This window comes from Paralichthys olivaceus, chromosome 19 (genome assembly GCF_024713975.1).
Source record: "Paralichthys olivaceus isolate ysfri-2021 chromosome 19, ASM2471397v2, whole genome shotgun sequence".
Taxonomy (NCBI): Eukaryota; Metazoa; Chordata; class Actinopteri; order Pleuronectiformes; family Paralichthyidae; genus Paralichthys; species Paralichthys olivaceus.
In genome coordinates this window covers 5,199,809-5,271,897 of record NC_091111.1, presented here as the reverse complement: position 1 = coordinate 5,271,897, position 72,089 = coordinate 5,199,809, and the positions used below count along the sequence as shown (strand labels likewise).

The following is a 72,089-nucleotide window of genomic DNA, read 5'->3' as shown; positions in this document are numbered from 1 at the left end:
TATTCAGCAGTTGTCGTATTGGTTCATTCAGTTTAGGGTCTGCGGAGACGCGTCTTATAATAGACTGTAAGGTTAGCTAGTGGAGCAGAGAGACATGTTCCACTTGAGTCTCTACTTTAAATTGCTGGTATTCATCAACTTAAATGATGAGTGTGCATAATGAATGGTTTCTCATTAATATCATTATGCTATTAGTCTTTGTCTATCTCACTCTGCTTTAATGCAAATTACCTCGCTTGTGTATTATGTGGGTCTGTTTTCTTTGTGCCCATTTTCACTTGAATCATTCTGTTTACCTCATTTGCCCTCGGCTGCTCTTTCTTTTCCTTCCTCCTCCTGTTCCGGAGGTGAACCTCACACAAAATCCAATTGACATGTGTATGCTGAAAACTAAAACTCCAGCTTTCGAACAAAACTTATCTGTGCCCAGTTATTTGCACACTCATAAAGAAATCATTGTTAAATCTCCATCCTTGTTCTTTTGGATCTCAGCGCTGCCTTTGATACTGTAGACAGCCGGTCAGGAATCACCCACATGCCTGTCAACTAACCAAAGTTTCTCAGTGACTATGACCAGCTCAGTCTCAACCCCATCAAACATGCAGTATGGTGTCCTGCAGCATTCAATCCTAGGTCCCATTCTATTTCTCATCAATATGCTTCCACTTAGTAAAATCATCCACAAACATATTGTCCACTTTCACTGCAACACTGATGACACACAGCTCTACATTCCAATCAGTCCTAACGACCAATCAAACATTACACCTCCACATGAGTGCTTTGCTGAAATTTGTATTATTTCAATATCTAGAGGTTTGGATCTCCAATTAAAATGACAATAAAAAAAGTTCAGCTGCATCAACTTTGATCATTATTATTATTATTATTCAAATAGGTCCACACAGTGTGACGGGAGTACCATATGCTGAATTGGTGATGTAGTCTTTAAAGAAGCACAGTGGAGCTACATAAAACGACTGTAAATGAGCAGGAAGGAGATGCTAGGAGGAAAGAGTTGTCAGAACTGTAAGAATGATGTGAGGCCTTGGAGGTAATATCATGCCACTGTAACATTTGCATCATGGGACACAAGCCAGGTCGTGAAAACAGCAAAACTATAACTCAATTTGTGGCTGACCTTCTAGCAGAACCATTAAGTCTTGGAAAGACTTTGCTCTCTATCCGTCCACTCACATAGAGATATGCATTCCACCTGTCGACTACTCACACACAAACACACCTAATATACCTATCACTGTAGATTTATCCCTGCACAATATACAAGCCTTAGACCTCTCCAGCTACAACCATCATCCTGGTAGAGCACCCCAAACAGATGTTCTTGAATCTTTGCAGCCCATGGGCAGGATGATGCCTTATAATTATGGGTATAAACAGATTGTGCACACGGTGTAACCTGCCATGGCTGATGAATGACAGCCCAGTCCTGCTGCATAAACTGCCAGTGCTAGAATAGAGCCCTCTTGGCCACACAGGGTCAACTGCATGAGGAGGATTTAATGAGGGGGGCCATCCAAACAGCCTGGGTGTCCATCTGTCCACTCTCTCTACTTTTAGATGGCATACGTTTGAGAAGAGGTTAAAAAAAAAAAGCTTTGAGACTAAAACAAGACCAAGACCTTTGAAAGCAAAGGTTCTCAAAGGTAGGGTTGGTAATATGTTTCTGAAACATTTTATCTTATTTGTTGAAATCATCTCCACGTCCTTTATTAATAAAGTAAATAATAAAAAAAAAAAGCCAGTGTCCCTTGTAGGATTGTAATAAAGACGACATTTAATTTGAGCTGAACGAACCGATTGGCTAACCGAACCAAGCAAGTCACTGACATGTAGGCTTCTAGCAGTTATATGGCAGGGAGCGTCATACGTTTTAGGGGCGTCAAATTGAAGAGAGGGCCAATGGGAGTGGGTGGGATGTATTGGTTGCATATTTTCAAGTATAGACTGCTCTTGCTAGCTTTTCTAGGATTACCAACCCTGGCTTTTACTTTACAGTCTTTGTCGTGGCCTTGTCGAACAGATGGGCTGTAATTGTTCCCACACCACATCAGTATGCACACACTGACAGTGAGTGGGTTAGTGATTATTCAGACTGAATACAGACCTTAAGAAAGAAAAATCAAGGCTGGGTGGATGAAGGCACACTGTCAGATACAAAGCAATAATTCCAGGTCAGACTGAAGGCGTTAGAGAACTGTACTGGTTTACGGCCACGGTTGGAGAACCTCTATTCACATGTTCAGAGCTGGCCCATACCAAACCCTGGATATTCTGACCGTTATCGCACTCGATAATAATCAGTGGAAAATGAATTATAAATAATAAACCACAATGAATTATGGATCTTCTGATTAGAATGAATACATTTCATTTTCTAAATAGCTGTAGCAGTGTCAGGTAAAATATCCACATCTGAATTCTGTGTAATCACAGCAGTTTTCTCAGAAACCCCAGTGAACCACTCACTCTCCCTCAACCAACTGCACAAAACACACAAACATTCTGATTATTATTTTACCTTGACTTTAGTTTTGTTGTGGTATTACGGGGCATAGGAGTACCTGGATATGACTGAAAATTGGAGCTTGCTGCTGTATATGTGAAAACGCTCACAGCTAATCGAACACTCAAGCGGAACCTCCATTACCTAGAATGACCATTAGTGCAGGAAGGAAACATGGAAGTCTCATGATCAATATGACTCATAATATGGCTCAGCAAGAGGGATAAAGTTAGAGGGAATGCTGTAACTGGGTGTAATGGATGTAATGCTGTTAGTAATAAATGCAGGAATTATTATTGCCTGTCCGCTCTGTCCGATGATGTCTGCTTTTTCCGAGGCCTGTGAGGTGTTATGACGATTGGCTAGAATTCCAGGAATAAAAAAATGCAGAGAGCGAGGATAACCACAACAAACACATGTAATGGCAAAATTGATCTGCAGCTTTATTTGAAAAACAGAAGTGGAAGTTGTTCATGGTTGTAGGGCCACTGTGGGTTGTCCAACAATTCTCCAGCTGTAATCCCCACCGACAGAGTGCTGAAAACATTCAGTTTAAATCTAAAAGCCAACAGCATTGTCTGGTCTTTATTAACAGTCCGAGGATACCCTACGCAACCAGGCCGACGCTCTCCTCCTCATTTAATATTCGGCCAGAGGTTGCATGATATTCCTCAGGGCATGCGCCTGACATTTGGAAGTACACTCTTATAGATGGAGAAATAATGTCACGGGGGCTGTGGGTGTATTTTTGTCTTGAGAAAAAAGGAAAAGACAGCAGACAGACAGGCATTGTCTGATGTGGAGAATGATTTAATCTTTGGAGACAGACAGTCGAGAGATGGAAACAATCTCAGAGGATGTTGACTTCTCTGTTTCTTTAACTGCAGAAGACTGTCCAGATACTAAAATGAGGAATCTATCTAAGGAATGTGCACAGAGGTCATTATGATCAGAAAATAAAGTCTACTGTTCCTCAGCCCCTGCCAGAATACATTTAGACATCTTTCAAGTCCACTTTTATGAGAAAGTATGTTATGTTAATTTAATGGTTGCATGTAGCACAATAAACTTCAAAGTTTTCTCTTACACCAATAATACTTATGGACAGAAAATAACTGATCCTACTGATCACATGCAACTAATTTATATGCAAACTAAATTAAAAGGCTTGCAGCGTTTTTTTGTTTTTTACAAGAATTTCTTAAACCACTTCACATCCTCATTAATTCTTGTCTGTGTGTTGAGTATGAAGCATGAGGGCGTCCAGTCAGCTGGAGCCAATCTCAGCTCACATATGGTGAGGGGCGGGTTAACACCCTGGACAGGTCACCAGTGTATCACAGGTCCAATATATAGAGACAACAAACACTTCCACTCACATTCACACCCACGGTCAATCAGGTCTCCAGTTAACCAAACCCCAATCTGCATGTCTTTGGAGGAGGCCGGAAAACCCATGTAGACTTGGAGAGATCATGCAAACTCCACACAGAAAACCCTGACCAATTCAAATCAGGAACCCTCTTGCTGAGAGGAGACAAAACAAAGTAAGTTTGCCAGTAATATTTGTATTGGTTAAAAATAATTAAGTTATAAGTTCCGGACCAAATGAGTTTGGTACCCACTGAGCTGGGATGATGATGCTCCGTCATCTTAGTGCAGAACTCGACATACATGGAAAACTTGGGGGAAACCCACACACTACATGCTTAGGGTTGGGTGCTGTAAAGAAGCACTCGTCCCCTCTCTGCTGAAACCATAAGACCAGGCAACACGTGGAAAACTCAATAGCGTCATGCTCTGTTGGACAAGATTTATTCCTGACTGTCGTATTTTCCCATATAAGTAACAGTGTGGGAGCAGCAAAGCAGTGCAGAACAGTAGGAGTGTGCAGGAGACGTGAGTGTGTGTGTGCTGCATCTGGCCATGCATAAACTTGTAGCTCTGTGTGGGTGTTCCAGTGTGTATAATGCACAGGCACTATAAAGGGATTGTGTGCATGCAGAGCTGTTTGCGCATGCACATACGTGTGTGTGTGTGTGTGTGTGTGTGTGTGTGTGTGTGTGTGTGCACGTGCTATGCACAAAATGTAACAGATAAAAATGTGCACATGTTGCTGTCAGTGGCAGTTGATGTATGGGCTGGAACATTGTTTATTGACACAACACCTTCGTGTTTCACAGGGCCATCAGTCATACAGAATGCCCATCTGCTACTATAGGCATGACCGGTAGTTCTCACACACACACACACACACACACTCACACACACACGCACACACACACACACACGGAGCTGCTGAATGTTTTCATACATTTCCTCCCAGTAGTCATGACCTTCATCTATTGTCATCACCACAGCCCCATTTGCAGTGAGGAGCTACCAAGGAGAGCTTTTCGCAGCCCTTTCAGCTTAAACGGATACATAAATATTCCTAAAGGACACTTACGACCATATCAGAGTTTGTTAAGACCTTAAAATGCCAAAATATGAACAAAAGAAGCAAAATCCAGAGTACTGAAATAAGGCTGTTGCTTTTCTTTAGCCTTTTCCATGTGAAATTTCAAAATGCAGGTAATTCAATACTATTTAATCACTGTCAACAGTTATTTCCAGTTCCTCTTCTTTTTGTCAGTTTCTTCTCAAAGCTGCAGCAAACAATATTGTTGCATAAACAATGTGTCAGATGACAACACAAACACAGGCCAACGATACTGCCAGGTGAACATATTGTCTGTTTTAGAGACCCACGACAAAGCAAAGCAACAAAAAGAGTCAACACTGTACTTGTATTTGGGGCGGCTGTGGCTCAGCCGTGTGCCAAAAAGTCCTCGGGCAAGATACTGAACCCTAAATTGCTCCTGACGGCGGTGCCACTAGTACTGTATGAATGTGTGTGTGAATGGGTAAACGGCAAAACTGTCCTGTTAAACACCACTTGTTGAAACACACAACTCCAAATGAACGTTACTGTTGCTATGTGTTTCTACGTTGTGTAAATTGACAAATGTTGGCTAACAATAGCATCTTTGTTTGCTGTCGTTAGCGATAACAACTTCACACTGCAAAAATACTGTATGTGCATGTTAACAGCTCATTCAATTGCCGAATCGTGGAAAAATGAATACTGCTTTTAAGTGAGATTATATAATGATGGTCGAGGTGAATTCTTTAAATGTCTTTTTTGTCTGGACAACAATGCAAGCACCCAAAATATTCAGTTGCAGCGTATGTTTATATTTGAGCATTCAGAATCACTAGATTTTTAGCCTAACAAAAGCCAGAGCAGCTGTTCTTCAGCAGAAGTTTGCTAGTGTTGCATTATGATCCTTTTTCAATTCCCTGAAGTACCATAGTCATAAACCTGAGAAATCCAGAGTACTTTTATACAGTATAACTTGCTAACAGGTCACCTCTGCAGGAACCTCTGACTGGACAGTGTCCACAGAATTCCCCTGTATACCACACCTGACCCTGCTGGTCCTGGGTTTCGAGATAGCAACCTCTAGGTCAGGAGCTTCAGATGAATCAGCAGTCAAACCATGCAGAGCCCCCAATAGAAAAACGATCTCCTAAACAAGTTCAGAGTACTGTCTTTTTTTTTTTACTATCTGGTATCTGAAGCTCAGAAACGGCAAACAATAATTTCATCCCCATTCCTCAAAAACACATCAACAGAGTAAGACAAGAGAACAGCATGCAGTCTACCTCAGATTGGTCTCAACCTTTTTCTGTCTACAGCTGTTCTCTTATTATTTTCTTTGGCTCCTCAGCACCTCTCCATCTCCCTTTTCTTTGAATCAAATATACACTGCAAACAGACAGCTGAGATCTGCTCTCTTATTCACACCTACAAATCTGTCTCAATATATATAAATCTATTATAAAAAAAGCCCCCCCCCCAGCATGAATAATGGCTGACAGCTTTGCTTCTATTGTTTGCATGCCTGTGTCTGCCCAAAGAACCTATTTCATAAATGACTTATGCATATTACTTGTCCGTACTGCTACCCAGATTAAAAATCCAGATTAAAAATGAGCCACAGTTTGATTTCACAGCAGCCAGATTGTCTCATCAGGTTGTCCCTCCCCTTTTCTTCTCCTGATGATCTGAGAATCATGTGCTGGGGACAGATGCTATGGCAACATGATGGACTGCATTTCCCTGCTCACGCTGCTCTCCCTCTATTTCTCCCTGTCAGAGAGAAATAGAGGCACAAGGCGAGAAAATACAGTAAGGGAGGTATGGGGTGGACGAGGAGGGATGGGGGGGGTGGGGGGGTACAGGCTGTCGCGCTTTCAAGCGAGCGGGTGTCGCCTCCCTCAGCAGTGACACATACTCAAGCTCTTCCTCTCCTCCTCGCCACGGTGTCCTCATTACGGTTAATACGAGGCAAGTGGCAGGGGGCAGTGGCGCAGCCTGGGGATCTCGAGGGAGTAATGATGGGGGCCAGTGGCCAAGGGCCCCAGGAGGGATGTTTGTTGGTGGTGATTCCCTGCTACTTATGTAGAGGCCACAGAGGTCATCCTCACCCACACGCTTGCACGCTCGCTCTCTCTCTCACACTCTCAGACAGCTGCAGCTCGCTTGATTCTCTGTTTGCCCTTGGGAGAAAAATGGGAAGAGGGAAGCAAACAGCGGGGAGTTGTTTGCCCAGACGCACACCACACCCCATCCATCTCCGAGCTCCCTCTCCCTCCATCCACACTCTCCGAGGAGACACAATAATTTCTCCCTCTCCTTCCCTCCCCCCCAGTCCCTACTCTCCATCCCCTCGGGTGTATTGGTCCAGTCTCGGTTCAGCGCAGATATAATCCTTTAACGCCTCTAAATGATCCAGAGGTTGAATGCTCCTCCTGGATGCCAGTGGGCCCGCTGGGCTCACACCTGCCGGAGCAGGTTAAGATAAATGCCAGCGGCCAGTCGGGCATCTGGCCCCGCATTAATATTAAACAGGCCGACTCTCATCTCCTCCACGCTGAAGGTGTGAAGGTGCCAAACCCCAAAGACATATCGCATCTTAATATGGATTTGTGCAAACCGGGGAAATGGAAGAGCGGTGATAGCACAGTGATATTCAGACTGCATGTTAAGTGTGTGGCTGCCTACACGTGCTAAAGTGGGCTTTATTCCTGGCTAGGAGGAGAATAAATCTGCATGTGAGGCTCTCTGGGAAATTAATTTGGGCATTATGTGGTTTTAAGCTGCACAGCCTCTGAATCTAAGTTCGATTCTGCTCAGCATCTGTGTCTTGAAAGAGATCTGCTGGTTTCATTTCATTAGCTTGTCACAATGAGTGCTTTGTAAGAATGCCCACACCTTTGTCTGAGCTGTCTCCGCTTTAAAAGTGAAATCTTGGGTACTTCTTTTGTGATGAAGCGAGCGACAGTCAGTCTCTTGATCCCAGTGTGGACCTTGTTAAGAATCCAATGTGACAGTTTCAACTTAACACAGGTCAGCTTGTCTCTCTGAATCATCACGTTGCTGGATGTAGCTAATTGCCACTTATGCCAAGAAAGATTTTGACCTTTCTAACAGGGTTAAATGGTTCACATATTTTCTTTAGAAGACGCCTGAGTAACAGCTGTAAAAAGGATCAGGTGCTGTTGACCTGTAAACCTAACCCTTGCTAAGAAAGCAGCTTAACCACAGTATATGGTTCCTTCTGTTTTACACCAGTGCATCTGAAACATGCTGAATTTAGGACACCTTGTTTATGACATTTATAACACTCTTAGCGCATTTGACAATTATGACACATGGTTACACTTTATTCACAATCGTATATATTGATGGAACACAGGCAGGAACAACATTGCAGAGCTTTAACATCCAGATTACCACGATTTCATTTGAAAACACATTAACGTTACTATTCATAGGCCTGGCGTCCATACTCCTCTCTGAGACCTTTGGAAACACTGCCGACCCTGTTTTAGTTTGAAAACTATGGCGCTGAAAGTTTAGACTGGCCGGAATGAACTATTATTCAAGCAATCTGTTCACACGCATGCCCAGTGTACGTAAGTGGTCATGTGATATGCATTTTCAGGTGTGTTAGTAAAAACATTGTGGTGGACAGAGAATGGTTTGGTTTGGAAATGCCTCTTTCTGTTCTGTTCTGCTGTTGTATAAAATTATACCACTCAGCTTAATCATATGTATGTCAAGGTTTTGGCAGTTACCCCTTTAAATATGATCACAACAGTCCCTCGATCGAATGTTGGCCAAGTGGTTAGCCACACACTTTCTGTTTTACACACAGAGCAGTGGATGATGTTTATACTTTTAATTCATAAAACCTGCAGACATGAACATTCTTTGCATTCCTGCTACTTCTTCACAAGTGATGAGCTGAACAGAAAGCAGCCGAGCTCCGCTAATCTAAACAAACTGCACGCATCCATTAATATCCAAAACAGGCAGATTAGCCCTAAGTAAAAAGCCAGACCATTTTTAAACAATGATATTCATTCATGAGGGAATGAACCCAACTGTGTTTGATCTCTTGAATTTTCGTCAGCGACAACATCAGGCTATTTTTGTTTTTTGGTGGATGAAATGTAAAAACCTATGTAATATGTCAAAATTTGTATTTAACCAATACCTGCAAAAGCTTAATTTGCATCAGCTCTAGCTATAGTTTGTAGTCAGTACTAATGAGGAAACGTCAGCTTGCTAACTCTCTAAACTTAAGCCCCAAGAAATGAATAATACATTTTTGGTTTTGTATTAATTATTAATTTATTTCTTGTTATTTGTAGAATAGATCATAGCATATTTACATCAAGATCCCTGTCTTATCACTTTTTGTAGAACATCTCTAAATGTTTGATGACTCATCCTGCACTCTGAGTCTTTTCCAGTTTTGCTTCTATCTCTGGATCATTGCTCGAACATGTGGCCTCATGTGGCTTTCCACATTCAGATGCACTGACAATTCTGATGCGGGTGCAAAGCACATTCCATTCAGCACAAATGGCTTCTATATATATATAGCGCTTTGCTTAATGCTTAACATGTTAGCATTCTGCTCAAAGCAACACAGGTAGACTGCTGTGGAACAGCCTTCCTGACAAAATTATTCGATAGCTGTAGAGATATTTCCTGTTTTTATGTTATCAATCCTTTGTGCAAGGATTCTTGTTGATGGTCTCTGAAGATACTGAAGTTCTCCATGACCCTGGATGTACATTCGGCCTTGTTGTCAAACTGCAGAAGGAATTTCTGACACAGTAGGTCACTGTAGACAACAACCAACAATCAGTTCTGATGCAATCCACCACAACAGCTCGGCCATCATTTCTCCCTGAACAAAGATGGTAATATTATGATCAACACTAAGAGGCTGAACTGCACTGTGTTATGTTGAGAGGTGATTCTGTGTTGCCCACCTCACTTTCAAACATGACAGGAGGAATATTAGAAACACATTCCAATATAATGAAATCCTGTACAACACCCCCTGTAAGTCTGACCAATATACACTGGGGGAAGAAACACCTTTATGACAGTGTCAACAACAAGTCCTTACAACCTTCCCACAGATACAATATGTGGCAGATCTGCTACACTGGGCTGGGTTCATTTTTATATATGTCGTTTATATCCCAAGCTTACCCATGTATTGTTGGCAGATAATATCAGCTGATATGAGTTTTTGCTGATATGAAAACTTACACAATTAATAAATAAGACATGCAAAAAAGATTTAGAAGATTTATATTTTGGGTATTCTGTTTATTTATAGTTATTTGTAAAAAAAAAAAAAAAAATTTAAATAATGAGACTACATTTCTTTGTCATAAAGGTTTGATAACATACATTTTCTAAATTATATATATTGGTATGTTGGTATTGGACATTTCTTTGCTCCCTAGTATGCATTGACCCTCAAAAATCCATATTGGTGGGACTGTAGACAAAGACCTTTAATATATTTACACCTGTTCTCACCTGATCTTATTGGTTAACAGCTAATCTTTTGACATGCGTGTGTATTTCTTAGTGTTACTTTGTCTTTGCTTCAGCGCTTTGTGGGCACCGTGACGTCACATGGCCGTTGCTATCGTGTGACATCGCCCTAATAGATTCAGCCAGTTCTTGTGCCAGCAGGGTAAAAGCAGAGGCATCCGTCCGACAGTGCGAGTTACATTAGACATCATCCCACCTCACTGCAGTGATCAGAGCATGAAAACACAGCAGCACAACATCAGGTCAATCCTGCCTCTTTACCCTCCATTTCTCCCGGTGGGCAGGCAGCCATTTTCACTCTGTTACTGTTGTTGCTGTAGCTTGGAAAAAAAGAGGAGAATTAAGAAAGAGAGAGCTAAATGGTGCCAAGTGGGTGGATAGAAAGCTGCACAGCCACCATCCGAGCAGATTTGCTTCATTTTCAGGGTTGCCGATCGTTGGGCAGATTAAGATAAGAAATCACTGCTTTGTATACACGTTGAGCTTTCTATCAGAGACAGCTTTCTTTAAGCACATTTAGGCCAGGACCAAGGAGACGGGCAGCCTAGTGGTTTTTTGTCAGTCTTAGCAAAGCAATATGTTTCTGTCACCCCAGTTTAGCTGATCGCAGACGCCTCAGGGGCGCCTTTTAGCAGCGCATCACAATTTTCCTCCTCTGCTTTTTGCCTGTCGGTGGCCTTTTATGCAACAGCGATATCAGCTCATCCCGGGGTAATGGGTAACAGCCTCAGAGGCAGCTCAGATTGAGATCGCTTTGAATTATTAATATTCATTCTCCACAATGGGGCAGACAGGGCGGGACTCTCACCCGTCAACACAGCCGAGTGTTCAGACTGTCACCGAGCCAGTGTCAACAGTAGGAGTCAAGCTGTGCTCTCCCACACAGACACATACACACAAATTAGGCGTATGCATGGATGACCTTCCACACCTAAATACAGACTCTGACGAACACAAGTGCAAAGAGAGGGCTGCACACACAAACACACAGACACGTTCCATTTTTACTGCCGTTTCAGTTGGAGGTGGGGGGTTAGGCTATGTGGGCTTCCATCTGTGCACACAGCTCCATTTCCTCTGAGCCGCTACCAATCCACAGACAGCGTGGAGGACAATTCAAACTGCAGGAGCAGGAAATACCCGACTTTTTTTTTTTTTTTAATGTGCACTCATGTAAGGACTTCCTGCCATATTAATCAGCAAGCCTCAAAATGATCATACAGCCGCTGATTTAGAGCAAACACTTATCTTCGAGCTGACAAAAACGTTTATCTGTTTATTCAAGATTTCCTGAAAGTTCTGAACTGTGAGCTCAGAGCTGACATTTATATGGGTTGCTAATGCTTTTCCTCCACTCTGTGTCTCTCTGCTTATTTATTACTGTGGTAACCTTGGTTCTCATCACCTCCATGTTGTAGTTTGTCTCCCCGCTTAATATACGGCCTGCTCCAGGTACACATCTACTAACTGCTGAGGCGTGGCTTTAAATCCCACAGCATTAATATATCAAATCGTAAATGGAGGAATCTTCTCAACAACTGTTCAACTTCAGTCTTTGCATGTGTATGGACCAGATGAAGTGCACAGTGGATTGTGAAGGTTTTTGAGAAGCATTAAGAAAAGAAACATTAAACAACAGTCTGTCAGAGGCTGGGAAAATGTATTCATGTATCCAACATCATTGAAAGTTGGCTATGCATTGTCAAAGCACAAATTCTCCAGAAAACAAGCTGCAGCTACAAAAACAAAAAGTGTGTGAACTTTTCAGACAGAGACCAAAATGTGCGACTGAGAGAAAGCACCATTTTGGTTACTTTTTTATCCACACCCAAGCAAGATATATACGAGTTTAAATAACAGGCAAAAGTAATATATGCACCATAATGCCATGGTGGTGTAATATAACATTACACTATGTGTCTACATCTAATATTGTGACTTGGCTGTTGTATGTTTTCTGTTTGCATTAAGTTATAGAAGTTGTCACAGTCATTAAAAATGTGATAATATATATCATAGATGTATTGCATGACATGGACAAAATATTAGGAACATCCAGTAGGTTTTACAGGACAGTAATCTACATCCACCCAATTCAGTAGGAATTCAAAATTATAATTCTTGTGGAGAAGGATTTATTGCTGGGCTGTTTATTAGTTAGTTTACCGAATAACCTTAGTTTAATAAACTGGCAGGTGAGTGTACTGATCATTCGTTCAGTTCTTTCTGATCAGGTATCTGTCACAGCGGCAACGTGGAGATTAAATAATGATGGTTGGAAGATTCAGTACAATATTGAACTATCAATCATGAAATGAAATACAAATGCAAAACTAGAATGGCATTCACTAGAGTGTGTACCTCCGCCAAGACCCAACAGTTCCCTTATGCAACATCATTTAAATTCATTCGATCTTGTGTTTTATTTGGATCTGAACCAAATTGCACACACTCTTGAATATTAGTCCTCTAAACATGTCTGATTGTTTTCATTAAGATCCATAAATGGCTCTCTGAGCAATCAACAAACAAGTTGAAAATAAAGGAAATTGATCCGCCCTCTGATCTGCATTTGCACCAAAAATGTTAGTATCCTCAGCTGATTAATACCAAATCCTTCCACGAAGACTTGTGGTAATCCATCTGGTAGTTTTTGCATAATCTTGCTAACTAGCAGAGAGAGTTAAACAAACAAATGATGAAAACATAACCTCCTTAGCCGAGGCAAACAGGAGGGAGTCAGGCCTAAAACAGAAGAATCTATCCAGCCTGGAACCTACATGGAGACCATATATTCCATATGGTTTCATGGTTCTGCACATGATTTATTTTGAATTGCATGCCCCTGGGAAATACTGGACAGCATAGTGGGAGCCGTCGAAACGGGATCCGTAGAGGTGGCTAGGCAACTGTCATTTTGTGTGTGTGTGTGTGTGTGTGTGTGTGTCTATAAATGAGGGGGGGGGGCGGGTGTCTGACTTCAATGGGAGGATGAAGGTGCGGTCAGTGAGAGTTGAGCAGTTGCCAGCTCAGGATATGTCCCGGCAGAGGAGGTTTTTTTTTTTTTTTTTTCGTATGTCTGTCTTTCAGTGTGATTGCGCAAACAGATGGGAGCTGACATCCTAATATCAACAGGAAACACTCTGGGTTTATTCTCTGCAGGGATATGACATCAACAGGCAACAGGAAAAAATCCTGCTTCATCTCTGTGGGGGCCCTCGTAGTCGGCGAGGAATGTAAATGAAGCCTGTCGCTTACCTGCACAGATTGGCAAACACAATAGACCTAATCCACTCATTATTCCTGTACACAAGCCGGACCTTAATCCTGTATGTAAATGTGCTGTTCAGGGTTTGTTTAAGGTTCAGTTGTTTGAATGATAATTGAATAAAGAGAAAAAAAAAACATCCCCTTTTTGCTCCTTTCCTGCATTCCTTAACTATTCTCACTGCACATTGTTTTCAAGTGACTTCATTATGTCAGGACATATTTACCATATTTCCTTTGTCCTTGTTTTCCATGTTACGTAGTAAATGCTGTCAAAGTATCTCCAAATAAAGGCATCAAGCGTGACGATTGTGTGAAATGTATTTCTGACTTGTGTTTTACCGCAGCTGGCTGCAGCCGCTCGGCCTCGGTCTGTCTCACTGTCTTTTAGCCGGGTCGTAAAAAGGCCGTAATGCAACCGCAGACAGTAATTTTCTGAAAGCAGGCATGAGAACCAGTGAATGCAACTGCTTTCAAAAAGGCTATGACAGCCTGAGAAATACATTAAAAAATGTGGTTCATGCGAAATCAAATGAGCACTTAACATCTAAATTCAGAGCGAAGTGTAAACAGAGCTTTTGTTTGTTTACAAGAAAACTCCGAAAAGGGTTAGATAGTTAAATGCAGAGCTTTTACCTGTAAATTAGTCTTTTCATATCAAGGTATTAATGCTGTCACTGAGGGAAAGCATATAAATAGATCTGCTACTGCTGGTACTCAGAGGAGCCTTCAACCCATTAAGAGAGGTGCAATGTTTGCGTGCCTCTAGTTTTAGATCGGGATAAAATTTATGCATCTCATCCAACCTTTCCAAGACATGCGACTGATGAAATACATTGTGGGAAATGTTGTTTGTTTCAGCACTTGCCTGCAAAAAGGTTTTAAGTAGCGCTTCAGACAGTGGCTCACCATCGCAGCGGCAGGAGACACATTGAAGCAGAGCACAGCAGTATTTCACTGATGAAGATTAAGACCCTGACGATGTTCCTGCTGATCTGCTGACCAAGGCTCAGTCAGTAAGAGACATGTTTGAGGCGGATGAGGAAGAAGTGGGGAGTTTGTTAGTGCGGTTTTGTTTGTTTCTTAAACTCACTAACTTTATTGAAACGTTTGCTTCACAGGCTGAGAAATTGAAGTTTTGTTAACGTTGGCAATTCTGTCATCTCAGGTTTTAGGTGGTTGTTTTCTAAATGTCTTAATGGATGAACATGCCTATTCTTAAAATAGCAGCTAAAAAACTGACGGCCAAAACTGGTGGGCCTTTTTCTGACTGGGATCAAGCCTTCCAGATGAGGACAGCTGTAATTCATGACCATTTCATGTGCTCAGATTCTCTCTCCAGCCAAATTGATTAAACAGGATGTTCTGCATTGCTCGTGTTATCTCCGCTGTACGTCAGTGCATCCCCCCTAAGACTCTACCGCTTCATGATGCCAGCATGCAGATGTCATGACTCGATGTCCTCCCCATATGAGCCTCTGCTATTGTCTCCCAGACGCTCCACGCTGCGTCTGTATCATGTATGACAGCGTGTTCTCCCAAAGCAGCCCTGTCAGTGCGCTGTGTGCGGATGCTTCAGAGATGATGCATGCTCGACCGGAGCGTCCTGAGAATGTCAGCGGGGGGGAGGAGGGGTGGGGAGGGGGAGTGAGTGTACAGCAATGCCTGCTATGGCTGACTCCCCCGGGACGGCTTTAATGTATCCACCTGCCAGACGGCAATATGCCAATACACTCAGCAGTCATTCAATCATCCGCCCTGGCGCGCCAGATGGTATCACCTGTGATAAGGCTGATACACTGCATAGCACCGCAGAAAGTTTTTTTTGTGAACAACCTTAACGCACCATTTCCAAGCTGAAATACAGGTCTCACTGTGCTTTTGTGTTATTGCCACTCTCTTTATGAGTCGGCGCCCTGTGCTGGTTTCACATCAAGCCGTAACAACAGTAATAAGTGTTAGAATCCCCGTCAGTCTGCGGCTCCACGAAGCAGACCCACTAAACAGATGCCCGTTGTTGTGCTGTGGGCGGTAATGAATTAAAACAACGTGTTCTCTCCTGCAGGTTAATTGTGCTGATTTGAGATTTTTTTTTTTTTTGGAGGCACACAAGAAGCTTGCAACACTTTTTATTGCAACTATATTTTCCAGAACATTAATTCTGTGGATTTTCCTTTTAACAGTGCGAAGAGAAAGCGGAGAGGATACGGTATACAGGCCCGAGTGAAAGGCATTTGCTAATGAGAGCTCGTAAATAACCCGGATGGCAAGGGCCAAAGTGATTTTGGCTGTGGATACATTTACATAGCACGTGGATAGATTTTTTTTTTTTCTCACAATATCATTTAAATGCTATGACTTCTGTTGCTGCTGCCTGTGTGTTCGTATTATTTATTTTTAGAGGTTAAATTTCATCATGTCCTGTGGTAGGAGATGCTATAACTTATAAGCCGAGTGAATAAGTGGTCCCAATGCACTTGGGTACTACCTGGGCAAGTGGAGCATCGTTACACTACGAATGTGTGATTTATTTCAGGAGGAAAAACCACAAAAACATGAACAACATGGAAGAAACATGAAAGTAGGAGTGAGAACGGAGGGGTTGAATTGTGTTTTTCTCTGCGATGATTACTAATTTCCAAGGGACATCTCTGAAGGGCACACTAGACTGATGTTCTCACTGGTATCTGTCATGTCGCAGCACACTCATTGACTATGAAAAGAAGCTGTGAAAACAAACAGCAGCTTACACTGTGTCACATCTGACAGCGATCTCGCAGCCCCCACGGAGCTTCCCCAAATCCATTTCAAAAAGGAGGAATCTCACACACAAGCGGAACCAAGACAAATTTCCAGCGACGCTAAAGAAACCTCACAAATCCAATGTCAATACCATTACAGGCTTTCATTTGCTATACATTATGCAGCAGGAGTCATATTTCCTTTCCACCGGAGCGGGGCCAAGCACATATTTGAGATGTACCAATGTACACCTTGGGTCATTTAGTATTCATGGCTGAGATGATTTCCTTTAGCACCCCTGCTAAACACTTTCCGCTCAGCGAGAACAGTTCCCTGTGAACAGTGGCCCCCCACACCTGCATGGGTCATGTTGTGTTTGGCATCAAGGAGGCTTTGAAAAGTGGCAATCACTGCAAAGGTAATCCCCAGAGAGGTAATTAAATTCACACATATGCAGTAGTTTAAGCAGGAGCTGATCGAACAGCTCAAAATGATCCAAGCTTGTTTTGGACAGCAGCTCCTCGCTCACACAATATTCTCTTTTAATGTGTCTCAGTCTTTTACTTCTCTGTTGACATCAGGTGTCTGACACTAAAATGCACAATTATTCTGTTTCTATCACTTCTACTTGTTAGGACACCTGAAACGGTTGTTTTCTTTCAGTTGGGCGTGAGCACTACAATCAGTGGCAGCTTTGGGTATAACAATTAGACAGCAGAAGAAGAAATGTTTTACACTTGGTTTCAAAAAAATGCAGAATTTACTTTAAAAGCTATGGCAGCCACGGTAGCTCAAAACACAAACAATAAATACAAGAAACAATAAAGACAACATCAACACACATGCACACACTGCGTGCGTTACATACTCCAACAAAGCAACTGTTTAAATTGTAAAAATGCCATGTCATAATCACATCATTATTACATGGTGAATGGTATTTAAATAGTGCTTTTCTAGTCTCAAAGCTCTTTTCTCTCTTTTTTTGCTATTCACCCACTGACACACACAAATTCATATAGTGCATCTATATATTTTTTTCTATGGGAACGTCAGGAGCAATTTGGGGTTCAGTGTCTTGCCAAAGCACACTTCAGCATGCGGAACGGGGAATTAGGATTGAGCCGTTGACCTTCTGGTTAGAGCATGACCCGCTCTACCCACTGAGCCACAGCCGCCCTTGCATGACATTATTTATACTACACAATGACTAATTGGTTTATCCAAGTAAGGTGTATATGCTGTCTCTCTAATCTTATTGGTTGCAAAGGTTAATGCTTTGCAACCAATAATGTGACCTCATGATGACATCATTATCATTTGATCATGATGTTTTTGTCATCTCTCTAAGCTTTAGATTGTGTCTATAGTCCTATAAGATGCAGAGATGTTTTTGAACTCTGCATGATGTGATTCATGACGTCACTTATCATATGATATCTTTCATCCAACTTCTATACCGATTATCATCTGTAGGGTCACAGGGAGCTGGAGCCAAACCCAACAAACCACACAGAAAGTCCCTGGCTGATTCCTGTCGTGAGGTAACAGTGTCAACCACCAAATCATCATGCTGCTCCACATGATATCACATGATAAGGAATCATCTTCTGATCAGTATAAGTCTGAGACAATCTCTCTCCCCTAGTTATTTGCAGAGGAACCATGGAAACTGTGGATTTCGGACCATTTTTCACCTTGATCTTTGGTTGACCTGAGACCAGTGCCAGAAGTTCTGGAGATACTCAAATAATATTTTAAACCAAGTTTTGTGAAAATCTGGTCCATATCTTTTTGTACACACACACACACACATACAGCCTGTGCAGCTACACTGCGCAGTGGTTGGAAATGTCTTTAAATGTGGAGAACACCAAATACAGAAATGTAATATAAACTCAGAAATTTGTCTGCTTTGTCAGAATTCATGGAACATTTTTGTATTTTGTTGTGTTGTCTATAACTGCACTGCAGTATTGTCAATTTACTGTCTCTCGAGTCAGTGTTTTACTTGTTGGCAGCAGACCTCTTTTAAATTCTGTGAATTTGTGTTGATGTTCTTCTACTTGTGCGTGCATTCTGTCTATTGCATTGTGCACTCTTACACTGCAGTGCTGGCAGGGCCACTGCAGATAGCAGATATGTGGAGCTTTGACCTTCTAACTTCAGCTGTATATAGAAGCTGATTGATGTCAACACAGAAACACGTGCAAATGACAAAACAATCCTGCGCCAGGTTATTCATCCTGTTACGTTTGAAGGTCACGACTTAAGATGGAGCAAGTTGAGCACAAAAACCTCCAGGAATACATCATGTCTCTCACTTACAGATAACACACACTGATCTGGAGGGGCTTGTAACCTTCTGAAGGTGACATACATGTATGCTGTATAATTCATAAAAGCAAATGTGGGGGGGGGTTCATGCATGAACACACATTTACACCGAAGGTAAGTGTGCGGCATGAGCGCACTCCATGAAGTGGGTTCTCCTGGGAGCACGTTTAAGAATGAGGAAAAAGTCCAAGTCATAAATCTGAAAATTAATAAGACACACCTGGCTGAGTCACGTGTCGGCCACTGACGGGCTCTTCGTGCCTCTGAGTGACAGAGAATTGAGGTCTCTGTGGGATCAGCCACTGCACGTGCAGCAATAACCCTGTGAGGTGGGAGCCTATTATCTACGGCCAGACTGTGTTTCTCTGAGCTGCCTGCCCCCATTGACCACGGCTGTTTGCCTGTCATCCTCGCTGTTTGCCTCATATCTCGTCTGCTCAGCCGCCGCGAGGATACGACTCTCCTCTTCCTGCCGCGGGTCTGCGGTGTTGCACATCTTTGGGGAGAGGTGGCAGAGAAGGCATTCCATCCCCGAGAGCTATATCACACTTTAAGTGGCATTTCACCGTGATACCCGATCAGCCAAATATCATTATGAGCTTTTCATCTCATCCATAATTCACCTGCGGGGGAGTCAGCTAAGAATAGCAGGCGTTCTGTGCTTACGGCAGGAGAGCGAGAGAGACAGAGAGGAGAGAGATGACATGACGTGGAAGCTGTGGTGCAGCATATTCTGGTGCTATATGTTTGCCTGCAGGCCCCATTATTCGTATTCATCATGCAAAGACAGCCGGCAGGTCACGTTTCCCCTCTTAAACAGAAAAGAGGGGATTGTGTGCTGCATTGAACCCATCTCCACCCTCTTTCCGGTCTCATTGTGTCAGTGTCTTGGCTTTATCACTCAGGAAACAAACAATTAGACAGATATAGATGAGCCCAAGTCAGTTTTTTGTAGAAAGACATTGTTCTGTCCTTCCCCTCTCGCCACTCGGTCATCCAAAGCCACTCTCGCTCCGTTTGGTCAAATTCATATCTCAGGTTCACATTCTTCTGCAGGAAGTGACTTTGGTGAACTCAGAGGAATTGTTTGTCCACCTAAAAGAGTCCACTTCATCAGCAGCCAAGTCTGAGCGCATACATGAGTGCACACGCAGGCTGCAGCGACGAGACAGGAAGAGACAGCTCAGTCCCTGCGGGCCGTTCTGCTTTTGTCCACTCAGACGCCTGCCTTCCAGTGTGACGATACGTACATATCTCACCGTTAATCGGTTTGGACGAGATGCCAGTCCAAGTGTGACACATCGCACCGCTTCAAGGCTCAAGCATAAGTCTGACAAGGGGCTCTCAGACTCGCCAGTGGGGGAGAAATCAAACTCCCAAATGTCTCTGGTCTTCTGTTCCAGCCCAGGAGGCTTGGCGACCTTTTTTCGAGCGCCTCGCACCATTCTTCGAACCCGCAAAAGACTGACATTTGGCCTGAATAAAAATGCATGTCTGGTCTCAGTGCTGCAGCGTTGGCCGAGGAGTCACTGTGACCACAGAGCCGTCTCATCACCTTGCAATGTCTGAATCAGCACAGAAAGGCCATCGACTAGCCACACTCTTCTCCCAGTGCAATTCTCACATTCCAGCAGCCGATCACAGAAAGTGTCAAATTGTTCCTCATGCAAATAGGATGGAAAGAGGAGCAGAGCATCTGTGAATGGGCCTGTCTCTCCTCCCTGATGGAAATAAATTATACTAAATCCAAGTAAGATTTTTGCGAGGAACTCAGTCAGGAGGGGGATGAGAGTCACCCAGTCATTGCTTAATTCATGCATACCAGGGACATAATGTGACAGTAATGCAATTTGTTCTGGGCCAAAAGCCCAGTTGCACTTATCCAACAGTTGCACTTGATTTGTCTTTTCTACTCCTCCTCTGAGGCCACCATGCATTAAAGAGGCCTCTTTATGCCCCACGCCAGGTTGGAGGATGGTGCCCTTATTAGATGTGACTGCATGATAATGAAACGGAGTAATGCAATGTCAGAGCAGTTGACACGACACAAAAGGCTAAGACTGGTGAAATTCCTAATCAGCTCAAAATGTCACAGGACTCACCTTGGGTCTGAATCACAGCCCACAGGCAGATTAGTTCTCCACATCGATGTCAACCTCAAGGATGCCTCTCCTCTTTGGTCTGTCTCAGAAAGTCACTCGACTCTTGACTTATACCCCTCCTCCTCTTCCGCGCTCTTTCCTTGACATTAGTATCCAGTGAGCTGTAAAAATAAAGAATGGAACCTTTATTAGCTGAAATGGTTGGCAAACGGCCTTAATGCTCTTATATTGGTCTCAATCTTCATTTGGAAAAAAACAGCATGAACGTTCCACAGCAAATTGCATCAAACCCTCTTGGTCCCTCCCTCTCAAGGATTTCCTTCTCCCCACAGCCACACACATACTGCAGTTAACAGAGGTCATAGATTTGCCATTTGAGGTTAAATATTTGAACCGTTGGTTTCAAAGAGAGTTTGAAAAGGTGAGCATTTCATTGTTAATGACACAACTTGTATAATGAGCGCTTAAACTAATGCTGGCCCCACACCAGAGGATAATCAGCCCAACTTTGGGACTGATTCACCACTTTCAATGACCGCAGGGGCGTTGCCAAGTCAACACTGATCTGATCAGACCACCCGGCCAAATGATCCTGTAGTGTGAGGGGTTGACGGACAAAATACAGACTAAATCCTTGATTTCAAATTGTAAATGTTGAACATTTATACGATTGGAAGTTGGGGAGATCCAGTGGTGTAGTATAAAAGGAACAATAATTGGCCAGGTAAGCAGAAAGCCACAATAGCCAATGAGAGCGAGCTGACCAGGAAGCATAACCAACCAGATGCTGTGTACTGGTGTGAAGAACCAAACATGGCTGCCTGACACAACCTTTGTTTCTTGTGCCAGGTGGACAGTAGAAAAGCACAAACCTTTGGCAACAGTATGAGTGCTTGTTTAATGTGTCCTGTATTTTGTGCAAAACATTACACAAACAAGCGCAACCAGCTACGACAGTCAGGTTTGATCAGACGAGGCCGTGGAATTGCAACTCAGATATCGTTTGTTCAAATGCCAAGTGTGTGGTCCTGTGTTTTAATTGATCTGTCCAGTGTGTGTGTGTACTCACTAATGCAATATTAACAATCGGTTACATTATATCACTAGTGAATGAAAATCCTCTGGTGTGCAGAAGACATGCCAATGCCTTCATGAATTGGTTTGACAGATGGTTTAGTTTTAGTTTTAAACATATGAAGGAAGTATAAGATATTAATAGAAATGCTCCTCATACAGGATTCATTTTTGTGTTTAGGAAATAAAAGTGTTATTTCAGATAAAGTTTCTGGAGACTTAACTTCACCCAAATCCACTAAATAGCAGGACAGAGCTGCTAACAGTGCTCTAATCACATCCAGGACGTGCCCGCACACGGTGAGATGTGTGTGTGTGTGTGTGTGTGTCAGACTTTGAGAGGGCTTTTATTTCAAACATAAAGCCACAAATGTCGTTAGTTTGGCTTTGGAGGTGAAGCGCAGTCACAACCATCGTTAGGTAAGAGCCACTGCAGCTTAAGTCACAGCAGATAAACACACACGTTAATCCTTTCCTTACACGTTTGATCTTGTGTTTTAGATTTTTATAAACTTTAGATACAAAGTATCAGTCTCGTTAAATCCCTAAGCACATTGCATGAGCACTTAGGGTTTGAAAGGCCTCCAATGCCCTGGTTATGGTCGTTATATCAGGACTGAACTACTGTGGCTGACACTTCTCACACAAGCAAATGAATGGAAAACAGGAATGAAAAAGTCAAAAGTCAAGTAACATTGTTTGTGTTCTGACTTTTTGGAAAGGAAGTTTTAAAAATGTTTGTAAAAAAGGAAGACCACATTTTATTTAATATTTTTTAGCTGCTCCAAGCACCTGTACAGTAACACCTCAAACACACAATAGCAGTGGTTATTGACCGGGTTTCTCAAATGATGGCTCACTTGATAGAATAACTCTGCTTGTTTCTTTGTCAACATCCATTGTCACTCACTTCCGTTGTGATTGTGTTTCTGTTTTGGTTGCGTTGCCACTTTGGTCTTTGTGTTGTGGCTTTTGCATTTTTTTCATCATTGCGCTTGTGTGAGGCATAAGATAAATATTCCCCACAGCTTTTTCATATGAACAGAAGACTAGAGACCACTGATTCAGTATTTCTGAAATTCAGCAAGAACGTTTTCTCTGTTCAGTCATTTAAAAACTCCCAGTGGAGAGATTTAAGCAATTTACAATGTTCAACATCCTTTCTACTGTACAACAAATATGTGTCTTCTTGCCATGCAGAGTTTGCCTCAGGAATAAATTCAGCCCAGAGATATCATTCACCCCCCCATTCTGTAGTAAGAACCCCTGTGGAGAAAAATACTTTTATCAAGTGCTAATATGAAATGCTAAGTAATAACCAGACAATTCAGCACGAACACCTCTGCAGAAGCCAATCCACTTAAGACTGCTGAGATGTAAAAGAAGATCATGTTATCACAGTGCTCGAGCACGGTCTGTTTATTTTATTTCACCCTCAGACTCAATTCATGTCCACAGGCCCCGACGCAGCACTACATCACACCTCATTAGCTACCAAATCTGGATCTGGCTATTTGTCTGGCTGCACTTTTGTGCCCATGCCTGGTCACACGGAGTGAAAACAAAGGCCAGCTCACTTTGCAGGCCCACAGCAGCGCCTTCACCGGCCCACTGGTCACTGCAGACGTAATTTCAGGGTAGGAATTGGGGACGACATATTCTCTGAGTGGAGAAAACGGCACTGGGAGGTTATTTTTGTTGCAGAAGCAGTGGTCATATCCAATTTACAGAGGAGACGGCATCCAAAGAAAACAATGCAATGTAGTGCATTAAGACAAGATGAGTAGAAGGGACACAGCAGCTTAAAGTCAAACACACATGGAAGAAATGTTTTTTGTCGCTTGAGTCAGATCAGCACAGTACGTTTCTCATGTGCCATTTCATTTGCTCAAAGAAACAAAAATCAGTTTCATAAATTGTGAACTGATAAGCCGCTCTTGCATTTGAGAGATTCTTTTTAGATCAGTGTAAAAAAGATCTATTTCCCCCTGTGAGACAGAGCAGAAAAACTCATACAACTACAATGAAGCTGTGCCCTTCCTTTACATACCAGCTGCATGGATGAAAATATTAATATCCAGCAAAACTCTTTACATGCAGCATACGTGCGTGGATTACTGAATGATTGTAGCAGAGTCATGAGGGAGTCAGGGGACTCCTGGGCCAGAGCCTCCGTTTGAAGTGATGTTTAACATTTCTTGTTGGAAAGTCAATCAAGTAGTAACCAAGAGACACAAAACAACTGCAAGGAGATGGGAAATGACTACAAAGAGACGCACACTGACAACAAAGCGATGCAAATCGACTACAAAGAGATGAAAAATGGCCGCGGAGACATGCAAAATTTCCGCAGACGCACATCAACTAAGTGATACGGTCATGTTGTAAGGCAGCAGAATTCTCCGACTTCATTGGTAAAATAAGTTTAAAATCCATTTGTGTGTTGATTTTAGAGAAAGCAGGATACACTCCTACAGTCACATCATTGACTGCAGTAACTGACCACTGTTATCCAGCACTGATAATGTCAGATAACGCTAGAGCCTGGGCCTCCTCCTGTAAATGTCCTGTCAAGTCTTACACCATCACTTTAACAGCCTGATGAAGCAAGCGATGTAACACACCATGTCAGAATGGAGCTTTTAAGGCGAGCATCAGAGAACTGATTCACTGTGAAACTAAACAAAAAATCAGAGTGTGACATTCTTCCTCCACGACTGAGAGAGATGTGAAAAATGCACTTTTCTTTTCTCACAGCGAGTACAGATGAAGTTTGTCCCGACAGCATGGCACATCCATAGCTAACAGATTGGCTGGGATGTAATAGTAACCCTTCACAGGGGAGCCGTACAGTCGGGAGCAGAGTCTTCATTCCGCAAAGCACTGGCCTTGCAGCAGTTTCCTCCCTGATTGATACTGCCGTCGCACTGGTCTGGTTAGCCAGTGGAAACCACCATAAATTCCAGGCCCCCTTTATCGTTAAGCTTAGTAGCCCGGGAAATAAAATTAGCTGTGTCCAATTTTGGAAAGCACTGCATAACACTATAAATAATAATATACAGTAGGTGATAAAAGAGGAAAAATGGAATTAAAAAAAGAAATACAACTTAAGCGGTTTTATTTATGTGGGTGTTTTGTGTATTTATTGAGCAGCTTTTACTTGTACAATCTACCATTGTGATATAATTAATAATTAAACTGTTATTGCTTGTGCATTATTCAGGCAATTTGCTTTTGTTGTCAGCACATAAAGCCAGCATGTAGGCACCGTCTTAACTCTGCTACACATGCCAAAGGGCCCATCACAGGGAAATGACTGATGACCAGGCTTTTTGCAATGTTTCTCCAGCCTGTATATATAGCACAGGCCCCGCGGTTTGTTGAGGGCGAGGACAGCTGTAGTTGCGGCCACACTGAGGGAGAAACAGCTACTATTCTTAATGTCAAATGAACATGTAACCGTACTTTATCATTTCTGACTGCTCCTTATTGCTAAATCTTGAGCAGGCCGCCTGTGCTCCCCTTTTCTCCTTTCAGCTCCGACCGAAATCCTGCTGAGGAGGGAGGAGGTACTAGGCAAAATAAATGGCATGCCCTATATCTCCATGTTAAGCCATGTTTTCTCAAAGCCCTTTGTGTGTATCAGAGTTGGTGTGTGCGCCCAAGTGTATAGCTATGTCTGTCTCCTGGTATCCTCCCTCAACAGACACGGCCCGCTCACTCTCCAGCATGTGTTTCTGATTACAATCTGGCATTCCTCTCTCTGTCCCTGATTGGCTGCCAGAGCATCACATCTCTCTACGACTGCTAGCAATGATGCGGTATCCCATAAAGCCACAACGCAGGGCGCACAGTGAACATTCCCATGCACATCCATCCCTATGTCTTTTTGTCTGTCAGAGGAAGGACCATTGTTAACAGATGGTAATGTAATAAGTTGACCCGTTGACCCCGAAGTAGCTGCAATGCAACCTCCTCTTCAGGTCGGATGATATGTTAAGTGTGTCCCGGACAGCTTGTCAACAAACACATAGGGGAAGCCAATAAACGGCGTGCGCTGCGGTTGTCTTAACCCCGGCAGGGCAAAGCACATTAATCACGGTTAAGGCGGCGATGATGATGAGGTGTTTGGTGGTCGGCTCCAAATAGCTGGTAATGGAGCAGCAGTGTGTGGAGGTGTCTCACTGTTGGTGCCATCTTGAGTGAAAATAGTCATCTGACCTATGCCTCCAGTCAGAATAGCAACAAGACATTACGCAGGAACCACCACAACAGAGGCCACACTCAAGCTGGTGAGGCTGTAGAAGGCAAAATGATGCTTTGAGCTAAATGCTAATGTTAGTACAAGACCACACTCACAACAACATTGCAAGTAAGTTATGTTAAAGGGGCTCTCCACTGTAAAAGCAGTAGCAGGATATTTACTGGTTCTGGAGAAGCTTATAAACATTTGAAGAAAAATAGAATAACCTTGATGATGTGGTTTTAATTTGGCCTAGAGAATCATATGTTTCCCAATAGAAAGCCTGCATTACGAACTAAAGGTGTGAGCTTTCAGGGAGTTTTTAAGACAAAGATACAGAAAATAAAATAAAGTCTACTCAAAGATGCTAGTGAGTTTTTACCCATCCAAGCACATGGTGCAAGTGCATTTATTCAATGTCCACATTTCACTTGAGCTTTTTTATTGGTGGAAAAAAGTTTTCTGCACTAGGAACATGGTTCAAATGGTTTTACTTTTCTCTTGATCATGGATGTGTTTTTGTGTAAAATGCAAATTACTGCAGAGTGCCATTTCTCATTCCCTTTAGACATTTAAAGGGACTTCTCTGCAGAGGAAATGTCCGACACAAACAGTTTATGTCTGTAATGAGTGAACATGCATTGTGCACACACACCTACGTAGGAACTGTATGGTACTATTATCTTAAAAGTGGGCCCTTAAAATAAAAAATAAAAAAACTGTCTGCTTTTTGCTGGTTCAAGCTACAGTATATACTTATTTTAAGAGTGATACATTCACTGGCATCCTTTAGCGAACAGCTGTCGGCAGTAATATTTGAGGTCCTTGTGAAAGGATCCTAGCACCTAAAGCTCCAGGTATGTGCTGAAAAAGATTACAAGGGAGCAGCTCTTTGAGCCAAATACTAACATGAACGTGTTATCAAAATGACAATGAAAACCTGTTTATCATGTTTATCATGGACCAAATAAATAATATTATTTCAATTCATCTAAGAGTTGTTGACATCTTTTATCTAGACCAAGGTGTTCTAACAAATCGACCAAGAGAGTCACAATATTATTCCTGTGGCCATAGCAGGTACAACAAAACAGTGTGTGTGTATGTGTGCATGCATGCAATTGTGTAGTAAAGTTATGTGTTCACAGAAATCACAGAGCACAAAATATGTAACATCTCTGTGGGTGCATATTTTTACACAGTAGAATTTAATACAGATTATTTATATTGAATTGAGGAACAGGTTACCAAGTTCATTCAATTCTGATAGTACAACTGCAGTGACATTTAGGAGAGCAATTATTTTCAGATCTGCTGTTACTGACAGCGGCTGTGATGCAAATAATCTGATTGAAATCCCAGCACGGTCCAATGTTTTATATATTTCAGTTCAGCCAAAATGATAAGCCTTGACATACAGTTCAATGGCAGAGCCACTTGGGGAGGGCACATGCACACATACACACAAAACATGCAGATAGTATTTTTATTTTCTCTAAATGACACCTCCCAGGGTCACATGTTTCGTGCAGCGTTTGGCATTCCAGGCGAGGCCAGACTGCGTTACCAGGCAGAGCAGGTCCGCTGCAAGGTCGGCACACATGGGTGATCAGTTTCACAGAGAATGCCAAATGTAAACGCGCATCCAAACCCTGAGAGATGAGACAGGACATTAAAGCTCCAGTCCCCGGAGGAAGGAGGAGGATGAGGACGACGTGGAGGGAAGAGCACTGGGGGAGAAAAAAACAGGTGGCAGCACTTCAAAGCAGAAGAGTTTTATGAATTATGGGAGATATTGTGACTGCTGACTTCTGCATGGGTTCCCAGTGGTGCTGGGTATCATTCTTTATGGACAGTAAAACACACTTTCTTTTCTTCTTCCAAAGTAATAAATAATACACATTTCCATGCTATCTGAGGAGTAAGAATAACAGCACTATCCTCCAGGAATTATTCCCGCAATGATCTCAGTTCTTGTGCCATCGTTTTTTAGATAATGAAATCGTTTCGTCTTTCCACCGACTGAATTAAGTGACCAGCAGCCAAAGAGAATTAAGTGACTCATTCCTCACAAAAGAAATATAATGGCGTCCTTACCCACATAATTCAATTGTAATATCTATCCTTTATTGCTATTGTAGGTCTAATCAGTTTTCTTGGATAAGCTATCATTATTATAATAGGCTTTTTGGAGGATCATTTCTGAAAGGCTGAAATGGAAGGACATCCATGATGTGTGAAAATACAGTGATGTATGTGTTATTAAATTCTCTGACAAGTGTTGGGGTACATTATGTGTGAATAGTGCTCATGGTTTTCATCTGAATATAATGTGTAGAAGTCCGAAACACGTGATGTGCATGTAATTCCTGTGACACAGTCTCATTGTGGGTTAGTTTTATGAAAAAGGATCTGGACTCAAATGCAGAACTCAGATATGTGGCCTCCAAAAGTTGAATGGTGTTATATAAGGGCAGGGGATCACTGGAGAATCTGGGGCGGTGGTTTTTGGGGTCATGTAACCACATCAGGTGGGACAGGTCGGGCTGAAGTTGCAGACAACGGATGGGCTCAAGGAGGCAAGTTCACACAAAGCACACTTGAGCCGCAGCAGGGACGATGTGGATTGAAGGGAAACTCTCGTTAACCTTGAACCAAACAAACACTAAGAAAGAGACGAGCAACTATAGTTGACACCTCAAGGCCGACCAAACAATCTGGTGAGTGTGAACCGGGACCTCATGCACTGTTGGCAGTGATTAAGGTATTGGCCTCGGGTCTGCAGGTGAGTTGGAGGCAGGAGAACTGGATACAATATAGGACTTTTCAAAGCAGCTGTTATAAATGCTTCACAAGAAAGACAAAGTCAAACAATATATTTACATATATGTACACATATCATTTTAAAGCAATGGTAATGGCAGTGTTATTTACTTATTTACCTGCTACTGCTACCTCTCAAAGCTTAGGAAGAAGACACCATTGAAGTAATTTTCTAATTAGCAAGTACAGTCCATTACTCGTCTGCTGTCATGACAGTGAAGATATTTCAAGGAGCTATGCTCTAATACCAATTTATGTAAGTGAAGCGTTATTGAGAAGCTTCTCTGAGTGTCAAGATATTAAAATCTGTCCATTCCTTGTTTTAGCCCAAAGCAAAATGTGACAAATTTGTGTCAGACTACTGCAATCAGTGGGTTGCAGTATGTGTTTGGTGGTTTTATATTTCAATTTTACTGAGTTGTGAGTCCTAAGCAAAAGTGATATCAACCATGGGAAAAAATGCAGACGCTGTTTATAACTGTTTACACATTAACTGTTCATATCTAAATAATGCATTTATATTCATCAACATCCCACATGTTTAATCAGGTTTTTCATAAATAATGAAATTCTTCTCAATTTTCTCTGATCACAAAAAGTAATTCCTAAATCCTAAGGGATTCATTAAGGCATTGTTTCCTCTGAACAGTATTCCCGATGTATCAATTTACTTTTTTAACATGTCTTCAGTCTTTGATGAATGCTCACCCTCTACTCTCAGGTCCACATATTCATTATGCAACTCACTTTGAGCTTTTACTTTGAGAGATGTTCCTAATCCTCCGTAAATGTGCAGTAAATGTATTCATAAATCATCATACAGTATTTGATGTCCTGCTTTAAGTTTGCAAAAAATAATAGTCCTTAAATATTTATAGAGGTTAGGAAACCATTTGTTGCAATTAGGATGAAGAGAAGATATAAATGCTGGAGCACTAAAACATTTTCAGTTATTTCTTCACTGGTAGTTTAATTTGTTTTCCACCTACGCTCTCCTGATGATACCTGAGGAGAACAGAGGGAAATATATGATTAATGATAATAATGGTTAATGATATACAGTATGTGGTGTTTCTCCTCTAATGATCAGTTGAGTTTACTTCTGTTTCTTTGTAAATTGTGTTTTGGGACCACATAAATCATGGAAAACAGATATGGCCACCATTTAGTGAAACAAATAGCCGTCAGTGTGATATCTTCCGCTTCATTCTAATGGCTATTGATGGATTAGTTTACTTGTTTGAAACATGGGAATTTTATGTTTCTGCCTGTGCATGCTTACATGACTACTGACATTGTGTTTGTATGCATATGTTATTGACCGTATGTACACTACATCTCCAAAAAGTCCTTTCACAGTCCACTTTAATCTCAATTTAGACAGAAGATGCATCAGCCATTCCTGTGCTGCTTTGTTGCTTTCTCTATGGGTAACTGTCAGAATAAAAATAAAAATACATAGAGACACAATATGCAAATTTAGTTCTGAGCCTCCAAGCCTTTCATTCCTGTATTTTGTTGTGCTCTAGTCTGAATTTAGAATACACTCCAGCAAAGTGAAATTCTGTGAACAGGTTACAGAAGCATCTACATCTACATCTCTGTGGGGCTTTATCACCATTGTAGAGACAATCAAACTGAATTAAAACCACTGGACGAATTGGAATTTTGACCAGATGATGGCTTAAGGTTAATGGGTAAGCTCCACAAAGACCATAAATATCTGCAACAGATTGCAGGATAATGCACCAAACAGTCATCAAGATACTTAATTGTGAACTCCAAATGTCACCCTGCTGGCAGTGCTAGAGGAAAAGTGAGGTGGTCACTCTATAGTCATTACGTTACACTGAATGACATCCATGAATACTACAACTACCTTTGCTGATAATCCATTCAAATGTTGTAGTGACATGTCACGAAAAACCAAAAATGTCAATGAATTCAGTCCAATGTCAGTTGGCTTCAACATCTGAGCACAGTTATAATCCATTCACAATTCAGTACCCCTCCATCTACAAGGTGGAGATAGTCAGGATCCAATATCTGTCCAAACAGTTTGAGAAGAAACAAAAAAGTCAGACTGGGACGAGGAACTAGAGGTGATCGTCAAAGGCTTTGCCCTTAATGACCCATTCATGTCAAACATTTCACATCAATCCATCCAATATTTGCCAACTGACACACAGACAAGAATGAGAACACTTAATTTACATGGCCTCTATTTTCCAACTAAATACACTATACAATAACCGTCAGAATTTTTGGAATTCTTTCAACTCCCAGTGGGAAGCTGGCGCTCATTCACATGAGCAAGTAGAGCAAGTAATTACCCAGAATTTTCAATAGATTTTAATTGTGTCCTGTTCAGGGTTCCTACAGGACTTTGGCCGTCCTTTTCTGAAGTCATTCCAGCACCATTTGGGCTGTTAGGACATAAGTGGCCATCTATGGGTTCTGGCACTCCGCAGAAAGTTCTCTGAGAAAATGTGTTCATTTGGTTCCATTCATTGTCCTCTCTATCCTTACAAGTCTCCAAGTCCCTTCTGCTGAAAAGCCCCTCCACAGCATGAAGCTGCCACCACCATGCCTCACTGTAGGGGTGCTATTAGATGGGTAATGAGCTGTGCCCAGTTTCCGCCTGACAGAGAGCTTAGGTTTATGGCTCAGAATTCAGTTTCCATTTCATCACAACAGTCCCTTCTACGTCTCGCTCTCCCCAAAAGTCTCTCATACGTCTTTGCGTCAAGTCAAGGCTGCTGCCTTCACCTCTGCATCATGGACTGGCCTCTTTCGTGTTACTCTGCCACAGAGCCTATGAAATAAAATGATGCTCTCATTGTGGTTCCTCCAGAGACCTCTTCCATGGTGCCCCTGCTGTTGTTTTCAGACTGTTCCTTGGGTTCTTGTGATACTTCCCTGACTGGGGTCTTCCTTGGCTGGCTGCTCAGGTTGGATAGACTACCAGGTAGAGTCCAAGTAGTTTGTCATGTTTTTCTTTTCCATTTCCTCCTGTCTAATGCTGCTGAGTTCTTCTGAAACAGTGACAAAGAAACTGCTGGAGGCCTATCCCTAGGTGTTCTGTTCTGCACATTTCTTTCTTTAATATTATTTCTCATGGCTCAATGTTAGAATGTCTCCACATACACCTGTTAGATCTTGTGTCAGCACAGAAATTGTCTCATGGTCACGGCCATTGGTGTTTGCCACACAGCTTTGGATTTTAGCTTACAGACAATCCATTAAATCCCCTTTAATTTCCAGTGTGAAGCCACTAAAAGTGAAAAAAAATCCTCAAGGCCATTGAATATTGAGGCACTGTGTACAGAACACACGTGCAGTCCCTTTTCTTCACAAGGCTTTGAGCAGGAGGTCAACATGAGCTCATTCCAAACTATTCTGAGCCATTAACTTAATCCAATGGCCCCATTTTAAGGGCAAGAGCAGCAACTAAAGGATTGTCTAGGATCCTTGTAACCACAGAAAGTCTAATAGAAAAACCCAACATTGGATTGGCAATGGTTAACACACTTCATGCTAGGGTGCCATTTACCTTTAAACCTAGAATGTAGGTATGAACATTTTTAGATAAACTGCAGTATGGTAAGTAGTGAGCTTTACAATTATGATGTTGTGGCCACTTATAATTCAATACACTGTCTTAATATCATGCTGTGATCAATCAAAGATACTAATCCACATGACAGTTATGCTCACTTAGGATCTTAGATCGTATGTTGCATACACAGCATGTGCATGACTTTAGGTAAACACAGTACAGGGAGCAGACAAGGCTGAACGTAAGGCCTGTAGTTTTCCCACACTTGTTTCATTTCCTATTTTGTTTTTCCCAGAAGACCTTAAACATGCACTTCCTTTCTTCCTCAGGGGTGAAGAAACTTCTAATTAATTATAAAAGCCAGGAGAGCATGAAGGCTGAGACCACCAGAAGACACGTGCATATGGTGTCTAGTTTGTGTATGTGTGTTAAGTGAATGTACAAAACGTAATGTTCTGCAAGTGTGGTCAAAGTGCACTTTGACTACTCAAGTGTGCCTTTCAATTCATTGTGTAAAAAAGCATCTGTCAGTGTGTGTGTGTGTGTGTGTGTGTGTGTGTGTGTGTGTGTGTGTGTGTGTGTGTGTGTGTGCGTCCTGACCAGTTGGCGGGCTTTGCCAGGTGTGATTTCATTCTCCCAGCAGTCACGGGTCTGTAAGATCGCTTTAGACACAGTTTGTACCACCTACTGGGAGACGATGGAGCGCCCCTACCTTCTAGTGTGTGCATGGTCTGGTGTCGGCGCACAGTATATCATCTCTGTGTGTGTTTGTGTGTCATTGTCACCTTGTAACTGTGTGCAGTTAGGTTCCATTCTGTGTTCGATCCGCACACGGGTAGTTTATGTGTGTTTTCGCTTATGTGGACAAAGACCCATGTTCATGGCTAACTGTCGCTGTCGAAGGACGAAAGTGTTTGTCCACATGTGTATATCAATCCATTAGTGAAGGGGGGCCGAGGGAGGCCCTGGGGCATTTTATGAGGTCAGCCTCCTGCAGACTAGGATAGTCAGAGGGAGATAATAATAGCCAGGTCAAGATTCAATTATTTGTCTGGGGATTACCTTATGGGGTCTTTCAGGAAGGTCAGTGGGTGGTGAGGGGTTTTAGGCTTTTGAAACAGAAGCCCCTTACAAAGCACTTTTATTGGTGTTAGGTCCCCTCATCGTAAAGATCTGGAAGCTGCCCCTGCAACACTGAGCTACAGGCCTGTCAGATGTGCTTTAAGATAACACACAGAGACTGTGGAGCAGCACTTGAATATTTTTAGCCCATTGGGAAAAAATAAACAAATTAAAAATTGAGTGAATATAAAATAAGGTTCTGTTTTATTGTGCTCATCTTAGGGCAATAACATATCACAACTTTATTGTTATGTGAGGACACCGGGCCTGTGAGTCCTTTGTGGTGGGACTTCATTATTAAAACCACATATTCAAACAAAAGGTATAAAAGAAGATAAATTTAGCCTTGCATTGACATTCAGATAGGGAGAAAAGACATTCTACACTACAGTAGTAAAACAAAAGAGCTTTTTCCTCTTTATGGTGTTATTAATTGTATTGTAAGTGCAGGACCTGCAAGGTATCATAATGTTGTGACTGAAAAGAGTTACTACAATTCTAAGTGTGACCATAATATTTTCATTTAGTTTGAGAAGCTAGGAATAAAATTGGCTGGTTAAGTGCAGCTGCTGTGCCTTGGCTCAGAGGCTGTCAGTCATGTCAGCCACCTATGACAGTGATTTGTGTGCCATGACATACCAATAATTGGCAGAGAGTTGCTATAGAGGGAGTGTTTTGAGAAACAGGAGCTAGTTTCTGAGTTTAAAGGTAGGGTTGGTGAGTTGTGGGCGTAGCTTTAAGAAGAGGGCTGATGGGAGGGGGTGGGATGTATTTGTGTAGCCAGTGAGGACCAGTTCATGGCTAACAGCGTAGTTATGTGTCCTTTGTTTTGGTGTAGGTTGTGGTAGTGAAGCCAGGTATCACCTTTAGTCCTCTCCCAGGAGGATTCTATATCAATTAGCCATATTGAATGTAACAGTGTTTGGCATTGATATGATTAGTTACAGACATACCTGTAAGATGGTTGGTGGCTTTATGTATCGTCCATGTGCAATGTAGACGAAAAGGAAGAAGTAAGAAAACAACTTTTGAATGCAGATAAGGCAAATGCAGCACATTTTCACTATTCCTCCCAGAGCAATACAACTTATTATAAAGGCCATTCAGTTTACAGCTACACCACTTAAGGCTGAACAATAACAAAGCAGGTCATACATCGATCTCTTACCACACAGAAAATCTACTCACATTCTTTGAGAAATACAGATGAATTTTCGCTTTTCTACAAGGCTCTTTATGAGTAGGTAAAGCCACACATTGCTGTCAATGCCTGAAATAATCAAAAGAAACTTTCCGAAAGAAAAACTAAAACCCTCCATTTGTCACCAATATGCCAGGCAGCCCCTTTCCACACAATTGCTCTGCAGGTTGGGTGTGAACAACACAAGGTGCACAGATAAACTAACAATTTAACAACGTTCTTAAACCACAACATAATATAAGGAAAATAAATGTATAGCTGTGTGTTTACTCCAAACAGCTCATGCGATCACTCTAACATATTCTTAACCAAATGTAAGTGAAAGATATCAAGTGTTTTTTTTTACAAAAGTAACTGTAATAAAATTCCATTGAATTCATGATAATATGTAAGTGTTCTGTGTTGAGAAGGGGAAAATATTTTTTAAGACATTTGTCTTTTGTTTATCTTTCACATAGCTCAATAGAACTGTAAGGTTATCAATTTATTCCGAGCGATGTACAAGAGGGGGGTCCCTGGAATGTGTTCTATCGTCTAGGGTAGTGGTCACCAAGCTTTTAAAGCACAAGATCACTTTTTAATTCAAAATGTAAGCCGAGATCTACCACCCCGATATCTTGCAAAAAACCCACTTAGGAGGGTCATATTTATTATTTTAGTATGAGTTCATGCATCTTCCGCTCCTGCAAATATTTCACAAAAAAATGTTTTAAACAAAATAATGGATTTGGTCAACAGAAACGCTGGAGTGCTTTTCTTTTGTGTTTGTGACATGAATTCAACAGATTAACGTTCAAACTCAGGTGAAAGATCTATTCTGCAGTGAAACACAAAGTTGATCTGTCTATGTCACAAACATCTTGAACCCGTTTCAAAGTAAAAGCACTCCAGTGTTTCACTTCTGAATCCATTCATTTGTTCTAACGGGGCTTTGATTTTTGTCAACAGACCAGAAGATGCAGGACTTCATACCGTAGAGTCCTGACATTTAGTTCAGTGCATAATCCCACTTGTATTGAAGGAAATGCAGGAGATAAACCTGCTGCTCCGCTGCCAGTAGCGGATACACAGCGGGTGTGAACAACAGACAACCGACCCACAGCTGATCTGCCGCGCAACCGCAGACTGTGAGTCTAGAGATTGACAGAGATCGACGGTGAAGACTGTCGAGATCGACCGATCGCGATCGATGGGTTGACGACCACAGTTCTAGGGGGTTCTGGCTGGAGTCACCAAATCAGACTGGGGTTGTACTGGACATCCTTCAGGTGTGAATGTGTGCAATTCTGCAACTGTCTTCAAAAGTATACTTGCATAAACTAATGCTAATGTTTTAATCAAGCAGATTTACTCTTAAGGCTAAGATGGTTTCATTGTATCCATACTGAAACAGTGAAGTCATTATGTACAATGGGTTCACAGTACACCCAGGGTTTTTTACTCACTATTATGATCTGCCAGTTAAATATATGGCCTCATTACAACTAAGAGCGTTGCTGTTATATACATTATTATGTGTCTCTGCCAACAGAGCCAGCAGGACCTCCACAAACACACTCATACACGCACACACATGCAACACACTCGCACTTACACCCTGTATCCATCACAGTACAGGGTTGCAAGAGGGAAAGATGAGACAGAAATGTGAACTTCACAAGAGAGGAACACTCATACGATCAGAGCTGGCCAATTGATGCTAGTGCATTAATCATCTGCAACTCGCCATCCAAAATACTCATGTGTGAGCTAATGGAAGAACTTCTCCAGAGAAATGAATGTGTTGATGAGCAATGTCCCAGATATTTACAGGCCAAATCCAGGAGGGCAGGCTGCTCCACTACCTGCCTGTCAACTGGTCGGATTCTTTTTTCCTTCCTATTTCTGTCTCCCTTTGTCTGTCTGTCTCTTGCTCTCCTGCTCGCTCCCTCATTGAAGTCTTTGCTGAGAGTATGAGAGATGAAAAGAAAACAAAATGCCTTTTGATCCAGCAGCCTTGTATTACGGCTCTGTCAAAGAGCATTACCCTGATAACCCGACCAAAAAGTCAGCCACGGGGTATCAAAGCCAAATATCCAGACCTTTAACACAGAGACTATTAATTCACCGACACAGAGTACGGACAAGCTAACTGAATAGGAATGCAGGACAACAGACACTACCAATCCCCGCCAAGTGCCTTTTTCATCTCATTTTCTCTCTCGGTCATTTCTTTTTTCATGTTTCATATAGCCGACAGTACAAAGCCATGTGAATTCATCCAACAACATTTTCAGTCAAGGTTGCTCTGATCAAATAACCGTGAACTGCACGCAATGTTGCATTGTTGGGAGTTATACTGTTTCATGTCTGACATACACATGACGAGGGGAGAGCGATATTACCCTCCTGTTATGTCGCGAGGAAAAGAAAATAACACAGGGACCTTTGAAACTGCCAAGAAGATGAATTTACTTCAGTCCTGTGAGGAAACACACCTACGAGTGTACAACCATGTTTCAGCCTCCACGACATTTGAATTTTCTCCCCGAGTGACCATCCTGATCTTTGTTGACCACCTTCGGTTTAGAAAGTCACCTTCGATCAGGGGCGTGGAGCCTATTTCTGTCAAGGGCCATTTAAATTTTTAAACATTCTTCAAGGACCATGCTTAATTATTGAACAGATATATCACACTGATTCAATCGGTGGGACTGCCTCTGTTTTGTGTGGTGTCTAATGTTAGATGGTAGTGGTCAGTGTTGTCCGTGTTCAATGAACGCTGAAGACCTTCATGTTTTTCCACCCGAACGATTCAGTTTACAAATGATGAACACCGTTTTTTTTAAATAATCAAGCATAGGCCATCATGTGAAATACCAGGAGCGAGCGCAAATGCACGCACCTGCTGATCAGTACATGAGGTTTACTTGGTGTTTGTTTGATTCGCTCCAAAGGTTATGCGGCTGCCATTAAACTTAATGAAAACGAGTCGTCAACATTTTGTGGGCGCTCAGCACAACACGAGATGTGACGGGCACAGCCAGGACTCAGTGTTAAAGTGACCGGAGACGACCATGATCCGACACCATTGATTAATAACTAAATACATGATCATAAGTTTGTAATAACCATCCCAATAAAAAAAGAACAAATGAACGTGAACTAGTACATTTTTGGAACTGCTTTAATTTCATCTGTATGAACTGAACATTGAACTAGTCCTTTTGAAGTGTGAACTGGCACAGCACTGGTAGTGGTGATTATGATGAGGATGATGTAGATGTTTTCCAGTTTCAACTGTTTTCCAGGTTTGGTCAGTCAGTCTTGAAACAAAGTGATAGATTTTAAGGAACTACTGTAGTAGTACAGCAGTATTTTGTCCAAAACTGAGATTTTAGGTTCAGTGCACTTCCCCTCATGAGTAAATCTAGACAGTTTTTTGAACTATAGCAAAAGGAGGCTAGTGAAACTACAGTAGCTTCATGTTTGTTGCCGTTTTGCAGCTCAATGGTTTTTAATTTTTCAAAGGCTTGACAAATAGTTTTCTCTAACTTGTCCTGGAAGGTTTTAACAAATGCACGGAGGAGTTTAGCAAACTCATCTACACATTCATAAGTCACAGCAAGCTATTGTTCTTGAAGAGTTGCTCCTTGCCTCAGAGTTGGCAGTGATGTGATCACACCAAAAATGGCTGGTTGCACCTCATGTGCAGCTGGTTTTAGCCAAAGCTACCATCTTTGTCAGTGCCATGCATGACTGTCTCAACTTATATCCTACATATAAAGACAGCTGACTGAGCAGTATTTGTCACGTCTCTTATTTGATCTTCTTTAGGGTTAGGAGGATATTGTTAGGTTAGGGTAAATCTTTTTTCAACATATATATATATATAAATATATATAAAAAAATATATAAACAGCTTGCTGGGCACACACACCCCAACAAAGACTATTAACTTTATTCAAGATCATTTATCCTTGTAACTCATCCCCCGCTGCATGTTTCCAGCTGTAATTATGTGCAACACACCCCTGCAAACTAGAATCACCTGTTTACTTTCACTCGAAAGAAAAACAATCATTAGTTTGTTTCATTTCAACATCTACAGCTCTTTTCTTGCCAGTCATCATGATGCAAGTCAGCAAAGATACGTGACCAATACATGCATGTTGTGTTCAAGGGATCATCCTGAAGGACATGTTAGTCCACAATTCTTAATCACAGAAATAACTGCTGTCATGAGAACATTTCTGTATTTGTATTTCCTCATAGACCAGATCCAGCTGTCTATAAGCCCTGGAGGCAAAAGGTTCCCCACCCTTACCTCATATTTAGGTTGGAAACAATTGACACTCAGTACCAGACTGTGTGTGATGCCAGGCTAAAATGTGTAGGTATGTTTTAGTGTGAGTGCTCTCTCCATACACAGTACATAGAGAGATAGATACACTGTAACTATACACAATAACTGTCAGCAGTCTAGTGAGTTTCAAAATCACTCTGTAGTGATTGTTCTCTGTTGGCTTCAATGCCACGAACAGTTATGGTGCTCAAAGCCAGTGTTGTAGAGATGAATGCATCATAAAAAAATAAATAGCCGCAAATTATTTTCAACTGCACTTTATCACAGACCACACTTTAGCCGTACTTGAATGAATGAGCAGGCAACAAGAGCGTGAAGAGTCAAGTAGCTTCAGGGAAAGAAGAATGTTGGGGTGGAACGAGCAGAGGATCAGGCTGGTGCTACATGAGCTCTGAGTGTGGAGCAGATCACATGACATACTGTGTATATATCTACTGCTGAAATTTTTGAGCAAGCATCTGTGAAAATCTTGGGTTGGTTCACAGTTGTAAAAATGCTATTTGAAGCTCTTTACAAAAGAACATCCTTCAGTAATTCTACTTTCTTTCCTTATATTCTCACTTTACATTAATTTTTAGGGCCAGTTACCATCATTGTTACAAAGCTGAAACTAGAAATAAAACAGAAAAACATTTTTTTTTTTAAAAGATCCTCAGCCAAACCTTGCAGTTCATGGCCTGCGCCAGAATGCCAGCATGCCCCTCCATAAACTGATCATAAATAGTCCTCTGCACATCACATAATGAATAACATTTTAACAGCAACTGTTTCAGTCTGGTTTCCTCCCAAAGTCCAAAGACTTAACTGGAGACTCTAAATTGTGGGTGTCAATGTGAGTCAGCCCTGCAGTATGTTGCTCCCTGTCCAGCCTGCAACATGCCTCTCAGCCTACTGTCAGCTGGGAATAGCTCCACCTCCCTTAAACCCTAAAATGAATGCTGGTTGCAAATTTCTTTTTAAAACTGTTAAAGTCACCTGCAGCAGCAAGTAAAGACGGACTGCAGGACTCAGTCCAAAGAACCCTGAACTGGAGAACCAGTTGTCATAGCTGTTGACCTGAATGTGGCCAGTTGGTCATTTATCCAAGGACAAAGAAGAAGACATTTTAAAGCTGATCCACAGACTAAAGGCACACTACCACGCCCCAACTCACTGCTATAAACCCCCTAACCCACCAAGATTGATACTGCACCTTCTTGGGGCCTAAATAAAACAGCTGTCAAGTGTGAAGCTGATATGATAAACAGTTCTGGTACAGTTAGACAGAGATTTCTAGAATTATTAGATCAATATTATGGGATTATCTTTAGTTTTACAGTATGCCAAAAACTGCCTAAACAACAGATTATACCAGTCAAATAAATAAATCATCCATGAAAAAAATTAAACTTCTTCTGTGCAAGATTAATCTTTTAAAATAAATAAAGGAAAAAAACTACTGACCTTTTCTTTCAAGCATTGGCAGGGACAGGTCGCTATTTACTGCTATTTCTGCAAATGGCAGACGGAAATGCAACTTTGCTGTTGTTGGTTTGCGTGATCTGTGCAGACTGGTGTATGTACTCAGCTGAAGGTTGTTTGTGAGGGAAGATGCTCCACTCTGAAACACCGCTCCGCTAACAAGAGTAGACTGAGTATGCTTTTAGTTCCCACAGCTCCGGCTGAAGGATGCGACTTCTCTCCAGCTAGTCGTGTCACATCAGTTTCAGGAGTCACATTCTCCTGCTTAAACTTTTGTTCACATCACATCAATAATTCAAGCTCATGATCTTAATAGTCAGGACCTTTGTTCGGATAAAGTCGCTCGAGAAGAATAAGTTATGCCAAATTTAGTAGGACAAAGCTGTTATCTCAATGTCGGATACATATTCAATCAATATTTAGGTAAATATCACTTTTAAATCAGATGTGAATACTCAAATCAGGATCGGGGCCAAAAACAACTTGACAGGGACGTCCTTACGTTATTTTGTCCCCGAGTCACACAAAGAGCTCGTGAAGAAATAAGTGATATGATTAGACAGCAACTCACCCTCATGGACTGCATAATGAACACACAGGGGTTGCAAAAGAGCCTTTATGTAGAGCAATGTGCTTGTTGTGTTATTGACAAAAATTCAGAGTTGGACACAAACTCAACAAACCTCTGATTGAACTTCTTTCATTTTCTGATGAGCGCGGGGGGAAATCCCTGCAACCAACGTGGTGACTCAATGAGTGTTACCATGGCTACCAAATTATCTCGCAGTTACAAAGACTGTTTATTTGACTGTGTCCTTGACAGAGGCCCTGCAGAACTCATATCCTCATTTCCTGCAGTAGAAAAGTACAATGCGACTGAGACGGGTACAATGACAGTGGGTTTAAACTTGTGAGGAAAATAAAACGACAGCAGCCTTTATTAATTTAAAAATTAAACAAATCACCTCCTCCGCCGTGATGTCAGACAAATCAATGTCTGTCAAACATGACCAGTTAAAGATTTAATAGAAACATCACTCACATGAATGATGGCTTGGCATAACATTAGCTCTGGGGCCACAGGGTGGAATGAATTAGCATTTCACTTGCACTTGATTGTCCACAGATAGTCAACAGTTGTGTAATTAGCAGGTATTGTTTTGGTTGACACTTACTGTAAATCCATACTTTGTTATTACAAAATGTTTCCTTTGGATCCCTTTGAATGGACCAAAGTAATTACAACATCAGCCCTAATCTGTCGCTGCGTCCCTAACTATACTGCTGATGTTGAGAGGGCAGGCCATTAGAAGTGCATTGGTGTTTTACTGCCCTGATTTTACAGCGCAAACTCACAATTGAGCAATTTTCTCCTTTTTTATTTTTGTGCCTCCTCTCTTTTCAAATGATGCGTGCAGCGGCATCATATTAATGTGAAAAAAACCAAAAAACATCTGTTGCGTCCATTTGTAACAGATTTATTTACCAGAGATAAAACACCTGAGGAAGAACAAGGGTAAATTGAGTTGATCTGAAGATTGATAATCATTTGTTTTTTTATCTTTAAGTCGTTTGATTTTCAGTGTTAGAAACTAAAGACATTTCGTTTGTGTGAGTTAAGTGTCTCATTTTTGTCAAGCATTTCTTTATTTCTTTTTTCTTTTAAGTATTCTGATAACTTTGTTGTGTACAGTCGCCACTGTTAATGTGTTTTTGTCGATGGCAAGGTTGGCATAAAAGGCATTGTTTATCTGTTTGAACCAGACTGTAATACAACAGACTGACTCTCCTCAGTAAATTTTCAGTTTTCACTCCCACACTCTCGTTGTTTGAACAGAGCCAAGATACTGTTGTTTATGTTTATTTGGATTAATTCCTACCTGTGTTCAACTCATGTAGAAGTTGCAGTCTCCCACTTGTTTACAAACGTGAGAGTAGCAGCTACAGTTTGGAAACGCAGTATAACAATTAGCATAATTCCATCTTGCTCTGGTGATGTCAAAGTCCCTTTGATACACCCGCCCAACCAATCACGTCAATGTCAGCAGTCAATCATGCGTGTCCACAAATAAATAGTTAAAACTGGTGTTCAGCTGCAACATGTAATTTCAGCACTAGATATCACTAAATTCTACACACTGTACCTTTAATGTTTGAATTAACAACAATGTAGCAAATGACAACGTGGAGAAAATCATGTCCTTAGCTGCCGCTACTCTTGACTTTATAAACAGTTTCAGTGTTTAGCTGTTCTGACCTCAACTGTGTTGGTTCACTCTTATCAATCTCATAGCATCTTATCAAACACAGCACACAGGACTCACATTCACCACATGATGGGAAAAACAACTGCAAATGAATGCTAATGTTCCTCTGAAACTACTGGTTCAAATAAGCAAATGCTCAGTTCCCCAATTAACTTTTAACTTAATGTTAACTACTATCGCTGAGTGATGAGAAAAATCTTTAGTTGCATGTTCAGTCAATTACAAAAGGTCACGCAACTGAATCTGTTCCTGAGGGAGAGATATTTCGGGGTGATGGCTGATAAAGGTTGATAGGAAGAAGACCATTTTAATTAATTATTAATATTATTTTATATTTTGTCAGGGTTGTCGTTTTTGTAGATCACTTTGTAGAAAAAAAATTAACATAATCAACATTTTTAACCTAAATACTCTTCAAAAGTGAATCTACATTTTTTTAAAGGCTGTAGATAGTATTAATGCTATGTTGGATAAAAATGTACTCACAGTAAATGTGAAGAATTTATCGAGTCCTATCCCTTGTGTTGAAATGGCCTTGTAGCTCGTGTTTCTGTGTTTTGGATCCTCTGTGATATGAAATCTACAGCTAGCAGGATTCTCACATTCAGTAAATGTCAATCAGACCTCAATACAATCCCCTCCTGTGTCTGTCATTGGCAGTATATAATTCAATCTTTAAACATTTTTTCCTTGAACAGCCAGAGTCAGAATTTTCTCAGCGACTCTGGGGTCATGCTACGGGAAGTGTTGGAATCGCGCAGTGAGCTGAGATGTCATTACTGACTCTTTGCTGCTGTTCCCATTATAAAAGATCAAGTGAAACAGCGGCTGCTTTGCTGCCTCTGGAAAGCTGTGATAATAATTGTGTCTGTGGTTTCTGTGTGTGTGTGTGTGAAGAAGTGTGAGAACACTGCATGAGTCTAAGAAACAGAACAGAGAACGATAAGAGCAGAGTTTTACTACTTATGTCAGTCGTACAGTATCATTTCACCAAAATGTTTTTCTATATTAAAAGAAAGACATGTTTTCCAATATAAGCAATAGCAGTAAAATTTTGGACATGCGATATCATCTCCTGACAGATGCATACTTATCAAACTATCCCAGATCATCTCAAGGTCAAAGGGATTGTTCAGTGTAAGGCGATACACTCGTGCGTGTTGCAGGGTCTGTTTAATATGGCGGTTGTATCATGCTGAGTTAGCCTTTAAAAGCAGCCCCCATTACTTTCTCAGAGTGAGTGATGAGAGACCACAGTCAAAAGCGTATGTAATGGCAGAGTCAGCTATAGTCAGTCTTTCCTGTTCTTGCTTCATATAGTATATAATATAAATTTCGCATAAACAATGATTATCGCCACCCAGTGTTTCCCTGCCTCTGGAAACTAATTCCACCACAGAGCTCTCTCCGTGTCGTATCTAAATAGACAATAAGAAATGAAAGATATTGGGAACTGGTTGTGTTTTCCACTTAAAATAGAATAAGATTGACTTTGTATCAATTAACACATTTTTGAACTACATTGACAACATGAATTACTAATTTAATTTAAGTATATTTGATAAAACACTGCTATTTCTAGGAACGTATTTTCGAATATTTGTCAATCTATTAATCGTCAGTACAGAAATGCAGATACAAAGGTCTCATTAAATTGGAAAAGTTTTAGGAAATGTGCTTATTAACATTTTGTAGGAGCTTATCTCTGTTATCAGCAATTGGTTCTTAAACTGCCATTTTGAAGCTGAGTTTGGTATTTGCATTTCCTATCTTTATTGGCATTGTATTAGTTGGCGAATTTTGACAGACTTCAAGAGCAGCAGAAAAGAATTCAAAAGTAGATGTTTCACAAGCGCAGCCTGAGCACAAGAAGAGCTGAAGCTGGAAATCAGTGTATATTTGAGGGTGAGCAGAGAGTTTTGAGTGAGAGCATTACAAGATTTGAACATAAGATCAATAAGTCCTGCTCTCAAACTAAGAGACCACACTCTTGAATAAAGAATTCCAAACAGCGCCATCCAACCATATTTGGAGGAGTGCGGATATTGAAAGATGTTGCACGTCCACCTACACCCACCATCTGCACCCATTGGATATCAATCACAGATATCCTAAATGTATGCTGTGCTTTATCATCTATTCAACCCTAAATAGGACCATCAATTAAAAAAAAGTAATGTACAGACCTGGCGTCTTCATCTATTTTTATATTCAGTCTATGTTCATCAGACATACAGGCCTGAATTCAGTCCTCTATTTACATGTTTAATAACAAGAACAAAATAACTACAAATAGGTGCAACTGAAATAAAATATATTTCAATGATTACCTGACATTGAAATGTCACAATCCTTTTGAAACATCACATTTCCAGTGGGCATGTGTACATGTCTAGGCAAAGCTGACTACATGCAGGCAGGGAACCCTTACCTCTTTCCAGAGACTTGGGCAGCCAGCCTGGCTCGACTGTTGCTTCCTGACAGCTCCCTGTGATCTGCATCTTTGTCCAAGTCATTGTCTCCGTCATCCTCCCCTGGTCCTGCCTCCTCCTCCTCCTCCTCCTCCCTCTCATCACCCAGAATATCATCTGCTGCCACACAGATACTGTGGAGGATGCTGCAGGATCCGATAACCTGAGGAGCAAGCAGAGGCCGAAATTCTAGCGCCCGTAGGAAGGAGAGCCAGCATGCTTTAAACTGAAAATGTTTGTGTCACTGTAACACTTTCATGTGTGTGACTGTCGGTGTAATGAGAAGGGAGAGATGTTCTTGTTTGTGACAGGTTATATGGGGTCGTTATGGAGACGGGGTGCTGCAGGCACGGGTATCCTCCATTATTGAAAAAACAAAGCCTGCTGCTGGGTGGTAGATAAAGAAGATAAGAGGCAGAGAGGAATGTGGATTATTTACTTTAACCTTTTTTTTTTTTTTAGATCATTTTCTATGTTAATAATGAACAAATCAACCCAGAGTTTCTGTGTAAGTGTGTCTGTGTGTGTGGGGGGGGGGGGGGGACATTCAGTTATCAGGAAATGAAGGAACATTCAGTTATCAGGTTTGTAGGCAACAGCGCAGAGGCAGCTGGAGATATCGCAGGCTAATGTGAACGGTTTAACCCCAATAAGTCCAGGGCCTGGCCAGGATCCAATATCCAGGTTACCACACGCTCATCTAAACCCTGCTATTGACTTTGTCTTGACAGGTGGTGAAGAGCACGGCAGGCAATAATACACTGTCGATGCTCAGCATCACTTTCAGCACTGACACATCTGTACAGCAGCACACTGGATTTGAAATGAAACACTGACTATGAGGTTAAAGCACCAACTGTCAATTAGAGGGTGTGCCTTGAATGAGGTCCTCATCGACTTTGAAGAAACGCTCTGTTGGATTGTTCGGCGGCTGACTTGGCAAGTGGAGAACATTTTACTGCTTGACCCATAAAACCTTTAGCTGACTTTTCTTTGTGTTTGTATCAACTTTGATTCCAATAATCATGGGAATAAGTCAAGTACGTCAGCCTTTGTACCTCATAACTATTCCTTTAATTCAAATCCAATGCAATGGAGTGAAGTTGAAACATATGTTCTCTTGATTCTATTGTATGTTACATCCGTCCTGTGTAACCATATTGTAAATACAGTGAGCTACCAGCTTTGTCTGAGGTACAGTAGATGTGGGCTCAGTCCCATGTATTTAACTTTTAAAGCTGCACTCGTATTTTTTATATTAACAATGTATCAAATGACTGTATGTGTGAGAAAAATCACTCATCATGTCGAGCCCAAAGAAAACTATCACCAGACTACAACCGTTTTCAGACATGACCTGCGGGTAAACTCTGGCTACAGAGGCTACAGAGTTCACCCACAGTTTTCCTTTAACACAGCAGGAGGTTCTCTTCACAGACACATTGACAACAACATAACCCCCTCCACCTTATTCAGGTGAGACGTGGTGCAGCCGGGCACGGCAGACAAAGACAGGAAGTGACGTATTGACTCTGCTGCGGAGATCACATGCTTTTCTGATAACACACAGACAATGATGTCGGCTCTTATCACCACAAACTATGTGTGTGTCCCTGCTCAACAGTTATAGTCCAATCAAACTCTTTCTCTGCATTATGTAAATCTCAATTACTACTGTATTACAAAGGATTATTAGCAGACTAGATCATGTTGAGCAAAGTCAAGGCTTGAAAAGGGTTTTAGAAGAGAATTAAGGGGATATAAACTGCAAATTCAGACATTTGCTGTGGCTTGTATAGTCGAGTCCAGCTTGATAATTGACCTGCACAGGTCTGTTTGTTGGTGTTCTACCTCAGAGCAGTTAATACGGTTCAGATACCTGTTACTTTCCTTTTCTCTCATAAGCACCTGCCAGGAAGTGTGTTTCATTAATTAATCTGCCTGAGCTGCCTAGGAGATGATTAATCCTGTTAATTCTACAGACGTTGAAGTGTTTAGTTTACAAATGCAGACTTTTCTCCGCTAGGTTCATTGCCAAGTGGAGGAATGGAAAGCTTGGGCTTGCCGGACGAATAGATGGAGTGTCGTTAACCTTTAGATATAATGTTCCTTCGCAGTGAGGAATATTTACGCTTTTTTTTTTTGTTCTGAAATCCTAAAGGTCACGTTGTCTGCAGAACAGGCTTTATGTCTTTGCTTTACAGACAGCTTTCTTCACGAAAAAGTGGAAAGGTGAAAAGTGAAAGAAATTCTGCTGTTGACAAGCAGAGCCAGACGCTTTATTTATCATGTCACAGATACGCAACATTTTGCGGCATCTAAATTGGAAAAACTTGTGGGACAGCAGTTCAATATACTCTAAATAACATATAGAATATGACAATAAAGGATATAGCTGTTACTGACTAGCCTCCCTAAAAAATGTGAGTTCTACTCTGTTTATGAGATGTTCTGATATTAAATCATTATTAATATTCAAAATGTAGCCTGAATAAGTTAACAAGCTCAAGCACTCAGTGTTCATAGTCCTTCAGATTCTTTGTATGCTAATCATTTCCTCACACTTAAAAACACAATGGTAACAATGTAATTTGTGACCCTATTCATAATGGAAGGAATCGCTGGAAACAAGTTGTCATTGCATCGGGGGACTTGACTGTTTGCACACATACATTTCACTCTCCTCACACACACAAATAAATGGAGGACATTAATAAGCTATATAATTGGGTCATTTTAGGCACAGTCCTTATAACGCACAGTGTGTTCTACCTTAGAATTAATCTCGTAATATGTATCTGTAGCAAAGAGTCGTGGAGATGGTGAATAAATTCAAAAATTCTGCTGATAGCTATCTAATGCTTTTACATGTACAAACAGTGGTAACTTAATACTGAGGTCATACTAGACTATGAAAGGCTGTAATGGCAAAATAAAGTTTTATTTATTTTTCAAATTACAGCATTCTCAAACGAGAGCGAGAGAGAGAGATGTGTTAATTGTTCTTTACAAAGTTACTTGCTTTATTATATGTTATATATATGTATGTATATATATATATGTGTGTATATATATACATATATATATATATATATATATATATATGTATATATATAACTCTGTAAAACATTAGTTACAATAATTAAAATAGAAGGGCACTTGAAACGTGCATCCCATCATCAAGCCAAGCATCCAATCTTGAAATATGAAAGAAAGTGAAAGAAATTCCTGGATCCGCCCCATTAAACAAATTTGCTCCAAAAGTTAATGGGCTGTCAATCAGACACTTTCACTGATATTACTTCCACGGCAGAGGTGATAATGAAAGCTCGTTTTGAATATAATAACCAGGCAGTTTAAGTTGACCAGATTTTAAATTAATTACTTTTAGATGTTTCTAAAAAGTAGTGTTTGGTTATATTACACTGATTACCAGATTCAGAGTACAGATAAGTTGCATGGAAATAATTACAGTAACATTAACGATTAAAAGAAATTAAGTAACAAGTGATATTACCTTTTATTTGATTAGACGGCCTAAAGAGGTAAATCAGAGGAAAGTCCCAAAAATTATATTTGTGTCGATGAAATATGACGTTTTCATTATTTCCTGTTTTGTTAACCATTGGATGACCCCTAAGGAACATTCCAAACCTTTAATATGGGAATCACTGAGACAGAATCTTTTGCAGCGCTGATCAAATGTTGCATGTGCTGGCAGAATAGGGGTAAAAGAAGGGGGGGGGGGATCTCATGTCCTCTTTCTCTCCCTGTCTGGCTCTGTGGGAGCAGATCTGGCTCAATGTGTTGGACTTTGTGCAGAAGCCTGCACAGATGAAGGGCCTCTCACAGTGATGCAGAAGTAAACAGGCGAGACCAATGTAGGACTGTCTGCCGATTGATTTTCAGAGGCGATCCTCGTATCATCCTTGGCTCTGATATCCTATCTGTCTCCATGTCGGCCCCCAGATACCCATCTGAGATGAAAAACCCAGACGCGGAGCCATGTAATAGTGCTTTGAACCCAGGGCATTGGGGCTTTTCAATCACGCCCCAGATGGAATGAGTGCCCTTGCTCTCGGCAAAGAAGCGTCAGCATTATTTATCCTCTCACCAGTGTTTCATGCCTTTGTAACTGAAACATAAATGGAATAGTTTTTGTAGTATTTCTTTAATATAAAAATCACATCACAGCATGTCAAGATTCATGCTTTTGAAGTGGCGGGGTGAAGTTTTTTTGTTTTTTTTTAACAAAACCTCTGAAGTTCACCTTCATGGCTTTCTTTGTAGTTGCAGAAGGGGCGTTCAGTCATTGTTGAGTGTTATTATCACGTTTCAGTTTGGCTCTGAAAACAGATCATTCACCGCTGCGCTATTTGTGACAACCAAGAACAGAGCAACTGTTCCCTAAATGTCACTGAAGAGATCAGTAAATGGATAAATCTTATTTATTCCTGCTCAGAATGCACCCCAGACACTATGTAGCTGCTTATAATAAATTGGACAACGGCTTAAATCAAAGTTTGCCTGAGTGCCAACAAAATTGAATGAACTTAGCTTTAGCATTCACTGCCGGGAAAATAACTTGTTGGTTATTCAGCTGAGGCCACTGTAGAAAATAGAGAGTGGCAATATGGAGACAGGAAATTATAAAAATCCTTCCTCATGGTGAATCTGTGTATTGGCCAAGATTGCAGTGTAGTCGGGGTGTGACGGTTCAGCCTTCCTTAACTCCCAGCTGCAACTTTGAAGTCGGGTCAGGAATACTTGCCCTGGTGTTTGGCTGGATAGAAGAATATTGCTTCAGCTTCCAGTGTCTTAACTTTGAGAGACATTTGGAATCGGAGAGTACTGTGCCCCCAGCCACCGCTCTAATATGGAGCTATGTGGACTGATTTTGTGGGGAATCTCTTGAATTGGTAATAAGGTTGAGGGGGAAGCATCATCTTTCTCTCTGAGCCAGTGAAGGAAGGAGGTGGGGAGAGGAGAGGAGGAAGTGGGGGTTTTTCGGAAGCAGCGCTCCAGGTCACAGAGATGTAATGATGGACTGGGATGAGCTAGGGTTTGCCAGAGGATTGCCGTCTGTCTTTGTTGCAAGCGTAGCTCTCCAAGGCCAGCGTTTCAATCCCCACAGAGCAGATTTTGTTCCCACTGCCAATATGAAAATAGAGGGGGCAGCCTGTGTGCTAAAAAAATAAGCACTCGGTGTGATGGGTTGCGTGTGTACAGCAAAATCCACTGAGCGAGAATGAAAAGCAAACAATGCATTATTTTTATCCCTGTGGTGGTACTTAAGCTATTGTATCGACTGTGACCTGCATTTATATTATGAGAACTCTAAATGTGTTATTAACATTTGATAAAGACACTGTGAATTCATGAAGGCTCAGTCATATTCATGTGTGTTTCTTTCCTCATTCTTTCCACACCAGAAAAGCAGAACACTGTAAATAATAAAATTACATTTCTCAGTGTGTTATAGTTTCTCTGGGCATGTTTTCAGCTTCCAATATGTCCACCTCTAAGATTTACAAGTTCACAGAACACAAATAGGTGAATAGAATTTCAGATGTGGTCATTGCATGACTAAAAAAACAAAACCATCTATAATAACCTTGGATTATTTCAGTTTCTTACAACAGGGTCTCATTTTCATAGCTTTGGCCATCGTTTTTATCATTTATAAGTATATTGCTCCCACTGGAGGGATAGGCTGAGAGCTGGGAACACGGCACAGCAGAGTCTGATGGGACAAGAGACAGAAGTTCAATCGTTCAGGTTTATAACAAACCATCTCTGCATTATAGAGTTGTGACTTTATATTTAGAGATGCAAGCTTGTTTGAATTCTATATTTATTTTAATATTTAAGTGCGATTGAGCGTTTGAAGTTTGCCTTGTGGACTAGAAGAAAGCATTCCTTAAAGTCACTTAAGCTTGACCTGTTCCCTGCCCTTTAAATGAAGGGTTGGTAATCCTGGAAAAGCTAGCAAAAGCAGGCTACTCTTTGAAATTAGGGAAACGATACATCCAACCGGCTCCCATCTGCCCTCTCGTTAAAGCCAACCTGCCTGAAAACTGCTGGAAGACGACTTTTCTGTGGCTCGCTCACAAACTTGTGGCCATCATCTCTGCTTCAACAGTGTGTCTCTCAGGCTGAAGACTGACTGTCATAAGCAGTGAGCACACAGGCGGGCAGGTCAGTTTGTGACAGACAGGTACCCCAGGGAAACATGTCATTCGGTGTTTATTACAGTCCCGCTAGGGCCACAGACACCAGCCTTTTCTCTTCTCTACTTATGGTGGCTATTGGGACGTGAAGAGGATTTGAACGTATGCGTTAAAAGGTGTTTCAAAAACAAATAACTAACCCTACCTTTAATTTGAAAAGTATGCAACTAAAGCTGTGTTGATCAGAAGGGCAATGAGAGAGATGTGGAAGTATTTAAGGTTGTACACTGTACATGGTTACATTTTTGTTATTGAATTATTACAACAATGATCAGGCTGAATTTGGAGCTTGAAACATTATACTGAAACCAATACAAATATTAAATTAAATTGATTGATATTATATTAATAGTTTTATTTGGTCTTTATGAAGGTTACTGTAAATGCTCATCTTACATTTCATCCAACAGAGCAGTCGTACCTCCCGCACGCTGTAATATTCTCTCATCCATCTCTCTCTTGACATCCACTTGACTCTTGACTTCACCATCAAAGTAGTTAATATAACGACTGACCCCGCACCATCTATCATCATGTCTTGCCTGCTGATTTCCAACTGTCTTCTGTGGTGGGAAATTCTTCATTTTACTCCTGGGCTACATTTTTCTGACCTACTAACACAGCATAGCAGACAGCTTTAGATTACAATTTGTAAGCATTGATTTTATATAACTATTAAATTTAATGTAGAGGATCCTGCTCATGAATACCACAGGGGCTATTCTGCATGTTGTACAATAGGGAGAGTTTCTGACTCAAAACACTTGTACAATCAATCCTAATAGAAACTAAAATAATGTAAACTGTTGAGGTCTTTTGTTTCCGGACAACATAAGCTACTGTTGATCATTTTAATTTGTGTTCATACTGGACAATGTTTACATGCTCAAATGTTCAGAAAGCAAATCGCTTTCCTCATAATGTCCATTGCTGCGGCTCCTCTTTTCAACCTCTGTCTGAAACATTTATCTCTTTAAGGCCCCCCTCCTGATAATGCACAGTCAGCTCTGATTGGCCAGCTGGCCCACACTTTTGTGATTGCTTGACCGCTTCCAGCATGTGAAGGAAAGGTCGGCCAACGCTCACGCTTTACCTGGCATTGTTTTCTGTAGGGCAGAGGAGCTCCCTTCACTCCGACTTACTGCTTTTTAACATTGCAAACCTTTTACATACATTAAAATACGACACACCGTCACTTACAGAATTCTTTAAAAAACAATTAAAGACAACAATTAAAGACAACATGCATGGTGTAACTGTTTTTGCCCTTTAAAGCACTTATCTGTGAAAGTTGTGTCTCAAATCAAATTAACTTAAAGGCAAAAACTCTACCTCTCCTTTGATTTTGTTTCTGTTATGTTTTAGCTGTACTATTCAAACTGCATGCATCCCTATTGAAGTGTTAGAGCTGACCCTGTAAGCTGAGCTGATCATGTTCAGCTGGACTAAACTGAAAGCTGACATCAACAGCTCTCCCGGCTCCTTGTTTATTACTGTACGTGCACAGTCTCTGAGGTGTCTGAACCTTTGACCAACACATGGTCTCAGCTGACTGAAGAGATGAGCTGCAGAGGTTGTCAGTCGTCGTCTTCACCTTTCCCCCTGCTTAAGTATCTGGAAGCCATCACTTGTCCTCAATATCTCTCTCTGGCGAGATATGAAGTGAGCTCACATTCTAAATATCTCCTTTCTGTTTGATTGCCCTCCAAATAAGTCACACTGTTCAAACAAGCGGAGAGCACTGCTCCACTGCCTCCCATTGTCTGGCTTTGAGCTATTGACGCTGCAGTTGACGATTTATTATAGGCACCTTTCCCGAGTGACCGATAAGCATTGTGATGGATGCATGATTTAACTGTGCCAAAATGGCTTTATCTCACCCCCTCTGAGCTGCTATCTCCACCGAGCTGATGAGCTGTGCTTATTCTCCCTACCCTGACTTTCTGTCTTTCGCTCTCCCTTTTTCCACATCTCTCAGACGGCTACCACTGAGTCTTATCCTCCGCAGAACCCATTTCACCAGTAACAAATGTATTCTATTATTTACAGATTCACTTATCCATGCACTTTGTGGCTTCTTCCACTTTCTTCAGTTTATTTGCGAGTGATTAGACGCCTGGTTGCCATGTACGTGGACATGCCGATGAGTTTATGAGCATATGAGCCCCTGCAGCATTAGCAGTGTTTGGGCAGAGCAGAAAACCGTGGTGGTGTTTTCTCCCTGATGCTGTTTCACATTGTTACTGCTTTAAAAGCAATATCCAGCTATTTAGAAACTCAACTATCAATCATCTCAATTATTGCACGCAAATGTCAGAGTGCTTTCAAGTTGCTGCTCATTTTTTCTAATAGTTACTCTCAAGAGGATAGTGAAGTGTGAAGGAGCAGAAATTACTAAATGATGTGTGTGTGTGTAGTGTGGTGCAGTAGAGTGTGATTTCAAAGATGAAAGTTAGCAGGAGAGCGACACTTCACTTTAAGCCAAAAGGTAGAACGCCATGTCTTTTTTACTCTGCTTGATCTTTAATTAATGTTGCTTTCTTTTCTTTTTGAAAGAAAAAAATCATGTTCATCTGTTTGATATGAACCTGTGTTCTCTGTGCCTGTGTTTGCTTATTATTATCAGCGGCTCCTTTAAGTTGGTTTTAATGAGTTTTATTAATGAATCATTACTTTTGCATGTTTCCTACATATAAGCCCTACCAGAGTACTTATTAGATTTGAAGATAAATAAATATAGATGCTGACACAAAATGTGCTTTATATATGTTTTGATTAAGTGAGACTTTAATCTTTCCAAAGATAATTTTATCTGATGTCAGTAACTAATTAGGAAGTCTGTTTATGTTTTCTTCAGTATCCAAGCAATGCCTGGCTACACGTCTGTGGGTTTTACTCATCAACAGTCCTGTACATAATCTCATGATCGCTTTACCTTATGATCCCTTAGGATGTCTTGGTTGGAAACAAACTATAAGACACTAAAGATAATATAAAAAACCTTAAGTAAACAAGTTATACCAGTTGTACTCTCTAAGTCCGAGCTGTACTGCTGTCAAACATAATAATTATTACATATTATTATTCCACATCTTGATGTATACGTAGACTACATCCACGTTACGAACAAGCATCACCTCTGCTACGGATGCACCTGGCGTCTTAGTTTTAGAGCTTCTAAAATAAAATAGTTTGGAAGTGCTGCAGGCCCCATGTAAATTTGGGGCATTTTAATCTGGAAACATTTACATAGTTACTCACCGTTTACTGATTGGGTCACAATGTAACCTTTGCTGATTCATCAAGCTTCAATCACATAACTCCTTTCCAGGAGAAAAACAACCAGCATCAGCCTCGGATAACAGTGTAGAACGCAACATGGATCATTTATTTCCAGTGCACCTAACCCTGTTTGTGCAATTAAATTCTCCATTTTACAATGATACAACTGTCAACATGCATATGAGAAACGCTTGTATTTCAGCAATCTGCTAATATGGACAGGGATTAAAACTGATACGCAGCCAAAACGATTGTGTGGACAGATGTTATTTTAGTTTGAAAATGCTGTTTTCAATTGAAAACACACCGGATGTAAAGTTACTCTAGCCCAACTATAGACATAGACTCAATAGAAATAGAAAATAAAAAAATCATATTGGGGGCAATAAACAAGTTCTTAACTTTTGATCAAACTTTTTGACTTTTCAACAAGACAAGTAAATAAATAATTTCCAACTGAGAGTCTGTTTTGGGCGCCTGTGTCTATTTGAGGCCCGTGCCCAGTAGGCCCGTGCAATAATCCAACTATCCTTGGGTATACCATATGTGTGTGCACGTGTGTGTGCGCACCCGCACATCTGTGCATGTACACAAGTGTGCACAATGTGTTTAGCCCAATGTGTATTTGTTGTTTTGGCAGAGATGCCTCCCAGCATGGAGGCACACACAATCCAGATCTGCAGCATCCCTCACCTCGTCTTCTGTCCTCTCCCTTCTTTCTGTGATATTAAGTATCATTCACTGCTACTCTAACACTGTCAAACTCAATTTCAAAGTTTTTCATCTGCCAAATCCAGCTGCATTTTCCGGCTCAGATTCGTGATCACGCTGCGGTCGGGAAACAGAGCCAGGAGAAGTCAGTGTGATTGGCAAATCTCAACAAGCCAGTGTAGCATTTCAAAGTCTGCTATCATTCCCGAAAACACCCTTCGCGGCCCAGTTTTGGCTGCCGCTGCGGAGAGAGAAGTCAATACATTTCTTAATTAAAGGAATGCATCTCAAATACACAGGATGCTCTTAGTTGCTGATGAGATTAAAGCTGTGGATTTGAATTTGTTTTCATAAACATTCTATTTCCCTGCCATAATGCATTAGTCACAAAGGGAAGTCTCGCTTAGCAAAGTGTTTACCTTACACAAGGGCAGTGAGATCGTGTCAATGCACTGACTGGTCTTCTCATTCGCCTCTCCTGGAAAATGTGATATATTTGCTGAGGCCGCTAATCAAAGCAAGCTGAGCGAAGAATATGTGTGTAATTTATGACATGTTAAATCTGGCTGGTGTACTTCCCCTCACGCTGCTTCGTATCCCCACCCACATATAAATTTCATTTGAGCAGAACAACAGCTCAGGCCACAGATTTCTAACCATGGGAAACAGTATTATTGCAATGATAAGAATGCTTAAGGCAAGTTAGTCCATATATTACTCTGCACCCCCTTTTTTCCCACTGGGTGTTTATTTACCTTGGAGATGAATGCAGAGACTCTTTCTGGCCCTGGGCTGAGCTCTCCTTACTTGGGGTTGTGGAGGAAACAAGCTTTTTAAATTCAGAGAGAAAGAGCAAGCCAGACTAAGTCCGCTTTTATTAAATCTGTTTAATTGTGGCGGCCCACTCATCTGTTGCAGGATTGTTCTGCTATACTCAGTGCTCTTTTGGCTTGAGAGTTCATAGTTGATTTTGTTGTGATGATGATAATTGCAGTTATACAAGCTTAGATGGATGCACATGCATCAACAAAAATTGAAAAAACACACTGTTTATCCAATTCATTCAATATCTATTATGTGATGGTAAGTACATTTTAGTAAATGGCTCTTTAACAAAGAACTGTATAATTCTATTCACACTTCCTGAATTTCAGCCGAGTTCCTTTCCATTTCCAGTTTGCTGGAATGACAAGAAGAGCAGGAGGATCAGTTGGATTCACTGTCTCTTCTCGCGTGTGTTTTCGTGATCAAGCCTAGTTTGGGGGCCAGTCAAGGGTTTCCTATGGTGAAAGATTGTGTAGTGCGTGACCCCCCGTCGCCACTCAGCCTTGTAGTGTGATCTCCTGCAATATTCCCAGGGCAGCAAGTCATGTAGAAGGGCGACTTCACGTTGATCTGACTGCTTTGAAAGTTGTGTTTTGAGAACTCCACTTTACTAAACAAGGGACCATTATTTATTCATTTCTTTAAGTAGTTCAGCTCTGTCCTTACTCAAACCCCATGCAAGACCATTTTTGTATTTTGGTCCTATGTTTTATAAGAGACTTGTTCTTATTTAGTGATACACTCATCGACTCTTAACTTCACAATTTAGCTGCAAATTGCTTGTTTCAGTCTGATGAATACCAGCTGTTCGTATCAATATGTGAGCGACAGCACATGAAGATGATTAGGATTGTGAGACGATGTCTGAGTATTGACTGGTTATGGTTAACAAAGCTGTCCTCCATGTTTATCGCCCTGAGAGCAAAAATGGATTCCGTTGGCATGTACAGTGGTCATAGTGCAGGATCAGCGATTATACGGAGCAAGAAGACTGATGTTTGGTTCAGTATCAATCTGACGGGTGTAGTTACTGGATTACAAGTGGAATCAAACCAGTGAGACGAGTGTTGTCGTCTCTGGAATCGGTCTGAATAGCACATGTATAGGGAGTGTGGTTGTGCACGGGTGTCTGTGAGCTTCATTGGAAGTGTATACCCGTCTTAGTGTGTCAGCATGCATACAGTATTCGCGAGCATCTTGTGTGTTAACGCGCGGGTGTGACTGCTGCTCCAAGTGTGTGAGATAAACAGGACATGCTCCGAGGAGTGGGACGATGGCCAGTGGACACAGCTGAGGAGGCAGCTGTGAGGAGGAGGAGAGGTGGAAGCAGGGGGGAGGGAAGGAAGACGATGGAGGGAAGGGAGCAACACACTGTGGAGGGCAAAGTGCCCTGACAGCCACAGGAGTCGCAGAGTGGGAGCTCTCCAGGTTTGACAGATGGACAGACAGGGCTACGCCCCGCAGACAGTCTCTGGCTCTTGATGCCAGTGTGAGCGCACAGACACATAAACATGCACTCACGCAGAAAGACACACACGCACCTATATAATCATGGGCAAAAGGCCACATCCTGATGCACAAAAAAACCCAGAGAGAGACAAATTCGAACTATTTTAAGAAATGAACACAAAATATAGACTTTTTCCTTTGTCTCACTCGAGTGCAGAGCTGTGCCAGAGAAAGACTGAGGGCTGTCTGAGGCCATTTGTCAGGGGGAATAAAGGTGAATCAAGTCTAAAGATTGTATTTCTTTGATTTGGGACAGTGTCCAGAGCCAGAGGGAGCTGCGGGGCATTGACTTGTGTGTAGATGAGCTAGCCTTTGCTTTTCCACCCACGTGGGACACGAAGGACAGTATTGGCCAGGATGTGAAACGTGTGCTGAAGCTTGTGTAGACAGACAAGAGATTTGGGGCGAGAATTCAATCAGAGTTGACCATCTGCCAGTTCACTTGTAAATCCAAAGGTGCAGTTCCCCTGTGCAGTATCTCTAGAGTGGGTGAGTGTGGCACACGTGGCAAGATTCTGACAAAGTTAAAACTTCAGCTCTTCCATGTGTTAGGAAATATTTTGGAAATCTTTGAAATCTAACATTTTCAGAATTTACTGATGCTCTTTTTGCTAGGTAGCAATTCAGGAATAATTATTTTATCTTGGTCTCAACAAAGATTCTTCAGTGGAGCTTCATTTGGGCGCACTTCTGTGAATCATCCCATTTCAGCTACATGATTCCTCAAACATCAGGACTGTCATCTACTTGAGTTTTAACAAAGCAATCACGGAAACACATCACATATTACTTCTAATTTCTAATTCTTTAGAAGAAAGCGTTGGACGGAATGGCAAAACCACTGACTGACTGACTGATAGTGCCTGTAGCCGCACTAGTCTCATGATCAAAACAGATATTACGATCAATTCACACGTACGTATGCAGGTCTCCAGGGCACACAGGAGTAAAAATGTCAGTTACATTGCTATCATGAGCCACAAATGGATCTCATATCATTCATTTTTTTACTCGTACCTACAGCAGCTCTGTGGGCAACCCTCAGGGGAGATGGGGTGACTTTTAAAGGGAGATGTATCTGAAGCCATCACAGGTCATTGGCTTTCTTGATGAAACTATCAAGTCAGGGATGAGCTGATATTTTTCTTGTCCCTGTCAATACAGTATATATAGTTGAGAATAATTTTCAGCTGTTACAGAGAGCTGGCCCAATTCATTCCTTTCTGTTGAGTCAATGGACACATTCGCTTGAAATATCCCTTATTTTGCCTCAGTATTCATTTGCAGGCTTGAAAAGGGCAGAACATTTTCAAGTCGAAGACAGAGACACACCAACAACCTACTTTACCCATGTGCGTGGCTACCCCTGATGTCTTTTTAAAATATAATTGGTGCAGAAAAAGGGCACTCAGATGTGTAAAGAGCAGTAAATTCAGCGTTCAAAGCAAAGCTGCACCACTTGCTGCCATTGAGTGTTCTCTCCTGCAAAACAGAGGAATAAGGCAAGCAGAGAGAAAGCGAAGAGAACAGGCTTTGTGGCTGAGAGAGTGGAGCATAAAGAAGGAGGTGGAGTAGGAGGAGAAGTAGAAAGAGGTGGAGAGGAGTGATACCATTTAAATTGATTCCACAACCTGCGGGCCTGCATCCTGTCATGCTTTCCAGGAGCTCGAGTCCTCTGCAATTCCCATCCAGGGACCCGGCACCTCTGAGGAGAGCTATAGCTCCGTCCCTACCCTTTTCTCACAAGGTATTTTCAACCCAGTGTATTTCACAGCTCTTCCATGGACATCCCCATCTCATTTTTCATCTTCCACACCGTCACAACTATTCAGCTCCTGGGGCTTCGGCAAAGACTGAGCTTACAGTGTTTTCCACAGAAAAACTAGGAATCTTTCTTTCTCCCCCTGCATCCTTTTCGCTTAATATTTTCTCCCGCTCTTTTCCTTGCCTGCCATCTCAGAGTGCATTCCCTTCACATCTCTCGTCCGCACTTTTACTTTTTTCTTTCTTTCACTTTCTGTTAATGACTTCCATTTCCCATCTCACATCTACTCCTCTCTTCAGCCTCTTTTCTCTGTCCCCCGCTATCTTTGTTCTTCCTCCTTGCCATATGTTCACTCTCTCTCTCTCTCCCTTCGGCTTGAGTGCCATTTGATGAGACCTGGATTGAGAGCAGTGGAGTATCGGTGCCGTGCAGCAGTGCACCCAAGAGAGGATGTCAGGGAAAGAGACAGGCCCTCTTCACATTAAATATCATCTGACACCTAATCTGCTGCACCTTCTGCCACTGTGGTGAGAGGAGGAGGACAGAACTGTTCCCCACGCTCGAAAGGAACAACCCCCATCGTCCCCCCTTTGGTTGGTGCTGGTGGTGAAAGAAGTGCCATGTAATTAATACATCAAGACAAAGGCTGTTCTGAGCCTGTCTGTCTTTGAAAGCAAGAAAGACGCAAAGGAAATGGGGACAGACTTTTTAACAGCACCCAAAATCACTAAGGAATGAAATCAACCAAGGGCACAATCATGTCAAAGACAACAATTGAGGACTTGCGTCGTCCCTTCTGTCTTTTCAGACAGCCTGCTATCTGTCGCTAAGTTGTCACAGTTCAGCATCAGAGCAATATATCACATGGTTGATTTGGCAGCAAGATCATAGGTTTGCAGTTGGGATGCAGAGCAGTGGCCAAGAAAACAGCCTTTTTATGATTCAACAAAGGCTGCGGGCCTGCGCTGATGCAATTGCAAATTGAAAAATGAATGAGAACTGACAAGTCTCCCAGGGAAATCAGTCCGATAGAATAGGTTTCCAATATGGAAATGCAAGAGAGATGATCACCTGGAAATGTTTGCCGCACATTTCTGATTTTTCATTTTTTGGGATAATGAATTGGTTCGTCCTCTGGGGTTAACAACCTGAATCATGTTAAAGTAGGAAATCAAGCAAAAGCAGATTGGAATTCTAATGATGCCTGTGTTTTTTTTCTCCTTTGTTGAATTCACATGAGATATGTATTTTTTTCTTCTTTTTTTTTTTGGTTCTTCTTTTCGTTGGTTTAAAGAGGATTTCACAGCTTTCTGTGCCAGTTGGCAGACAACAGTCAATCAAATCTGATCAAAGGACAAACACACAGTCTTGATGAAGCAAATTAGCCATGTTTTTAAATCCTGAACTCTTAATCAATAATTTACACATTTTTAGTGTTGCTTATTTAGTCATGAGTATAAACTTTTATGGAGAAATACTTGAGGCAAAGCTTAGGATATTAAAAACATAAATCCTTCTGTATCATTTTTATGATGTCAAACCCCATTTCTGACACTATTTAAGACTGACATTTATTATGCAGTAACCATTAAATGTCTTTACACTTTCCCACTCTGAAAACAATGCATGCACCACCTGTACAAGACCTGCAGATTTATTATTTAGTCAAATAATGACACAGCTTTGACAGTTGCTTGTCTTGGAACATTCATCATAGAGACATTATTCTTTTTACCACGGTTGCTCCCAGAGTCAAAACCAAAAATGTTGAATTGTAATTTGATATTAGGTTAAAAATGTACTTTAAGGAGCAATTTTTACTTTTAAATTCAACTGGGTCTTATTCTAACAGACTTGAGCATGACACGTCTCACTTTCAACCAGTCACCCATGGGTGCTGTCACAATGGCCACAAAATCATTTTCACTCAATTGAAGTGTGGTCATTTGATGGTTTCAGAAACTAATGTTTTTCTTCTGTCCCTGTTTTTGGGGCCAGTACCTTGTTACTGTAGAAAAAAAGTGCTTGAACTTCCCAAGATCGTAGAAAAAACACATGTGAACTGGTTTGATTATGGATTTTCACTTTAGGAAAAGAATGTAAAATGATTCCGCCTCAGCCATTGCCAGGAAATGGTCAGGATTATGAAGACATCCACTGCACTTAATACTGGCTGAGTCTGGCCTTCTTCTCTGCTCAGAGGGTTTGATGTGTCTCGACAGTCAGCCAGGTCTCCCAAAACCCCCAGAGAAGCCACACGACCTGAAAGGCATCAGTGCCTAGGAGTTCTTAACGATGTGACCCAAACTCTATCTTACCCATTTGTTTCTGCCACTTTGGCACCGAGAGAATGGCTTTCAATCTCTTGGAGGGAGTCTGGCATTCCTGCACCCCATCCATCACGAGCCCTCTCCCCAGCGGATGGACCACTTCTACGCCTGTTCACTGCCTGTCTGCTGCTTTTGCTGGCTGGATGCTGCCTCCATGCACTGCAGTCATCTCCCTGTGCCTGTTACAATTACCCTCTGCACAGACATACATCACCTGGGACACTTGTGGATATTTTTTTTCCAATGTTCTGCCACTCCAGGAATTTATTGTGATGGCCAGCGACCAGTCATATGTGGCTCTAAATGCTCCCTTCCTGCAGTGTTCCTCCATAAAGGACCAATGTTTGACCTCCTGAGAGTGCCATGTGAAGTGAACTAAGAGTTGTGACCTAACTGCAGGAACTCATTTGGCTTTGAAGGAGAACTACATCATGGCAAAACATTTTTTTGTTCGAATCAAACAGACGGATTTGCCAGTAATTTCTAAAATTGCAGATGCAAGGCTTGAAAATAATGAAAAATGAATCTTGCTTGAAGTGCCGAGCTTTCCCATTTTAGCTTCAATTTATCATGAAAAGACTCGCAGGCATGCTAAGATGTAAATAACAGCAACTGCAAATGTAGTATGTGACAAATGACACAGTATAACATCCCAAATGGCACATCAATCCATCTGAAAGGAAATATCACACTGCCTGGATTCTTAATGACAAAGCAAGCTGTTTACATAGATGTCAGACATGTATGGTTGTGCATGATACTGACTGTTAGCATGAATAAATGAATGAATGAATAAAACAAGCTGGGGCAGTTGTGGCCTCACATGATCTTTATGTTGAGTTGCGTTTATTGGAAATCCCAAGAGTCACAATAATCCCTAACAACAATAATCAGCTCTGTAGCCTACCCTGACCTTTGACCTCCCTGTGGAATCAGGAGAGCAAAGAGAGAACTCCCATTTGTGGGATAAATAAAATCTCCTAAAAGGCCACTCTTTCACTCTCTCTTCACACACACAGCTAAAGGTTAAACTTCTAATGCGTACAGTCACTCATTACAGAGTTCCCTGTGTGGATCAACTAATATGTGTGTGTATGTGGGTGTGAGATGGAGTAGAGGGGGAGAGGAGGCTCTTGGCTACAGTCGAAAGCGGTTGAATCATCGCACATAGGACCAAAGTGGCACTTATAGCGCATAAACGTCAGTTGGAATGAGTTGGTCCTGGGCAGCAAGTAGAATATGCATACTGGTGCATGTGTGTGTCAAGTGCGTGTGCACTTGTGGGAGAGAAGCAGAGAAGATTAAAAGCAGACAGACGAGTCAGTCAAGCATCTGCTTGCATCAAGTCCAATTATCAAGCTGAGAAAATATCAATTTTTCTGCAGTATTTCTCTTTCATTTGTTTCCTTCGCTCCCCTAATAACAAAATGGATGCCTTTCAATCCGCTGAAGTGACAGAACTTATAATCATTCATCACAGCTCAAGTAAAAATATACTCTTTTTTTCCTCCCCGCGACAGGTCTCATCTTGCAGAACCTTTCAGCAAGGCGTTGGATCAGCAAGGGCAGTCGCTCTCGCTGCACAAGCAGGTGATGATTAAAGGCTGACCTTACGCTTAATTAGTGGCAACTGGGAGATTTCACTGCTTGGCTATGAATCATGAGGGGAAAAAGCAGCCGCCAGGGAAATGTTACCTAAGTGATTAGGTTAGGGGTGTAAATCAATAGTGCCGTTGACCTGCGAATAGAGTGGCAGCGGGAAGTGAGGTGCAAAAATGAAGATGGAAAAAAAGAATGAAGGACATGATTAACACGACTGACCTGCTCCTGCCTCATCGACACAAATGTACTCTGACTCAGGGGGAGGTAAGAATCTGAATATCTTCATTTTCTCTCAATTTTTTAAACTTAATGAAAAGAGTGGAAGTTAATAAATACTCATAAATAACATAACACATAAATGAGTATGTGTGATGCCAGGTATTTTTATACTTAATAAAAGAGCATAGTAACACTTAAATGTCAGTAAGAATACATTGCAGGCTAGACAGTTAGAAATATGCCCGTTAATATGTAATGAAAATGTGACCATTAGCAAGATGAACAAAGTCTCCCCCTCTGCTGCAGAGTGAGAAAGAAGAAAGTTGTAGTGATCTCCGGCACTGTGGCTCAGATAGAACAATTAATCTCACATTGAGCGCTTCAACCGAAAGCAAAGGATGGGGCTAAATGGCTCATTGAAATCTGGAGCTTTAATCGCTTCTGTGAGGCAGTTTGTGCCAAATCAGTTGTTGATGCTTCATTCCCATTCTCCACTCTGAATGGGCCAAACTCCTCTTAATATGTAGCCAAGGTCAGGAGACGCATTAGTTATTGAGGAGAGAAGATCAATAGCCAAAGCAATCCTTGACAACACACGGCCTGAGAATGGCTAACTACAACTTATCTGGCTGCCAGTGTGTGTGTGTGTCTGTGTGTGTGTGTGTGTGTGTGTGTGTGTGTGTGCGTGTCACTCTGTATGAGACCAAGCAGCAAGATACAATCAGTAATGGCAACAGTGTTGTCTGCTACTCGTCCTGGAAAGAGTTTTCTATATTTTTAATCTTCAGTTATACAAAAACCAAAACCCCCCAAAATGAGCATTTGCATGTGACACTAGTGCAGTTCAAACCCTAACCCCTAACCCCCAAACGAGCTGAACCCTCCCACATGCTCCAAACAGCTCAATACCCGCTTGCACAAGTTGACTTTTGCGACTTTGAAGGAGGAGAAAGTTGATTGTTAAAGCAACACAATGGAGTAATTGCTCTCGTCTACCCTCTGGCTCACTGTCATACAAGGAGGATTGGATTGCGGCAGACAAGCGGACGTAAAGGAACCAAGAAGTCAAAAAAAACATGATGACTGACGAGGTATTGTTACAAGATTTTACTCAAATATGCTTCATAATTGTATTTGTTGTAACATCGGAGATTACTACCATAAAAACAAAAATGAAAGCTCTGAAAGGTCAAAATACTTGTTGGCTGTTTGCTTTAATCACTACAACACACTATCTTGTTTTTGGCGTCACTTACAATAACACTGTATTTACCAAAGTAAGATAGCCGCCATCTTGAGCATTTGACATCAGCCTAAAACCAGAGCTAGACCATGGAGTGTAGCCACAAGGCTCCACTAATTAATGCACTCAACCAATCACTAGTCAGTCAGTCGCATGGCTATTCCCATTTTCACAGCATCAATAACTAATTTATTAAATATAATAATGATAGTTAATCCAAACTAATTGGAAAAATGAACACATGGACATAAATCAGTGTTATAAGAATAACCTAAAATGACAGAAACCACCTTTTGTATTTTCACCTTTTAGTTTGGCCCTTGTCTTTTCCGCTAACATGGAGTAGGAAACGTTTATGATCTATACTGCAGCCAGCCACAAGGGCTCAATCGAGATGTTTCAGCTTCATTTTTGGGAGCTGTCATGTCACATTTATACAGTCTGTGGCGCCAACAACCTGGAAGTGTTCTTACCTGGTCATAACTGAGCAGAAATTAAGAACCTAAGTTGGACCTTATATCTTTATCATGTGCTTACCATATCAGGAGAGTATAAAATGTATTTAACCTGAAATCAAAGGACAGGGTCGTTCAGCCAAAAGGGAATACGTTTCTAGATCAAGCTTATCTTTTGTACTAAATACCACATTTGCAGGTCAATTTGAATCGAAATCAATTTACTGGATCTGCTTGCAATTAAATACCAGTTCCTAATGCCCCATGAAAATATGGCCCAGGCACTAGCTGTGTGATTCTGTCAATTCAGGTGCAGATGCGTCCCATGTGGCTCATTTCACTCTTACACTTACACTCTCACTCTCTCACTCTCTCTCTCTCTCTCTCACTCACACACACACACACACACACACACACACACACACACACACGTCCAGTTATAATTGACTCTATTGAGCAGGAACAGCATGATTTCTCAATGCTCCAGCGCTAATTGGGTTCTTTGCCCTTACTTTTTTACATGAAACATATTTTACACAGCAATTTAAAATACGTCGTGCTGCATAATTAGAAAGAGATGAGGGAATAAGCAGGATCTGTGCCACGACAGACGCGAGATGAAATGTCTTTTTTGTGCACTTTGGGTTCTCGCTGCTTAAAGAACCGTTCGTCTGAAAAAAAGAGATTGGACAAAACGTCAGATCACCTTCCATTACAATGTAAATATTAGGAGTGTGCAGCGAGCTGGGCTGTAATGCCTGTTAGACAAGTGGATGAAAATGGGGTCATCTATAAGTGATTTGGGCAAAAGCTGGAGGAAGGAAACACATGGAGGTGAATAGTGAATCGCCCTCAGGAACATATGCCGTTACTTTCATAAACTCACTCCTAATGACTTATTTGGCAGTTGTTGTTTTGACCCGAGTGTACTGTGTAAATGTTCAAACACTGAGGTGAGGCCAGATGTTTGGCAGACACGTGTGCGCATTAATAAACAGCATGCACACACATGCTTGTACACACATATGCAGATGCTCACACAAATCCACACATGCACAAAAACAACTACACACACTCTCAGTAGTCATCCTCTGGGAGTCACTGGAGGACGAGTCATTTGTTTTCCCTCCCTGTGTCTTGATATTTGTCCTGTCAACTCCCTGAGCTGACGGCTGGCTCCTGTACAGACCTGAGCAAAACACTTTCAACACCGTAGCAAATATTTAACATCATGAAACTGAACTGACTTTTTGAACTGGGCTTTTATCAAAATGGCTTGAAGTGTGTGATGAAATAGAGTATTTAGTGGTTAACAAGTGGAAATATTTTATATTAGTATAAAGTGTTAGGTTACTTTTATCAGTCTGATTCTTTCTTTTGGTTGACTGGTACTTAAAGGGTAATAAAAGTGTTAATACCAGTCATGCGTGTGGGTGCCATGATATGTTTTCCCAAAAAGGCTAATTTTGGCTACCAGCTCTAACTCCGGTGTAAAATTAACTAATTAGCTATTGACATGCATTACTAGAGGGAATGAGTTGTTTTTCGCAGTATAACAGAACACACAACGTCGATGCTCTTCCATGTTTGTTCATCTTCTGAAGTCACTTTGTTTGCCAACCGCCTTAAAAAGATTGAAGAAGAAGAATCTTTAACTGTATTGAACACCCTTCCCATCATCTTTACCTCTCTAAGCGTGTAGGGAAACCTAAAGGAACCTTGGGAAATGTAAAAACATATAAGGACCTCTCTGGAAACATGGCTGTCAACATGAAGGGGGCTCCATGAGTTAGGACCTTCTCAATAAGTAGGTATGAAGGTGAATATTCTCCAATGAAAAGATAAATGAATGAATATTACTTTCCATTTCTATTAAGCTCCTCTAAATCCTATACACTACACCTTTAAGAATGATGGTTATGACTCAGTACTTTAATTTCACCATAAACCATATAAGCAAACTCAGGCCTATTATCTTCTATAAATAACACGTTGCATGTTTAATAACCTTGTTTGACCCTCATGAAGCACAATATTCAGAAGGCTGGTGATTATGGAAGTTATTGAAGCCGTATGGCCAGAAATCTGGGCCCCAGTTACTGCTGTGGTTGCATCTGGTTTCTCTCAGGTTTAAATCAATCTATGTCATGATTCACCCAGTGAAACAGTACCGCAGCTTGGACTCCCTCAAATATCTTGTGTATCAGAATCTCCAGAGATCGCAAGTACAGCCTTTTACGGTTTTGCAATCTTGGAAAGTTTTTTTTTTTAAATAATTGTATCCAGAATTATTGCTTATCTTAAAGATATTTTTCTTCCAACATTCAGTTTTAGTGCAGAAGCAAAGTAGGGGATTTCTAGAAGCTGGTGAGTATTTAGTGGTATTTAGTTTAGTAATTAATTGTTGGAATTATTGTACAAAGAGCAGGCAGGCTTATGTATTATTATGTCTTCGTCTACATCACATTTAGCTTCAGATCAGATATCCAAACATAAGATTCAAATTAATTATTAAGCTACCAGATATCATTTTTTATACAGGTTTTTAAAACAACCACCAAACCATTTCCTTCCATGTGAGTTATGGTTTTGGCTCATAATAAATCAAATGTTTATTTGACAAACAAATTTCAGTCATCATCAATAATTATCGTTTATTCAGTACCATGATATCACAGCTAATACACAGTTTCGACAACCTACAAAGTCTAATAATCACTTGATTATCATTCGGGATAACTTCTCTATTTATTATTAATTTATTTATTAATTAATGTGAGTAAATCCCATGAAAAGACCTAGGTACTGATTTTTATGTCTCACACACTGCGGCTGTTTCATAAAACTATTTATTTGTAACCAGAATTTGAAGAATTCTGTCCTCAGCGGTAACAATGGGCTTTAGGCCACAGGCAACACACTGTTCATTTTCAACATTTCCTGTGATCTTTTGAAAGTTGAAAACTAAGACGTTGAACAGGTTGGAGGATGATTAATCCTCAACCTTATAGATTGATTGCGTGAGTGTTACCAGAATCACAATACTCAAGTATACTTTTTTAATTATTCAGAAAACCACTTAGGTGCTGACAAGCTGAGTTTTTTAATAATGTGGTTCTGGTTGTCTGAGCTTTTTGTACAATAGCCGAGTCCACGATGAACAGCTCCGCCGTATATGCAAAACAAAGGAACTTTAGTGAGTCTCTGGAAGCTGTGAATGTGAATACAATATTAGCCTTGAAATTAGTTTAGAATGCGCGTCTGGTGTGTGGACTGAGAGAAAGAACATGCACAGCTCTGACAGCCAATAACAGGTCAGATTTCCCCAAAGGTTCTGACACCGGCACTGAAATTAATTGCACTGTTCTGAAGATGAATAAAGGCATTTGTGCTGTGATTAAGGAAGCCTGAGCAGTCCCTCCCTACAGGCCTGAACCAACATTCAGTAAGCCCACAGCAGTGCCTGCTGCCGGCCCGCCTGATGGACTTTGCTTCCATCGAGCCCCAGAGCCTGACAGGAAACACAGTGCCTACACACACACACACACACACACACAGATTTGTATTGCTTCTCTTCTGCAGAAACACTCCCACATGCACATATGCAGGCAGAAACCACTCTCCCCAACCGCACACACAACACTCTGAATGCATGCCAAAGTATATAAACATGGATTAGAGCAAATGCAAAAAGAAGAGCAGACCTGTCATTTTTCAAGCAGCAGGAGCAGCGCAAGAATGTGCGGTATGTATGAATGTGTGTATTTGAAGGGGAGAGACAGCTGAGGCTCCCTGAATGAGGCCGTCAATGGCAAGCCCCGATAAGACAATGTTTATGATACTGTACGTGAGATCTGACTGTCTGTCACGGCGAAAGGAGCTGTTGTGTGATTGTAATCGTCACCCTGGGTGACAACAGGGCTGCAGAGTTTTATAGCATCTGGGAGTAATAAAGTGCAGGAAAGAAAGCAGGGCTGTGATGGAACTTGTGGGAACCGTTGGAAGATATAGGGCTCGTCAGGCTTTTATGAACAGGCTTCAAATTTATGATGGAAATAACATTTACAATAAATTTTTATTTTTTTCTTAGTGTTTGTAACAAAGAATCCCATGGCTGTTTGAAAAGAGAAAATAAGAGCATATAATTAAGAAAAAGAGCCGATAAACAGCCCACCACAGTGAGTCACTTCTTCCATAAGCTGTCAGGAAGTTTGAGTTTTAACAGTGGTTTTCTTCTTATGTTGTAAAGCTGGTTGAAATGCTGTGTTTTGATACTTTGGCATCTTCCTACCTGGATCAGCGTCAAATCCTATGAGCCTGAGAGATTTGCTTTCCCTGGCCTGCTCCTCTCAGCTCCTCTGCATGCCACACATTTGATTGGTCTGGTCAACTTTACTTTTCAGCCGACAGCCAAATCGTTTGTGAGCAGCTTATCACTCTCACGATTTTCCTTGTTTATGTTACACTAATCTCCCTGACAAACATTGTTCCACTCTTCTACTTCCCTCACAGTACTTTGCTTGCACTTATTGTGCCGCTTTGGAATCCTTAACTACCGGGTGAGGAACTGCAACGTCATCGCAGAGAGAAATTTGAATACCACTGTGATCATCTGATACGGTTGGGTTGGGAAGGTTACGAGTACACAGAGGAAATATATTCCCAAATTAAATTTGTGAGATTGCCTTCTTAATATTTAAAAATTCTAATGCTTTTCTGTAATTAAAAGCAGGCGGATTCATTACAATGGTGAAGATTATGAAACTAAATCCTATCTTTGCAAAATGTACCTGCACATTCGAAGTGTCGAAAATAAGCAAAACATATGTAACCCAAGAGAAAAGATGAGAGAATCACATGCTTACAAAATATGACTTAGTCAGCTTAAAGTGGTTGTGCTGTTGTTGAGCCACGGTAGCAATGGGGCTCTAGGGATGTCAGTGCTGGTCAGTCGAACCACTTTGGTCCGATGGGAAATTTTAACAATTGGACAGATTTGCCATTAAATGCTGTGCACACATTCTTGTTCCTTAGAGAAAGAATCCTCCTGACTCTGGTGATCCTTCGACATGAGGAGGACATTTGTGGTTTTGACAGAAATGTATTAACAGCTATCGAATGGATCGCCATGAAATTCGGTGCCATCGTTAATGTTCCCCTCATGTTGAAATGTCATCAAGCGCTTTTCATCTGGCATCTGTCAGGTCAAAATGTATTTTTGTCAGTCGCCTTGTTTCACTTACGACCAAATCTCTGCAAAACTAATGACATTTCCATCAGTCTCAATTGTATCCAATCCAATCAAATGTTAGCATGCTGCTAACCTGCAACCTTCTGTACATTAGCATTGTCATTGAGATCATATTGGGAGGTCTAAACAGAGCTGCTGGTACTGACTCTTTTACATTGTCGCTCATGCTACAATACTGTGTGGCCATGTTGTTATAATGTGACCAAAATCAATAGTAAATATTTACTCTATGTACATTGTGTACTATTTACTATACTTTTTATATACTTTGTTTTTGCAGTCAGCGCAAACTGACACAATTCTACACCAACATCAAATTATACCATATGTGCAGCATCAGATCTCAGTCAACCATGACTTTATAATGTCACTGAAAATGAACGTTCACAAATCGACAGCAAAATGTTTTCCTATGATTTAATTTAATATTTTTTTAGTTTCCAAGAATTGTCTGGGGTTGTAGCAATTTATTTTAATTTATTTCACATGGGTTTTTTTCCAGCAGTGAGCAGCTTCTATGTTTCCTATATTTGCATTGCATTGTGGGAGAACAGTGACCACTGACAGTACCGTAAAAAGATTTAGTATGTATTCTGTGTGTTTTGTGTGTACATGATTATGCCACCTTTATATTTTGAACACCATGACACACCGAACGTGTAAAGAATAATTACGTTGTGTGGGTTTGAGGCACTTTATCTGTGTCCATCTCTCACCAGTAACTCTCTGGTACAGTTTATATAACTTGATCAAATGTGTTGGACGTACCATGGTGTCTTCTCCAGCCTCCTGGCTCCCAGTCTGGATTTCAGAAGGGGCTCCACTTCACTCAGCCATGACCGCAGCCTCCGAGAAAGCTGCCAGGCATTTCTCATCTCCACTCCTGATGTCATCCTTTGAAAAAATAAAAAATAAAAGTAAAAATAAATACTTCAATGCCAATTCTGCATAGCCAGACACTGGAGTAGCGCTGAGAAAACAGTAGAGGAAAGAGAAGTGGTTACATGTACACAAAGTGCTGGATTCAAAACTGGTGCAAATGATCTGCTCCGGTGTCACCACACGTCACCTCTCAAGGTAAATCCTCTGCACAGTGACACATGGTGACATTTCACAGGACTGAACCTGTCGGTGATGAGGTGCAGAGCGAC

General features: G+C 41.3%; 1 long non-coding RNA gene across 1 annotated transcript; it reads right to left on the bottom strand.

Annotated features, from left to right (window-relative positions):
* Positions 1 to 26,755: 26,755 nt before the first annotated feature.
* On the bottom strand, positions 26,756 to 71,834 carry LOC138405549 (uncharacterized). The gene is made up of 3 exons (XR_011239311.1): positions 71,707 to 71,834; positions 45,477 to 45,679; positions 26,756 to 27,997 (listed from the first exon to the last, which is right to left on the bottom strand). It is a non-coding gene; the product is annotated as an uncharacterized lncRNA (long non-coding RNA).
* Between the last annotated feature and the right edge of the window lie 255 nt (positions 71,835 to 72,089).